This window comes from Meles meles, chromosome 21 (genome assembly GCF_922984935.1).
Source record: "Meles meles chromosome 21, mMelMel3.1 paternal haplotype, whole genome shotgun sequence".
In the NCBI taxonomy this organism is placed as follows: Eukaryota; Metazoa; Chordata; class Mammalia; order Carnivora; family Mustelidae; genus Meles; species Meles meles.
In genome coordinates, this window is record NC_060086.1 from 41,932,421 (window position 1) to 41,998,069 (window position 65,649).

Here is a 65,649-nt window from a genome sequence, read left to right on the forward strand (position 1 = left end):
GAGACCAGCCGACTGGGTGACCCGGCTCCGCCTCCCCAAGCACCAGGTCCTCGCTCGCTCCTGCCACCTTGGCCTCTGAGCTGTTTCCGGAGCCGCTGCCCTCTCCAGTCTCTCTCGGAGGCCTCAGCTCAAGCACGCCCCAGTTCAGTGGGCCCCAGCCAGCGGTCCTCCCCCTGGCCTCCGCCTCCCCTTCCCTAGATGCTCCCGGCTCCCGGCCAGGGTGCCGCTTGGCCACTTGTGCTCACACTCCTTTCCTGTCCACCTGTCCCAGCGCACCCCAGGCTCCGGGGGGGGGGGGGCGCCTGTCTCCCACCTGGCCAGCCCCTGGGGGGCTGCCGAACCAGTGCTGCTCACACCAGGAGGGAGAGGCAGCGGTGGACAGCGGGTCTCACGTGGCTCGCAGGCAGAGGGAAGGCCAGGAGACTGTCTGTGTGTCCCCCCAAGCCCCTCCTGCTCCCTCAGATCCTAACTAGGCCTGGGCACCCCCAGTGACCCCTACGCTCTGCTCCTAGAGCCTCAGGGCCTCACCTGGTTGGGCTCCTACTCCCGGGAAGGCGCCGCCTCCCAGCCCATTCCCATTCCTGAATCCTGGGGAGACAGAGCAAGGGGGAATATGGGGGATCTGGGGCTTGGGAGCACAAAGAGACACTGACGGGGACACAAAGAACAGGCTCACCTGGCTTCTGGGGTTTTCCGGCCCCTCCAAAGCCTGGGGGAGAGACTAGCAGGTGAGGGACCCAGAAACCCAGCCCTGGGTCCCAGCTTCAACCCCATCCCCTTGCTACCCCTGGTCCAAAGCGATTATGAGCTGTGACACCTGCTGGGGGGAGGGGTGACATGGAAAAGTGGGGTGGTGCTGAAACAGGCCCCCCCGGGTTCCCCCGCCCTGCTGCCCAGATCCCTCCCCTCCCCTCCCCTCCCCTCCCCTCACACATCCCTCCGTTCAGCCTGGCTACCAGAGTCAGGGAGGGGGCCATGGAGCCCGTGACAGGAGAGGGGCTGAGAAGGCAGGCTGCAAGGGACCCACCCGTCAGAACTGTCCCCATAGCTGCCCTCTCGCCCACGTTTAAACGCCGCACTTCCTGCCACCATGCTTCCGAGCCCAGCCTCCTCCCGTCCTCACACCCAGCCTTGGAGGCAAGGGTGGTTCTCTCTGGCTTAAAACCCCAGAGTATGGGTCTTTGCAAGGATAAAGCCCCTCAGGACTGGGCACGCTGCCTGGCCCAGGACAGGCACTTGAACGCTGGTGGAACGAAGAAGCCCCTAAGAGACCCTGGACCTAGACCGCTCCAGCCATGTGGCCCCGCCCCAAGCTACCCCAGCCAGGCCAGGCCCCTGGCTATTGCCAGCAGCAGCCTAGAGAGGATGGACTCGGGGAGGAGAGTTAGGGACTAGGGCAACACTCAAAGCCACGGAGCCACATGTGGACATCATCCCATCCTGTTCTCCCCCCAGGAGTCAGTTTTCTGCCTTCCAGTCCCTGACCTCCCTAGCTCCTCACCAGAACCCCAGCTCAGCCCAGGTGCCCTTACCTGGCTGGGCTCCGAGTCCCATCCCATTCCCATTGCCGAGTCCTGGAAGACAGCAAGAGGGAGTAAGGGGAGGCCCAAAGGCCAGGCGGAAGAGGACAGAGACACAGGGACAGCAGGCAGCGCACCTGGCTTTTGAGGTGTCACGCCCCCTCCAACTCCTGAGAAAGGTCAGGGACCAGGTGAGAGAGCCCAGAGCTCCCTTGAAGCTCCACACTCATGCCTCTGCCCCCCCCGGCCCCCACCCCATAGCTGGTGCCTGGCCACCATTCCGAGCCACAGGGCCCGTGGAGAGCGGGAGGGCGGGGCTGGAGCCGGGCCAGTGTGGCTGCTCTGGGGGGCTCCCCTGACCGCCCTTGCCCAGGACCTCTGTGTCCCTCAATTGCTCTTTGCAGGCAGCATGCCCCGAGAAGGGCTTGGAAATCGGGAACGTTCTGAGACCACGCTCAGGCCGTAGAAATGACAGCAGCAGCCCAGTGAGGAGTTCCTTAGGGGGTAACACGTGCCCAAGGGGGGGACATGGAGAGAGGGCTGCTCCCCCCTCACCTGGCCTCTGAGGATCCATCCCCCCTCCCAGGTCTGGGGAGAGACTGAGAGGCTTCCCAGCCTCCCCACGGCCCCACTCCCAACTTTCTCCCCGACTTCGTCCCTGTTCCAACTCTCCACCTCCTCCCGCTTTTCCCTTTCCCTCCCCGGGCTCAGGCTCCAGGTGTCCTCACCTGGCTGGGCTCCCAGCCCTGGGAAGGAACCGGCTCCCAGTCCATTTCCATATACTGGGGAGACAGAGCCAGAGGGAGTAAGCAAGAGGGAGGGGGCTGGGCTTCACAGGGAACCAGACGGGAGGCAAGGTGGGGAGAGGGTGGGCGTGGATGGGGCATCTCACCTGGCTTCTGGGGTCTCACACGCCCTCCAAAACCTGGGGGGAGAGATGTGGTGGATAAGGGAGTCGCAGGGCCCCAGCCCCTTCCTGGGGTTCCAAGGTCATGATGAGAGGCGAGGCACAGGGCTTCTGGGGTCCCAGCTGAGATGGGGGTGAAAGAGGGGTGCCCTTCTTCTACCCTCCCCAACGAGTCAGCAGTTCTGCTCTGGGGGAGTGGGGAAAGGACCCCCGTGCCCGCCCAGCCCTGTCAGCCCTCGGCTCTTCTCCCACCTTACCTGGCTGGGCGACGGCACCTGGGAAGGTCCCCACTGCCAACCCGTTTCCAAACCCTGGGGAATAGGGCAAGGGGGGTCAGGGGGGAAGAAGGGAATAACAGGGTGGGGGGAGGCAAGACAGAGATGGGGAGAAACAGGGCGGGGGCTCACCTGGCTTCTGGGGTTTCACACTCCCTCCAGTGCCTGAGAGGGAGATGGGGCCCAAGTCTCAGATCCCGTTTCTGGAATACCTAGAATCCTGACCACAGCTCCCAGTGCCCCCGGGGCCCACCTCTACCTGCAGCCAGTCAGAGCTGGAGGACCCACAGGGAGACGGAGGGATGAACAAGGGAGGTTGGGAGTCCTCGCTAGGTTGGGGGTACAGGACCCTTGGGCCACACCAGAAACAGCAAACTGGAAGGCTCCCTGTCAGCCTGCCTCAATCAAAAGCCTGACCCTTCCCTGGAAGGCCTGGGAGGGAGGCAGACAGAACCAACAGAACCAACCCCCAGAACCCGCCAAGCTCACCTGCCTGGGCTCCCAGCCCATTCCCGTTCCCAAATCCTGGGGGGACAAATGGAGATACAGGGTGTGAGAGCGAGGTGGGGAAGGTCCTCCTCCCCCTCAGAAGCCAGGGGAGGTCCAGGGACTAGGTGAGGGGCCCAGGACCCTGCCTGCTGCTTCTGAGCATCAGGCCGATGGGAATTCAGCTCCTGTCTGCCCATCCCAGGGAAGGTGAACGGGGAAGGGGGCCTTGGAGCCCACTCTCAGTCGGCCCAGGGGACATGCAGTGAGCTAGACTTGCCCCCACAGCACGGGGCTCAGTGGGGGCAGCACAGACGACAAGCAGGGACAGGAAAGAGTTGGGGGTGTCCGGGGTGGGGCACACGGGTGAGATGACATTGAGCAGTCTTGCCGGATTCCTCCGAGGGAGGGGAGTGTGTACGGGAGGAAAAGGAGCCCAGCCTGAAGGGGTCCCAGTTCACTTCTCTGGGGACAGGGGTCAGGGTGGGATCAGCACTGTCCCCACATATTGTTGACGTGGCTGCTTCTCCCAACCCCCAAATCCCATTTGTCCATTTCTCACCTGCTCCCAGGCCACTGGGGGAGCCGTAGCCTGGTGGGGGCGGGGATGAAGACAGGAAGTTGAGCCAGAAGGGCTGGGAGGGGCTGGAGCCTCACCCTCCTCACCCTCATTCGGAGGACACAGCTGCTCCCACCCTGCTCATCCTCTCAGCCGGCTTTACCTGATCTGTAGCCATTGGGGCTCCCGAAGCCTGCGGGTTGCAGAGAAAGGGGTTAACTTAGGCAAAGGGCTGAACCTGAATGCTACCCCTTCTGCTGTGCAAGCAAGAATGTAACCCCCTCTGGGCCTCAGTTTCCTCTCCCGTCACAGGAGGGGTGAGGACAGCACCAGGTGAGCAGCCTGGAGGCAGGGGCCTGGGGGGAGGTTTTCGGGCTGGACCCCTGGGGGCGGATCCCCTGCTCCTTCTGCAGGGGCACGACCCCTCCCGCCTACCCCCTCCATTCTTACTCTGGAGAGTCTCTGGACCCCTCCCTTCCTGGTGCCCCACCCCCTCATCTTTCTGGTGCATCAGGTCTCAGGACGGAGCCCTTCTCCCACCCTGAGGACCCCACAGATCCCTGGACTGAAGACTTCTGTGACACTCTGCCCCTACCTGCCCAGCCCCTTGGCCACCGGCCTCGTCTTCTCACCTCCGCCCTACCTCCCAGCCTTTGCCGCTTCTCACTGCCAGGACGTCCTGACTCTTCCCTGTCCTAGCATGACCCCCCTGGAGACCCAGTTCCAAGCCCTGCTCTGAGATGTCTCATGCTGTTGGTGTGCCGCCGTCCCTCACCCCGGTTCCAAAGGTGTGGGGTGTCTTTGCTCCCCACACTCGAGCTAACCATGGGCAAGAGTGTCTGCCATGAAGACGGGGAGGGACCCTGTGCTCTCCTGGGCCCCACATCGGGATCCCAGAACGAGGTAGGGAACGTCTGGGGCTCTCTGCCAGAGATCTCCCAGACCCGTAGGGGAGAAACCAGGCCCTCTCCCTTGACCCCGTGCCAACGGGGACCACTTACCTTTCCCTGGGCCCGGAGACAATGGAGGTAGCCCTGGGGAGCAAGGAGGTGCTGACTCAGGTGGGGACCCCAGAGATGGAGAGGGAAAAGGACCCGGGCAGCTATCCCTGAACCCCCCATAATCCTGCCCCCAGACCTCACACACCCGGAGCCTCGGCATTGGCCAGTGCTGTCCCTAGCCCTCCCAGCCCCAACCTCGGCTGCCTGCCTCCCGCCCTCACCGCCTTGTAGGCTTTCTGAAGCCAGGCAGAGCAGGAGAAGGGCTGCGGGGAAGGCCCAGGTACCCATGATGCCGAGTGGAGTGGGAGGGCACACACCCTTTGGGCCTTTAAGCACCTCTCCTGGGTGGGGTCCCTCACCCAGGCCCCCCAGCTGTGAGGGGCAGAGGCTCTGCTGGCAGACCCCAGGGGGCCAGCCCCCCACCTCCCTCCGTGGCAGGACTCCAGAGCCCCGCCTACCCCACCCCTCATCCATCACGAGCGCTGACAGCCGGGACGGGCCCCCACCTGGCCCCGAGGCTCACTCCGCCCCTGTCAGGATTGGGGCCCTGGCGCCAGGCCTCGGGGCTCAGATTCCCTCCCCGCAGCTGGCAAAGGGCAGGCAGGCACCCCAGGCCCAGCCCAAACACAGCTGGAGAGAGGAGGGAAAGCCAGGCCCAGAAATGGGGCGGGGGTTGGCAGCGGAGGCCGAGGGAGTTACTGTGTTGCACGGAGAGTGGGGGGCAGAGGCCACAGTGTCCCAGAGGCACGTGGAGAAGCCGCAGTGCAGGACACTGGGTCTGACAATGAGGCTGTCCAGGAAGAGCCAGTGATTAGCTCATCTAAGCCCGAAGACTCTGGGACCACAGCAGGAGCTGCCCCCCGCCCCCTCCATAAGAGGTGGGGACACAGAGAAAGCCTGTGGAGGGACTGCTGCTGCCGTTGCCTGAGGCTTGCTGGGAGTCCACCCGTCACGGGAGGCCCTCTCGGTGCCACCTGGGTCTCCTGCCCAGCTCTAGCTGCAGTGACTGCAAGGCCGTGGGACTGGCGGGAGGGTCACTGCCTATGGGGCAGTGGAGACAGGAAGCACTCTGTTTCCAGGGTGGAGCAGAGCCTGGAGCCCGGGCCAGGTGGGGGGCTTGGTGGGGAGCCAAGTACGGGAAGACAGAAGAGGCAGGCCTGGAAGGGCCAGGAGTGAACCCCCACCTCTGAGCTGGCTGGGGACAGCAGTGACTCAGCCCCTCTGGGCCCTTGTCCAGAGGGTTCCACACCCTGTCTGTCTGAGGGTCTGGCCCCTGCCCACCAGCCCCTCCTGGCACCTCTGGCTAAGGAGGGCGGCCTATCAGGGGGTCTGCCTGATGGGGTGGGGGCCTAGACGGGGGCTACGGTGGGGAGGCGGCGTGCTGCAGGGCTCCCAAGACCATGGCGCATGCAGCGGCCACCTCTAGCCACATGGGACAGCGGGGCTTTGAGCAGATGCCCCCCAGCACGGAGACGTGCCTGTCCATCCCTCCCACCCACATGCCAGGCTGCACCCCAGGACCACACTCCCATGGCCCCTCTGTTCCCACTAGGTCCCCTCAGCCCGGTGCCCCCGGTGAGGCGCCCCCATGTGCCCACTGCTTCCCCTGCCTGGCATAGAGCTATGAGCCAGGGTCCTGAGGGCCGGACTTTTTACTGGCTGCTGGGAGGGGCCGCAGAGTGGCCCCTGGGCCCAGCCACCCCAGGAGAGCCCAGAACAGCTGGGACGATCTCTGCAGATGCCCCGGGGAGGGCTTCCTGCCAGGCTACCTGCTCCACCCCGTGAAGGCAAGCACTGGCTCCCTGGTCTCCTCGAGGGCCTCGGAGTGGGCTTGTGGTTACCAGGCCAGCCACTGGGTTCAAATTCCGACTGGGTTCAGACACCCGCTCTATCCGGCCGGGATGCAGGACCCCAGCCTCCCTGAGCCGGTTCTCTTTCCTCTACTACGATGGCACCGACATCCAGCGGCAGGGCTACTGGGGGGCTGCTGCTTACTCCCGCCTTACAGACGGGCAACGAGCAGAGAAGGCAGTGGGCTCAGGTCCTACAGCTCCCAAGCAGGGGGCCTGGGATTTGAAGACAGACAGTCTGCAGGCCCGTTAACCCAGACACTGCCTTGCTCTCTGCCTGCCTCATGTCGCTCTGGGCCCAAGATGTGTGCTTCAGACTTGGTATAGCTAACAGCCCCCTCTACAGAACCAGACACAAGGCTTGCCCCACCGGGTGCCAGGGAAGCTTGGCCCACGAGGAGGTGGGATCAGACCAGGAGGGGCCATGCAGGGGGTTCAGGCCGAGTGCCCGAGAGTCTTCTTCCAAAGGGAATGCTGGTGCCCACCGCCACTGCCAGGCTGCCTGGGGGCTGGCATGGGCCGGTGGAAAATGCCAGCCAGCGTGGGGCTTCGGCCAGCTTCATGCTGCTGGGGGCCAAGCCCAGTGGGGCACCCCCGGCCCATGCAACGGCGCCACCGCTACCCCAGCACACCCAGTGCCTTCAGGTCATCCCCAGCCTGGTCCAAGCCAGCCGGGCCCAAGAGCCCCTGGACCACGTGGGGGCCAGGAGAGCCCCTGATGGAGTCCCAGCCTCGGGAACCTTCTCTCCCAGGCGTGAGGGGACATGGTGGCTCAGCTTCCAAGGAGAGGAGTAACTTTGGGGGGATAGAGCTAAGAGCCCAGGGCAAGGCAACAGCTGGGTGTTGGGAATGCAAAGCAGAGGCCCAGGAAGCGTGTCGCCTAAAATGGCAAAGCCTCTCAGCAGACTCCCAGCCAGCTGCTCAGAGCAGCACCTGCCGGGGTGGGAGGGAATTTGGGGAGGACAGCTGGAGGGGCGCCAGGCGCCCCGTGAACCTACGACTCTGCTCAATCCCCCCGGGGTCACCCGCTCGGCCCTCCATCAGGCAGCTCAATCCCCCTGGGTCAGCGCAGACCCCTGCCCTGATGCCTCCGGGACACCGCTGCCACACCTCCAGGCCCTCCCAACGCTGACCTCTGTTAACGTCCTGTCTCCACCCGCCCGGCTTATTAGACCTGTGCTAGTGTGAAATGAGGCACACACCCAGAAGCGTGCGTAAGACAAACGCACACTGTGACACACCTACACAACACCCACCGCACCTGACAGCAAGACCAGCTCCCCCGACGCACCCACCACAATCCCCTCTGCCACACGGTGCCCTGTTTGCACCTGGGCCGCCCTTTCCCCGCTTTTCTTAAGTCACGTTAGTCCAACTTCCCTGGGAGAGTCTGGGTGTGGCCACGTGCTGTTGCGGCGACGGGACACACGGGGGCGCGCGGGGCTGGAGCCGGCTCTCACCTGAGTGCGGGCGGGACCCCTGGAAGCCAGCGCTTGGGCCCAGGGCCGGGGATGGGGGAGGGGGAGCTTCTTCGCGGGCTCAGCCCCCTCCAAGTTCTTTGGTCTCAAAGCCTGTGGACCCTTGCCTCTGCCCCTGTGGTCCCAGGGCGGGTGTGGGGGTCCTGGTTCCTCTCCCCAGGCACTTCCTTTTGGCCCTGGGAGCTGCTTTGAAAACCTGTACAACTCGATGCAAACGACAGAATGTTGCTGTTATTAAACGGTGAGTAAGCTCCTACGGTGCTTGCTTGGCCTTGAGCTAATCCCCTTGCTTTCATTTTCTTATGTAGTGCTCCTACCCTACAAGGACGTGGGAACGCTCGTCTCCATTTTACAAACATGGAAACAGATCCAGAAACAAAGCAACTCGCTCACAGCAGCACAGCCTACCTGTATAGCAAAGCAGGGCCGAGCCCTAATTTTCCTTACTCCACGACCGGTGCTCTCTCCTACTATCTGTACTTAACTTCATATTACAGCCCTTCCACAGAGGGAAATATCCCTTGGAAGTATATCTTTGAATTTTAAAAATATTTACTTTAAATAACTGCAAAGCAGGCTTTCAAGACTGGGCAGCTGGAAGAAGCCCAAGGTCCCGGACTCCTGGGAGATGGGACTGGCAGAGGGGATGGCAGCTGGAGAGAGGCCCACCTGCTTCCCCAGGCCTCCTGGGGACAAGCCTGGGGTCTTTCACAAGGATCCAGCCTGAGTCACAGGGGCTGTGGCTGCCAGAGATGCAAATGCAAAGGAATGGTGTATGCGGGGCGGGGATCCAGCCCCCAGAGGAGCTCCAGGTCTATGGGCCGAACCTGATATGCCAGGCCCTCCCGTGCTGCTCCATGAACTGGAATGTTCCCTGAAGGTGCAGGCACAATGGGCTGGGAACCCTAACCTGTCAGAAACTTGGGGGATGGCTGGTCAACAAATAAACCAGTAAATAGAGGACAGGATTTCAGATAGAGGAAGTGTAAAACGAAAATAAGGTGCGACGAGATGGGGAGTGTTCTAGAGAGGGCGGCCTGGAAGCGCCCCGTTAAACGGATAAAAGGTGCCCTATGTGAAGGAAGGGGCAACCCCCCAGCCGCGCTATTGTTAGGAACCAGCCCTTGCCCTGCCCCGGCTCCCCGCTAAGGACTTTAACGGGATCATCCAATTTGAACCGCTAGCTGCTTGGGGGAGGCGGTGTCAATCAGCCCAGTTTTTGCAGGAGAAGAGACTAATCCGAAGCCCGGAAAGGCCCGGTGCGTTCCCGAGGTCGTTCAGCCCGGGAGGGGCTCAGGCAGGCTAGAGTTGAGCTCGAATCTCAAATCCGGAGAATGGTTGGGGCTGCCCCGGAGGCGGCCGCGGCCAGTCTGCAGGGCTTCCCCGGGGGTGGGGGAATGTCTGGCATCCCGGTGAGGCGCCCGGCAGGCACGAGGGCGCCCCACCCCGCTGGGACCCGGAGGCCGCAGGGACTTCCGTCTGGTCCCGAGGGACCGCCTCCTGGGGCAAACCGCCCCTTTTCCAGTCTCGAAAACCAAGCCAGCGAGGCGAGGGCGGTGGGTGCGGGACTGGGGTCTGGAGGTCTGTCCGCATCCCGGGAACCGAGTGGGAGAGGTCCGCCGGCCAAGTCGGAGCCCGCGCCACCCCTCACCGGGACACCGCGCCGCGTCGCAGCCTCCGCCCCGGCTGGCGCCGAGGAGACGTCGCGCCTGCGCAGTGAGAGGGCACGGCCTCAGGAGCCGGGGGAGCGGGCCCGGTGACGCGCACGCAGAGACGTGGGGGGCGGAGCCCCGGCGCCCTGGGCGCCTCTGATGGGCTGCATCGGGGAGTGGGCGGAGCAGTAGGCGTTCCTGGGCGGGGCCTCGAGGCCGGTTTGGAATTTTTGGCGCGAGCCGGCTCTGCGCGCGTTCACGGGCCGTTCCCCTCCGAGAGTCCTCGGGTAGAGACTGTCGCCCGCAGGCCCCAGCCCGCCTGACCGCCCCGGGGGCTTCCGCAGCCTCCGCCGACCCGGCATCTGGGACCTTGCTGAGCTGCTCCCCGCCCACCCCTCCAGGTGAGCCCAGGCCGGGTCCTGAGGGCGGTGGGCCGGGACTCCCCTCCCGGCAGCCTCCGCCCCGTGACAGCCCCTGCCGGGGTCAGCCTCAACCGCTCCGGGCCCCGCGGGGTCGCGCCCTGCCCGCGGCGGCCCCGCCCCCTGCCCCTGCCGCGGCTCCCGGGGCGGACCCGGCCTCCCGGCCTTCCCCGGCCTCCCTGGCCCCTTTTCTGGGAGCGCCTTTCCGCGAAGACCGGCCCCGCCTCACCGGCCCCTCCCCGGGAGCAGCTCCGCACCCTTGACAGCCTCCCTCGGATGTTCGCCAGGGTTTCCCCGCGCCCACGGAGGTGAACCAGCTGTGGCCCTGCCCGGGAGGAGCTCACAGTCTAGCGCGGTAGACCGTGGTCAGCGATGTGTCCGGCCCAGTGAGAGGGTGAGGAAGCTCCAGAGGTCACGCAGGCCGGCCTGCTCCGGGCCACCCGGGACTCGCGGGGGAGCCCCTGTTCCTTCTCTCTCCCCTGTCCCCTCCCCAAAGCTGTTCGGCCAGGCCGAGTGGTGCTAGAATGCAAGGGATATTGGGGTGGTCTGAGAGCTGGTGTAAGAGGCAGGTGCCTGGTGTCCCCAGCGTGCTGGGACGGGGCCTCTCACCAGCGCGGGAGGGGGTTCTGACACCCTGGTTCTGCGCTCCAGGAAACCTGACATGGGAATCCTGAGGTGAACCCTGCGGAGGGAGGGTCCCCACAGGGTGTAGTGTGTCTTCCCCGCAGGCCCCTGGGAGGGGGGGGGTCCCCTCCCCTGTCCTCTCACTGTCCCAGCCACTGGAGGGCACACTTCAGACGACTGACTGCTCCCTCCTGGTTCTGTTACTGACTCTCTCCCTGCTGGGTATGGTATCTTTTGATACACTGTGGCTTCCTCTCCGAATTGGACTCCTCCTCTTTGGTCTTCTTGCTTTTGTTTCTGTTATAACATTATAGCAACATAAGAGCCCTTTCCCTCCCAACACACACCTTGCAACGGCTGCACTTTGTGTGTTCCTTCGGTTACCGCTCGGAACACTATTATATATTACTTGTTATGTAGCAGCATTTACTGGGGGATCTGTATGCCAGACACTGGGCTGAGCCTTCCCTGAGGTATTGCGGTCCACAGCGCCCTGTGGCCCAGTGTGTTTCTGAATTCAACATGTTTCTTGATTTTAGAAAGCTAATAGGGTACACACATCATTTATATGTAACATCACCTGTACGCCTAGGACATCATCCCGTCATCAAACCCATTAATATTTCTGTCAAGAAATACATGAGTATTCACTGTTAGAGGGAAAAAGAAGTCAAGTCAGAGTTTTCTGCTCGATGATTGTTGCATGTAGAGATCCAGTCGTTCCAGCACTGTTTGTAGAGAAGACTTCTTTCCCACTGAATGGTTTCGGCCCCCTTGTCCAAGTCAATTGACTATGAGTGTCAGGGTTTATTTCTAAACTCTCAGTTGCATTTCCGTGATCTATACATCTGTCCTTCTGTGAATACCTCTGTTCTGATTCCTGTAGCTTTACAATCGGGAAATGCAAGACTTCCTACTTTGTTTCAACTATTCTGGGACCTGTGAAATTCCGTATGAATTTTAGGATCAGCTTCTCAGTTTCTAAAAAGAAGCCAGCTGGGATTCTGATTCTGATTTTACTGAATCTGTAGATCAGTTTGGAAAGTATTGCCATTTTTTATCTATGTTAATTTTTTGGATCTATGAACATATAATGTCTTTCCATTTATTTATGTCGTCTTTACTTTGAGAAGCTGAGGGAAGAATGGAAAGCAGGTCTATACGTATAATGTTTTTTTTTTTAAGATTTTATTTATTTATTTGACAGAGATCACAAGTAGGCAAAGAGTCAGGCGGAGAGAGAGGGGGAAGCAGGCTCCCCGCGGAGCAGAGAGCCTGATGCGGGGCTCAATCCCAGGACCCTGGGATCATGACCTGAGCCGAAGGCAGAGGCTTTAACCCACTGAATTACTTTTCAGTGTACTAGAATTCATTGTTTATGCACCACACCCAGTGCTTCATGCAATCCCTGCCCTCCACAATACCCACCACCAGGCTGGTCCAACGTCCCACCCCCTGCCCCTTCAAAACCACATAATTACTTTTATCCGTGCTTTGTTTCTTCATATAGATTCCAATTACTATTTGGAATCATGTACTTTTAGCATGGAGAACTACCTTTAGTTTTTCTTATAAAGCAGCTCTATTAGCAATGAATTTTTTGTTTTTATCCAGGAATGTCTTTATTTTGGCTTTATTTATTTATTTGTATTTTATTTATTTATTTGACAGAGAGAGAGAGAGAGCACAGCAGGGGAGGTGGCAGGGGGAGAAGCAGGCTCCCCGCCGAACAGGGAGCTGGATGTGGGGCTCCATCCCAAGGCCCTGGGATTATGACCTCAGCTGAAGGCAGACACTTAACCAACTGAGCCACCCAGGCACCCCATTTTGCCTTTATTTTTATTTTTTTTTAAATTTTATTTATTTATTTGACAGACAGAGATCACAGATAGGCAGAGAGGCAGCCAGAGAGAGAGGAAGGGAAGCAGGCTCCCTGCTGAGCAGAGAGCCCGATGCGGGGCTAGATCCCAGGACCCTGAGATCATGACCTGAGCTGAAGGCAGAGGCTTTAACCCACTGAGCCACGCAGGGGCCCCTTGCCTTTATTTTTAAATTAACTCTCCCTCTCTCTCTTTTTTAGATTTATTTACTTATTTGTCAGAGAGAGAGAGAGCACGCACAAGCAGGGGGAGCAGCACGCAGAAGGAGAAACAAGCTCCCCACTGAGCAAGGAGCCTAACATGTGACTTGATCCCAGGGCCCTGGGATCATGACCTCAGCTGAAGGCAGACACTTAACTGACTGAGCCACCCAGGCGCCCCTATTTTGCCTCTTATTTTTGAAAGATAGTTTGTTGGATATAGAATTCTTGGCTGACAAACTCCCCCCCGCCCCGCCCCCGACACTTTGAATATGCCACCCCACCGCCTTCTGGCACTGGCTGTTTCTGGTGAGAAGTCAGCAGTTAATCTCCTGGGGTGGGGGGCTTGTAAGTGATGAGTCCTTTTCCCTCCTGCCACTCTCAAGATCGTGTCCTTGGTTTTGGCTGTCAGCACTTTTTAATAGGACGCTTCTGGATGTGGATCTCTTGGCTTATCCTACCCGAAGTTCATTGAGCTCGTTGGCTAGGTTGATGCGTTTTTCTTGGGGCAGGAGGTTTCTCTGGGAATCACATTTGGGAAGTTTTCCCGTTATTTCTTAGTGTATTTTCCCTGCTGCTTCTCTTCCTTCCTTCCCACGTGCCATTCTGCCGACGCTGGCGTACTTAATGGTGTTTTACTTTTCTCCGAGGCTCTGTTCCCGCTTCTTCCTGATTTGTTCCCTCTGTTCCCCAGCCTGAATCATCTCTCTCCGTCTGTCTTCAGACTAGCTAGCATCCTGCCAGCTCAAATCTGCTGTTGGCCACCTCCCGGGAGGGTTCCCATTTCGGTATTATACCTTTCATTCCCATAATTTCCACTCTGTTCTTTTTATAATTTCTATCTCATTATCAAAATTCTTTACTTGGTGAGGTGTTGCCGTCACAGTTCTCTTTACGCCCAGTTCCCTTTAGTTCTTTGAACACAGTTGGAGTGGCTGCTTCGACATCTTCATCCATGAAATCTGACATCTGGTCCCTCTTACATCTGGTTGTTTCTGTCGTCTGCTTTGTTCCTGTGTGTGGGTCACACTTCCCTATGTCTTTGTGTGTCTTGTAATTTGTTGTTGTTGTGGAAAACTGGATATTTTAGACAGTGCTACAGCGACGGTGGGGGCTGGTTTCTCACTGGTCCTCTGCGGCTTGTGACTTTGTTTGCTTGTTTATTTGCTTCGTGACTGGCTGGGCCCTTGTACTGACGTCTCTCTCACCCCCTCCTTGGAGGGCCCAGCCGGGCACCCCGTGCACCCCTTGGAGCACCAGGGGCTTCCCAGGGGCTCTCTCTGCCCTTCCCCACCCTCAGCTCTTACTCCGCTAGTTGTGGGCTGATGGTCCCACTGTTTCTGACGCTGCCTCGGCCTCCACTGCTCCATAGACTGATCTAATTAACTTGGGGCACCTTTAACAAGGGAGCTTTTGCACTCAGTGTCTGGGGTGTGTTCTGACCCCAGCAGGGCTCTTGCCAGCTGTCTCCTTCCCCAGTTCTCTCTGGGAGGCTGGCTGGCCCATGGGTACTTTGTTGCAGTAGTGGTGGTGCCAGCTTCCTCGCGTTTGCTGACCACCCAAACCTCCTCCTCACGTTTGCTGACCACCAAAACCACCTGCTCGTGTTTGCTGACCACCCAAACCTCCACTGACTTCGAGAGCGCCTTTAAGCTGGAACTTCCCACACATTGTTTCAAAGAAAGTCTCCCCCCCCCCGCCCGCCCCCAGAGAGAGCCTCAGAACTTTCTGTGTCATTGTGTGCTTCTCCACAGGCAGAATCCCTAGGCCGCAGCTCCGGAGCGGAGGACAGGGACGGTGGTGCCTGTCTCCCCGGGTGACACTGCTGCCTTAGGGTGGGGACAGCAGCCTCTGGCCTTCTCTGCTCACCTTTCCCACGGGGGAGCCTCCTTCCTGTGAATGAGCTTGGGCTTCAGCGATCAGGCCTCCGTGTTCCCGGCCCCCTGGCCCTGAGGTCGAGCTTTTGCCTCTTGAGCAGGGGCTGATGGCAGAGGGAGCCCCCGGCCTGTCTGCTGCACTGCGGGAGCGGAGCTCGGCCACCCGCAGTGGGAAGCGGAGCGTCACGAAATGAGTTTCAGCCCCACAGCTGGGAGAAAGAAGTCAGGAAAGAAACTTGGCTTGAGACCTTTGTTTTTACTTTTGAGTTGGAGAGAAGAGATGCTGGGCCTGTGTTAATACTTCCGCCTTACATTTTTGGAAGAAGGTGTATATTTTCAGGCCAAACAGCTGGTTGTGACGGGGCAGGGACACACAGCAGGCGGTCTGGCTCCGGAACCTGCCTCAGCTTAAACTCTGCTGGGCTGTGGGAGTCTCTAGGACACGGCCTTGCTTTTCACTTTATGCTTCCATGACCTCCAAGGTACAGATGACTGTGTGCTGGCGTATACGTATTTGTCCTCTGCCTTCTCCCGCAGGTGCTCGGTGTCCCTGTGGCCTCCATGTTTAAAGCTACACGTGCGTGTGGAGTGGGCGCAGCTTTCTTCCGAAGCCCCTTTGGGGCCACAGGACAGGCACTGTTTGAGTGGACACAGTGCTCTGTACTGTGCGCTTGGGGGCTCCTGCGCTGGCCATGCCCGTGCCCACGGAGGGCTCCCCTCCCCCGCTGAGTGGTACCCCTGTCCCAGTCCCAGCCTACTTCCGCCATGCCGAACCTGGCTTCTCCCTCAAGAGGCCTGGGGGGCTCAGTCGGAGCCTCCCTCCCCGACCCCCTGCCAAGGGCAGCATCCCCGTCAGCCGCCTCTTCCCTCCTCGGACCCCGGGCTGGCACCAGCCGCAGCCCCGGAGGGTGTCATTCCGAGGCAAAGCCTCTGAGACCCTGCAGAGCCCCTCGTATGACCCCAGCCGGCCGGAGTCCTTTTTCCAACAGAGTTTCCAGAGGCTTGGCCGCCTGGGCCACGGCTCTTATGGAGAGGTCTTCAAGGTGAGTGGGGAAAACTACCCTGGGCCTGCTGGGGGACCCCCCCCCCCGCCTCCCTCCCCTGCTTCTCATGACTTGACAGTCTCCATCTTCCGCGCCTGATTTGACTGCTCTCCCCGGCCCCCTGCTCAGGCCCCCCATACCCACACTCCCCTTGCCTGGAGCCTGGCTCACCGCACAGTGGCTCCGGCGCCCTTTCTCCTGCCACGGCGCCAGCCCGCTCTGTGCAGTGGGCCCCCCCCCCCGTCACCTCAAGCACGCAGGCACCCAGGCTACACCCTCCACGCCACTTTTTTTTTTTTCTTAAAATATATTTCCAATCATTTATATTCCCTTTAAAACGGTCATTCTCCGTACACAAGTACTACACGGGAGACAGTTTTGTTGTTAAAAAGTACGAACAGCAACGGCCCCTGGACCAGTTCTTCGCAGAGGCAGCTCCTGTGCTCCTGGGGGTGTCTTTCCTTCCAGACCTTTCTCTGGACATGTCCAGAGTTGATCATTGAGAAACAAACTCACACAGCGCTCACCCTGCCCACGCGGTTCTGCAGCCAGCCCTCAGAACCCTCCGGGGCCACAGAGACCCTCCTGGGTCGAGACTCAGCGCTCCTGGAGTGGGCACCCAGTGTCGCTATTGCACGTGCGCGGGTCTCCCTCAGGTAGCTCTGCTAGACTGTCCACGCCCCTGCGGTCATAACAGAACCTGCCCGGCAGGCCTCTAAGTGCCGGTGCCCCCTCCCATCTCCCCCACGGGCACTACCTCCCTTCCAGGTCCGCTCTAAGGAAGACGGCCGGCTCTATGCAGTAAAGCGCTCCATGTCACCATTCCGGGGCCCCAAGGACCGGGCCCGCAAGCTGGCCGAGGTCGGCGGCCACGAGAAGGTGGGGCAGCACCCGCGCTGTGTGCGGCTGGAGCAAGCCTGGGAGGAGGGCGGCATCCTGTACCTGCAGACGGAGCTGTGCGGGCCCAGCCTGCAGCAGCACTGTGAGGCCTGGGGCACAGGCCTGCCCGAGGCCCAGGTCTGGGGCTACCTGCGGGACACCCTGCTCGCCCTGGCTCACCTCCACGGCCAAGGCCTGGTCCACCTTGACGTCAAGCCTGCCAACATCTTCCTGGGGCCCCGGGGCCGTTGCAAGCTGGGTGACTTTGGGCTGCTGGTTGAGCTGGGCACACGTGGAGCCGGAGAGGCCCAGGAGGGAGACCCCCGGTACATGGCTCCCGAGCTGCTGCAGGGCTCCTACGGGACAGCGGCGGACGTGTTCAGGTGAGGGCTGGGACGCGGGAGGCTCTGCGGGGGGCCGGGCGTGGGTGCAGGTAGCAGAGGGAGGGAAACGCCGCCCTAGTCCGAAGTCAGGGAGACTCGGCCTTGGGCTGGACACCCTGCCCTGAAGGGGTGGGGGCCCCCCTGTAGTCAAGGGGGTTCCGCAGAGTCAGGCTGTCTAAGCAGCGAGCCCTCTGGAGCCACTTCACATGGGTCCGCCCCATCCTCGCCACACAACCCCCCCGGGGGAGACCATGACCCCACTTACAGGTAACAGACACAGTGGGGCTGAGGGACTTGCCCAGAGTCCAGTTAGCATGTTGTGAGGCTGGGACTGGACCAGGCACTGGGTCCCCTTGTCTATGCTAATAATCCTGTTTGGCCTCGAAGAGTCATGTCCAGCTTTATCCACAGAACCATGACGGGAACATTAGTAACCCCGGTGCCCGTGCAGTCAGTGAGGGGTGCCAGGAGGACTCACCAGCTGCCGCAGGCTGTGCTCTGCCCGGGGTCCATGCAGCACGACACGGTCCCATCACTGGCCCTGTTGGTCCTTCTCAGGACCCCCCCAACCATGTCCCTGGCTCATGGCAGAAGACAGCACCCCCCCCTTCTTGGGCGGCCTGGAGCTCTGGGGTCTGTCGTCCCAGCCTCCCCCACCCTCTTCTTGGGCGGCCTGGAGCTCTGGGGTCTGTCGTCCCAGGGCCAACCTTGCCCCTCTCCTGTCACTGCCCCCGTCCTTCCCAGTCTGGGTCTCACCACCCTGGAAGTGGCGTGCAACATGGAGCTGCCCCACGGTGGGGAGGGCTGGCAGCAGCTTCGCCAGGGCTATCTGCCCCCTGAGTTCACGGCTGGTAAGTGGAAGGCAGGGATGGAGAGGACCGTGCTGCCCCAGGGAGGGCCGGCAGTGGGGGACACCGGGCTTAGAGCCCCTCACTCCTGACATGGCCCTGCCCTGTGGGCAGGCCTGTCCTCCGAGCTGCGTTCGGTCCTCACCATGATGCTGGAACCTGACCCCAAGCTGCGGGCCACAGCCTCGGCCCTGCTGGCCCTGCCCATGCTCAGGCGGCCTCGGCCCTGGAGCGTTCTGTGGTACGCAGCCGCCGACGCCCTCCGTCGAGGGTGGGCCCTGTGGCAGGTAAGTCGGGCGATGGGTCAGGGCGCCCCACCCTGCTCCCCGACACCAGGGTCTGATCTGCCTCCCCCGTCCCTGTCCCCACAGGCCCTGCTCTCCCTGCTGTGCTGGCTGTGGCATGGCCTGGCCCACCCCGCCGGCTGGCTGCAGCCCCCGAGCCCCCCAGCCACCCCGCCCGGCTCCCCACCCTGCAGCCTCCTCCTGCACAGCAGCCTCTCCAGCAGCTGGGACGAGGACAGCGTAGGGTGGGTGAGAGCTGAGGGTGCCGGGGGTGGGGGACCGGGGCGGTCATCACGTCCAGGCCCCAGACCCAAGAGGATTAGTGGTGAGCAGGACCCTTCCCATAAATCTAGCCCCCGTCAGGCCCTGGGACGGGACCGGAGGCCGGTGGGGTGCAGCCTGGCCATGAATGCCGCGTCTCTTCCAAGCCCGGTGTAGGGAATGCGTGGAGCAGAGCATACCGGGCAACTCTGGGCTTAGGGCACTGCTGCCCAAGTCCCCCCCAAAAGCAGGGGCTGCCGGTGTCCACAGGTGAGGCACCGAGGAGCTGGTCCTGGGAAACTCCTGGTGGCCAAGGGAGGGGCTGTAATTAAGACACTGCTGCGAAAGAGAACCACATGTTTGGGGCCCGGGCCTCAGGAGGAATCACACCATTAACCCCTTCCTTATGGAAATGTCACCCCCTTGCCACGGGGACACTTCATATCGACAGGAAGTACCTGAAAAGCTTCATCTCCACAAGGTCACTACAAAGCCAGCTGTCCTAACCCCGTGTTCTGAGACAGAACGGAGGTGGCCTTTGAGAGGTCGGGTGGCATTTCAGAGTTGTGAAAGTGCTTCTGTCAAAGGGCACCGCGTTTCCGCTGTTCCCCACGGGGTCCCCATCCCCACCCCGGTCAGGCTGGAGCCCAGCACCTGCATAGGGACAGGGTTGGTCTTGCTGCTCCCACCCAGCTGCGGCCTCCTCCCCGTGCACCCCCCACCCCTCGACACCTTACTTGTCTGGCCCATCCCGTGCAGGCTCTCGCCGTCTCCGGAGGCCATCCTGGCCAGGGCTGTGGGGAACACCTCCACCCCCCGCAACGGCTCCCCCGCCCCCCAGAACAGGTATTCACTGAGGTGAGCAGGCCCAGACTCCAGGGGGCTGGGAGGTAGTGGCTTTCAGACCCTGACTCTAATTTGTCTCTCTTCCCTCCCACCCCAGGGATGCCCTGGACCTAAGTGACATTGACTCTGAGCCCCCTCGGGGTGCCTTCCCCACCTTTGAACCTCGGAACCTCCTCAGCCTATTTGAGGACTCACTGGGCCCAACCTGAGTCTACAGGCCAGCCTCTGTGCTTTTAACCTTTTAGCCTCCCCCCCCATCCTCCTGGAGGCTGGGGTCCCTCTGGGAGCTCCAGGGGTGCCTCCTGCCTACCCACGTCTAATAAAAGGTATTTGAATCTCGGGAGCACCCGCGCTTGTTTGTGTGGTAACACGGTGCTTCCTGCCCCTTTATTGATGTTGCCCAGGGTCTGCGGCCCCAGCGTGGGCCGAGGCTGGGGCCTCATGCAGGGCCCCAGGCCAGCTGGCTGGAGGCAGGAGCCATGCGCTGCATGTAGCCGAGATTTCCTGAGCAGGCACGTCCCCAGTGTATAGGTTGCGCCATCAGAGCATAGCACTCAACGTGGAGAGGGGGCCTCAGCCCAGTGGGGCCTGCGTCCAGTGCCCTCAGCTCTGTGGCTCCGTGCTAGCTGCCCTCCTACCCCTTGGTCCTGGGATAAGAGACTGGTCCTGTTGCCCAAACCCCTCCCTCCACAGTCTCGGGACAGAAGGGAGAAGAGGGAAGGTGAGCCTCAGGCTGCAGGGAGGGCTGGCATGCAGAGCAGAAAGACAAAAGTCAGGAAACGGGCTGAAGGCTGGGCCAGGCACCCATAAGATACCTTACGTGTGGAGGCAGAGTGAGCTCATGGCTCTGGGCTGGTAGGGTTCCAACTGTCAGAGCCGGACATGACCCCGGAGTCCCTCCAGCCACGCTCTCATAGGTCACAAAGGATAAACTGAGGCCTAGGAAGGAAAGGGTTCCTTCTAGCCTACCCAGACGGTACCCTGAAGGAAGGCAGCAGGGAGGGAAAGCCAGAGCTCCGAGGTGAGTCGAAGAGGTTAGTCCACAGGGAAAAACGGACGAACAGAGGAGGGCTCCCAGCTGGGAAGTCCTGTTTGCTGGAAGCATCCAGGCCGTCGGCCCCTCCAAGACAAGGAGCAGGAGTGAAGCACGCTATTGGTTCCAGAGGACTGTCAGGAGCCAGCGTGGCAGGCTGGAGGCGGCTCAGTCTGGGGGACAGGCGTGGTGGGCGGCCCAGAGCAGGTCGGGCACGACGCCGGCGTGCAGCTGGAGGATGGAGCCCACGCTGAGCAGGTGCATGATCTGGTGGGAGTTGCCCCAGTAGTCGAAGCGGCCGGGTCCCCAGCGCTCCGGCAGGCGGGCCACATTCACCAGCCCCCCGAGCAGCGCCAGCGCATCCATGCGCAGGTAGCAGCGCAGGGAGCCTGGAGCCCCGGAGCCCAGCCCCATTCCCCGGGCCCCAAACACCAGGAGGCGGGCCGCAGCCTGCCAGCCGAAGGCGCGGAGCCGGGCACTGGTGGAGGGAGCGGTGAGGGCCCGCCAGCCGGCCACACCCGACAGCACGGTGTAGCCCAGCAGGGCGGCCGGGCGAAGCCAGGGCCGACAGGCCAGGGTGCAGTGGATGATGGGCAGAGCCCCTGAGCAGGAGAGAGAGGCAGGAGAAGGCACATCAGTCTGGGCAACTAACCGCCTGCCCTTTATACCCAGGGCTCACGTGAGTGGCCCCTGCCTTCCCCCCGCCCCCACCGGCTCCCACCCTTCAAGCCGACCCACTCTGTCCTCGGCTCACCGAGGGTGTTGACAAGGCAGACGCCGCACATGTCCAGGGCGAGGAGTCGCGTGTACACGGCGCTGCCCCCCTGGTGGCACATGAAGAGGTGATAGAGCACGGAGCCCGCGGGGGGGGCCAGGCAGGCCACACAGTGCGCGCCCCCCAGCCAGCCGTCCTTGCCCAGCTGGCCCCACGGCATGGTCGTCGGCAGCAGCACCAGGAAGCCTAGCAAGGCCAGCCCTGGGGGAGGGAGACAATGACCCATCACGCGGCTGGAGCACAGAGGACAAGTCGCGTCCTCAGGGAGTCCACAGTCTAGAGATAACACAAGAGGGATGAGGCAAGACCAGTCTTGGCAATGCTCTCAGCACAGAGAAGCCGGGCCTCTGACGGGGCAGCCCCTGTGCCTTCAGCAACTTCCGTGACGGCGGAGCTCGCGATTCTGGAAGTAGAGATGGGATCGACACTTTCAGTTGAAGACGCCGAGCGAGTGCCCGGGTGAGCCCAGCAGGTAGGCCATGGACACAGTCTTAACGCCCACACTGTTCCCGTCCCTCAGCCACATTACCTCCCCAGAAAGCCGGGGGCCCCAGTCCCCCAAACTTGGTGTGTCAGCAGAAGCCAGAAGGAGGCATGACCTCATGCTGAATTCTGAATAGGATATGTGGGCAATGACTCCAGATCCCCTGGTCACTTAGCTTGCTTCTCCCAAAGCCCGTGTGACACAAGGAGGCTTTGGATCTTTTTGTCTTCCAGAAAGGGGCAAAGTCAGGCAAGGGAGAGGGGCTGAAGAAGCTTGTTCCATCTCCTTTAGGGACTTTTCCCCCTCGTGCTCCATTCCTCTTGGCCCCAACCAGGGTGACCCTTCCCCTGGGTACTGGCATTACCCTCACAGGGGTCAAAGGTGGGCACAGCAGACAGGCTGCACACCAGCCAAGGTCTGGCGGGGCCATAGTACCCCAGTGAGGCAGGTACCAAGGTTGGGCCCAGTCTGCTCAGGCCCCTCTCTGGCGCCGGGCAGCCCAAGGACGGGCAGGGCTGTGTCAGCAGAGCAGGGCCGCGGAGGAGGGGCCGGGCGCCTGCCGGGGGTTGGAAGGAGCCGCCACCAGGCGGAGCCTCGCGGCCGGGCTGCTCCGGCCCGGGGGTGGCAGGGCAGCCGCACGGGGAGGGGCTGAGGCCTGGCTTCTTTTCCTGGGCCCCTCGAAGCCGAAGTCAACACCCATCCACGGGACGAGTGTGGGCGGGGGAGGGTGCCCCAGACGCTGGGATTATGAAAGGGGGCGGGCACCAGACTCCTCCCTGGGGCTCAGAGGGATTAAGCGGACTTGGTCCCATACTGCTTCCCTCGCCTGCCCCGGGGCCCCGCCCGGGGAGCGGAAGGACAGTTCCGTCCGGGACAATGGCAGCTTTGTCACCACAGCTCCTGGCCGTGCCAGGGCCCAGGCAGCCCAGGACCTTAGCAGTGGGGCGCTCGCCGGCCTTCCGGCCCCCGGCCAGGCTCGGGCAGGGCTGCCGCGGGGGTGGGATGCGGGGCGCAGCTCACCGTGCGTGTAGATGTTGCCCAGCTCGTTGTGCAGGTAGAAGAGGCTGCGCAGACAGCCCGAGCCGCTGCTGGCCGGCCGGTAGCCCGTCAGCACGAACTTGTTGAACTGCAGGTGCGGTGGCGAGCTGGCCCAGTCCAGCAGGCGCGGCCCGGCCAGGAACGCCATGGCCCGGCCCGGCGCGGGTGGTCCGCGCTCCCCTCGGCCCCCGGCCTCCTCCTCAGTGGTGCCACGGCGCGCGGAGACTCATCCGGATGCCCGCCCGCCGCCCAGGCTCCGTTCGCGCACGCGCCGGCCAGGGGTCCCGGCCCGCGCCCCCTCCCGCGCTGCGCACGCGCGGGCCCGGCGCCCCCACGCCGGGGCCGAGGCCGGGGACGCGCGGGGCGCCGGAGCGCAGTGCGGCGGGCCCTGCCGGGGCAGGCGAGCCGCAGGGACAGCTCGTGGCGGCGGCGGCGGCGGCGGCGGCTGCCGGTCGTCTCTTCGCAGCTGGGAGGACGGGTGCGGCCGGACGCTGGTGGGGACGCCAGACTCCGCCCCAGCTGCTCGCCCCCGCCATCCCGCCAGCGTTTCGCGCGCGGTGCTCGTGACGTAGGCCCCGCGAGGGCCAATGGATGCGGCTGGCTGGGGAGGCCCCGCCCATGCCCGCCCAGACTTTTGTTTAATTAGCATAATATATGCGGTCCCAGATTCATTTGCATGGGGTAGTTGTGGGCGAGGGATCCAGAGTTTTGGGTCCGGGTGGCTCTGCTGGAGAGGCCCCGGCGCCTGAGTCTGCCTTGCGCACCCAGGCTTTCCGCGCGAACCCCCCAGATCGAGGCACCCTTGGGCACTCACCCTCTCACGCACCCTCACCCAGCCCCACCCCTCACCCGGGCTCTGTCCAAGGTGCTGCCGGCCCCGGACCTTCGGACCAGTAAGGTCTAGACCCGGCGCGTCCCCACTCCACGGGCGAGCTCTCCACCCTGCCGACTCAGCCAGAGCGCAGCAAGCCGCGCTGAGATGCCCAGGCCTCTACAGGTGTGTCTGACGCGCCCAGCACCCTCAGGTGATGCCCTACCCTTCTGGCCAGGCTCCCTATAGCCTGGGCTCAGTCAAACTCAATCCCTGTTATTTCCCACTGGGGGCACCTTCAGTTCCACCCAGAAAAGACAGGAAACGGGGGGAAGAGGGAGGGCGGGAGGCCAAAGAAGAAAGGTCGGTCCCTGCCGGGGTTCATCCTAAAGCGGGTCCAGGACCGCGTCCCTTCTCCGGCTTAACCCCGCCCACAACCGGCTTCCTTCTCCTCCCGGTCTCCAGGATCCCGCCCACCCATCCTTACGCCTCCGCTGTTCCTCAGTCTTCAGCATTACAGGCACCTCCAAATCACTCCTTGCTGGGACCCACCTTAGTTTGCATGGACACACCCAACCCTGGCTCCGATACCCTCATTAACATAACCCCTCCCATCAAGCAGGAACTTGCAGAACTCTGTACCAAAATAGGTCCTTTATTCAAAGTCTATAGTTGGTCTTCGACTATTTTTTTTTTTTTTTGACCTTTCACACTTCCCTTAGGGCAGCAGTCCAGGACCACCACCAAGAGGCTCTCAAAGCAACCTGAAATCAGACATCCCCATATCAAGGTTCATGAGGAAAGGAAGCTGGGATTCCTCTTGCCCTTTGGCCTCAACCATCTGGACCCCGAGGGTCAGACCAAGTTCTCAATAGCATCAGATGCTTCCTGTCCAATGTCTGGCCTCCACGGGATGACCAGGGATCGAGCTGCCCTTACAGGGGCAGAGGGTCAACGTAGAGTTGGCATGAAGTCTCAGGTGTCCATCCCTCGGCAGAGGGTCCAGTGGACCCTGGGGTTCCCGAGTCAGAGAGCAGAGATGAGCGAGCGCAGGGAACTCTGGCTGGAGGCGCTCAGGGGCCGGTAACTCGCGGCTAGACCCACAGCCTGAGAGTCGCCGGGAGGGCAGGGCAGGGCCACCCCTCGAGGCCGGCGGTACCACACAGCCCAGCTTCTCCCGGGGCCCCGGGAAGGCCCCAACGCCGGGGGACCTTTTCCCGGAGCCAGCAGACAGCTCCTAGAGAGGGAGCAGACGTCAGCCGAACCCTCAACCAATCTTACCTCCAGCGTCCTGCTTCACCTGCGATCCCACGCGCGACTCCCTGTGTGGACGCAAGGCTTCGGCCCTCAAGAACCCAGGATTTCCTCCCAGCCCTGTTCCCCTTGGAGGCCTCAGCTTCCCAGCAGGGTCCCCCCACCCCCACCTCCCCACCCCCTGCCACCGAGGCGTCCGCCCTCAGGCCCTGCCCCAGGGGGCGCACCGTCGGCGAAGCAGGCGCAGCAACGACAGGAGCAGCAGCAGCAGCACCGAGACGGCCGTCACCGTCGAGAAGACCCGGGCTGCGGGCGCACGGTGCTGTGAGGACGGAGTCTGGAGAGGGCGGCCCCCCAACTCCCTCGCGCCTCGCACGCCCGCCTCACCTCCCATCGCGGCCTCCGGAGCCCCGGGCCGGGGGCTGCAGCTGACGTTGGCCCAGTCGGGGGGCGCCGCTGGGGTCTGCGCCGAGCCCCTGGGCTCCGGGTGGTCCGCGGCGTCCTGCAGCCCTGCGGAGAGAAGTGTGAGGCGGGGCGGCGGCGCGGCGGGCGGGGGCGCGACCCGGCGGGCGCTCACCGCGGTAGGTGAGCGCGAAGCCCTGCGCGTGGCCGCGCGCGTCGCTGCGGAAGGTGAGCAGCAGCGCGGCGGCGCGCAGGCGCAGCGGCCCGGGCGGAGGCGGGCGGGCGCCGTCGAAGGCGCGGAGCAGGCTGCCCGAGGCGGCGTCGCGCAGCTCCAGCCGATCGCGCGGGTCGGCCAGCTCGAAGAGGCGGAAGGTGAGCTCCAGCGCGGCGCCCGGCGGGCTCAGCGCCCAGCTGCAGTTCCGGTCCGGCCCGTACTCGTCCGGGAAGTCCGGGGAGTAGACGACGCCCTGAGGAGCGGTCCAGTTGCCCTGGCAGGAGCCCACGGACACTGTGGGCGGGGCCGGCCGTCAGAATCCCGGGGGCTCCTCCTCCTCCCCCGCGGGGCCTCGACCCCAGATCTGTCCCCCTGCCACCTGAGCCGGGGCCCACTCCTTCCGTGGACCGTGGCTCCCCTCCTCAAGCCCCACCCTCAACCCAGGCCCCGCCTCTGACCCCCAGGTTCGGCCCGGTCCCCACTTCTGCGCGCCTCAGATCCCGCCCCCTAGGAGGGCATCGCGCTCCCCGGTCTCACCCAGACTCCAGCGCTCCCCAGGGCTCTCTTCCCCGCTCACTCCTCACCTTCGTAGATACCCAGACGCCCATCGCCACCGCACAGCTGGCCCGGGTGGCCGAAGCAAATCTGGTCACAGTCGGTAGCTGGGGCCGGGCGTCCCCGGTCCAGGTCGCTTGCAGAGCCACAGAAGCAGGCATAGCCAGCCTCCACGCCCGCCAGCTGGGAGCACAGACTGGGTGACCCCAGAGGCAGTGGTTGGGGCGGGGGTGGGGTAGTGGGAACCTAGGGTCTGGGTCGCGAGTGAGAATTGGACCGGAGGTTCCAAAATCAGTGCCAGGGTTTGACGTCAGGGTTGGGAGTTGATTTGGTGCCGAGGACAAGTTCAGGGTGCCGTTCTGGGCGGGAGGTGGGGGCAGTACCTGGTAGCCCTTCATGCGGCAGAAGCGAAGGCACACCTGCACCGTGAGCTTCGTTGAGGTGCCGCTGGGGCCGCTGAGGGCGGGGGGTGCCCCCGAATCCACGAAGCAACCCAGGTATCCGGGCACTGAGGGGGCAGCGGAGTCGGGCTTTGTCGGGTGCCCCAGAAGAGAACTCTACTGGGGCAGCCCAGCGTTCCCACCCTTGTCCAACCGGGCCCACTCACTGTGGCACGTGGGGATGTCGCAGTAACGCCAGTAGATCCCCTCCTCTGTCTCGGCTACGTAGCACCAGGGCTGCACGTCTCCGTCGGGGTTCCTGCTCGAGGAGGACAAGTGGTCCTGATCCAGCCCCCCCAAAGCCTGCAAGTCCCGGGCCCCACCCCACGGCCTATCCGCAAAATGGCCACTGTGTGTGTTAGAATTTGTGTTCCTCTCCGTCGCACAAATTCTGGTTTGTCCCACGTGCTTTGGGACTTCCAAAGGGGTGGGTGGGAAGTCCTTAAAGAGGGCCTGAGGGCATATTTTGGGCTTCAGCTGTTGCTGGGACGTGACCTTATACATAAGGACTTTGAGGCCACCAGACGTGTTGTCCCCAACTCTGCCGTGGGCCTCAGCCACTTCCCTTGCCTTGGGACCCTGCTTTAGAGCAAAAGTGCTGAACCCTGAGCTTTGTGGTGTCCTCCCGCTCAGGTCCAGACATCAGTTGTGGCTCGCAACCCCCAACCCCTCCGGAACGAGTAGAGCCCCTCAGATCAGTTGTACGGCGAGGACCGGCCCCTCCCACCAGGGCTCGCCTCCCCACCCCCACCCCCACCCCCGACTGGGTCCCGCGGGAGCGGCCTCCTTGAACGCCCAGATCCGACCTGAGACGCCAGAGTTTGGGCACCTAAGGCGGGTCCCATGCGCGACAGTGTTCTGAGCGTCCAGCCCCGCCCCCAGGGTGGCTGGGCCTCGTCCCTCGCAGAGGCTCCGCTCCCAGCCCCTCGGGGTGGACTTCGTATCCGCCGCAGAGCCCTCCAATCCCCCTACAACTCGCCGGGCCAACGCCGTCTCTGCGGCGCGCAGCCCCGCCCCCAGCGCAGGCCCCGCCCTCACCGGCAGAAGTTGTGCGGGCCCAGTCCCCAGCGGCCTTGCGGGTCGCTGGCGCTGCTGTAGCTGTGCTGCTGCGTCTGGTCCCAGAAGAGGCACGGGCGGCCGGCCCCGCGCGGCCCCGTCCGGTTCTGGTGGCCGCGGTAGTCGGCGCCATTCACCTGGAAGCACTCGGACAGGCCTGCACGACGACCGCGGGGACTGGGGGCGTCCGGACCTTCGCCCGCATCTTCACCGCCCCCCCCCCCGGACTCCAACTGCCCCGCCACCCCGCCCCCGGCTGCCCAGACAGCGCTGCTCAGCTGCCCCTGCCACCTGCTCCGCTCCCTCCTCAGCCTCCGGACCTGGGTCCTAGGCGTGAAGGTAGAGGACAGAGTGGTGACCACGGCTCAGAGTTGGGCCAAGACTCACCTGGGCTGTGCAGGCTCCCCGCGGAGGCCCCGCGTGGCGGCAGCAGCGGGAGGAAGAGGAGGAGAAGGAGGAGGCCCCCCGGGGCTCGTGCGTCCATCACCCCCAACCAAAGAGAGGTTGCACTGGCCGGCGCACGGTCCATGCCGCCCCCGGGGTCGCTCCGGGGTCTTCCAAGCGACCTGGGGGGGGCGTTGTCCTCTGACCGTCTGTTCTCGTCCCACTCTGGGAGGCGCTCTCCGTCTAAGGCGGTCACTCCCGCGGGTATTTATCTCCAGGGTTTCCACCCCTGGAGGTGTCTCTTTGCCCCCGTGTCCCCACTGGGGGTATCTCCGGGGTTCTCTGACCAGGAGCCGTCTCCGTCACTGCCCCTCAGTGCTCCGGGTCTTGCCTCGGCTTCCACGCCCGCCCCCTCCCGCTGCGCCTTGCTCTCTGAGCCTCCCTCACTCAGGTCTCTAACGCACTGGCTCCTGCCCCCCTCGCGTCCCTCTGTGGGTCCCTCCCCCTTGAGTCCCTCCCTCCCCACCCCATCCCCCGAGGCCGGGAAGCCCCGCCCGAGACTGGAGCGGAGGCAGCAGGTCCAGACGCCTCCCACGCCAATCCCCCCCCAACCCACTGCCCCGGGACCCTGGGTGTCCCGGCACGCTTCTCCCCACCCTTCCCCCTCTCAAGGTCCGTGCAGGTTCTAGGGGTGTGTGGAGGAGGACAGGTCACGCTGGTGGACAGACAGACCCTAATGGGAGTGATACGCGACCCTCTCCCGAGGCCACACGCCCCTGGGACACCCCAGAGTCTCCTGTTCACAGGCACCCTTGATTCAAGGGTACGCACGCACTCTGTCTGTCACCCATTCATTGTCGGAAGCTCCAACGCACACCCTCTTTCGGATCCTCGCGTCCCTCTTTCCAAGTACCGAAGGTCTCCGGTTTGACGGAGGAAGTGCCACTCCCTGCCCCCGCGCCCGCGAGACAGGCGGGAATGGTGGACTTTCAATCCCGGACAGGCAGGGGCAGCTGGTGTCTGGGGAGGAAGGCAGCTGTGCCCCTGGTCCCAGCCTGTCCCCTCCTGTCTTCCCCCTTCTTTCCGTAGGACCCCCAGCCCAGGCTCGCCTGAGCCCTCGCAGCGCAGTGGAATTCCCCCAGCGGAGCCCCCCCTGCCCCCAACCTGGCGGGGGAGGGGGAGGGGAGCAGGCCCAGGCAGGCGTGGGGGGAAATTCCCCGCCCCCTCCCCCCGGGCCCGACTCCTCCGAATCCTCTGATCTCCCAGCGCCGCCCGCCGGCTGCCCCCAGGGCTTGGGGGGAGGCCAGCGCAGGTGCGTGGGAGGGCGGGGGCGGGCGCCGGGGAGGAGACGGGTGGTAGCTGGGCCCGAGCGGCTCCGCCCCGCCCAGATCCCTCGCCCCTCAGTCCAGCCTCCCCACCGCTCCCCAGGCCCTCACCAAGATGTCCAGCCCCGACGGACCTGTGCCCGCCCATAAGATCGGGGGCGCTCAGGAAGGACTCTGGAAAGGCCAAGATGTGGGTGGTGACGATGGGACGGGAGACCTAGCAGTTAGTGCCCCAGTGATGAGGTTCCTGGATCCTAGGGGCGGGCAGCCCACGGGGTGAACATTCGAAGCGGGGGGGGGGGGGGGGGGGGGGGGGGGGCTTGTTGAAACTCGGATTGGACACCAGGGTCGTCTCCTGGGGAAGCCTTCTCAGCGGCCAGGCTGGCCAGGGCTCGACTCCCAGTGCCCCGGCCCCACTGAGTGCTGGACTGGGAGTCTCAGCTGCTCGTGCTAGCCCAGTACAGACAACCTGTCTAAGCGCCCCCTCCCCAACCAGGGGACAACCTGTGACTACCCTTTGACCTGGGCCCCTTCTCCCAAGGGGGTTACCGAGAGAGGCAGTGGGTGCTGTGGCTTGTAGGTGTCCCCCCAAGTCTCTGGCCCACAGGGAGCCTCAGGGGCCTGCAGGCCTGGGCCATGGCCTCTGTAGTGGAGGGGCATGGGGAGCATTACCTCCACGGTCACGGGCTGCCCAGGAAAGGGCTAGGTGGGGGGACAGGGATAGTGGTCAGTAGGGACAGTAGAGTAGGAACTGGCTCCCGTCCCGGCAGGGACGGACCAAGCCGTCCATGCAGTCTACTTACTGTACTGCGGCTGCCCACTCCCAAGGGCTCCGTCTCCCACAGAGGAGCTCCTGGAGGAGCGGGAGGGGGTGCTCAGATCCAGGACTGGGGCACTGAGAGGAGGGGCAGTGTCTCCTTGCAAGCTCTGGTCCCAGATGACTCACAGAGCCTCAAATTAAAGAAGATCTTGGCCCTCACCTTGTCACTTACAGAGCGTTCAGGAAGGCTAAAGGGCCCCACAGTCTCGATCAGGATGCCCCCTTGATCCCTCCAGAACAACAGTCCTGCTGTGGGGGGAGGACTCTGTCCCTCCTACCTGCTCCGGCCCTCCGCCTGCGTTTCCTGATCCTGGTTCCTCCAGCTCCCACTGTAAACACTGAACTTCGCTTCCCCGCCTCCCTTGCATTTGACTATGGGAATGAGTTCAGGCCAATGGGTGTGGGCAGGAGTGATGCCTCCTGGTACTGAAAGCCAGGGCCCAGACCAGCAGCATCAGCATCCCTGAGGCGCTTGTTAGAAATGCAGATTCTCGGGCTCCAGCCCAGACCTCCTTCGTCAGAACCTGCATGTAACAAGGTCTCCAGGTTTGCAAAGCGCACCTGGAGATCTCCACCGCTCACTCTCCTACCTTCAGCAATTAGATGTGGGAGAGCCCAGGGCCTGGGGAGGGTGGAAGGAGCTGGATTCCTGGTGCCCTGGTGGAAGGTGCCCACCAACCAGAAGTGGGAAGATGCAGGAGAAATAAACATGTGTTGTGCAGCCGCTGAGACTGGAGGCTTGCTTGTTACGCCAACTGGCACAACTTAGCTCCCCCGACCCACCTCCTGCCCCATCTAAGTTACTGTCTCCTCTATTGCTTTCCCAGGGCGCATCCTAGCAGAGTCCCACAGACTGGGGACCAGAGTCCGGAGACTAAGCCATCAGCAGGGAGGGCTCCTTCTGCGAGCTGTGAATGCGGATTTGTTCAATGCCTTTCCACTAGCTTCCGGAGGTTGTTTGGTCGTCACAGGTGTTCCTTGGCTTATAGAAGAATCACCTGGATGTCTGGCTCGGTTTTCACATGGTGCTCTCCCTGTGGGTGTGGCTCTGCATCCAAATTTCCCCTTTTTATAAGGCCACCAGTCATACTGGCTCAGTAGCTCACCCAAGGCCTATGACCTCATTGTAACTAATCACAACGGCAATGACCTACTTCCAGCTAGGACCCCACTCTGATACTGGGGGTTAGGACTTCCGCACATGAACGGGAAGGTGGGAAGCGCACAAGTCAAGTCATGACAGCTCGTCTCTTGTCCCTTTTCCATCTTTACTGCCACTTCCCTAGCTGGGCCACTATTGTCTCTTCCTTGGACAAATCATACTCCAAACTGACGTCCAGCTCCCCACTCTAACCCTCTACAACCCCACTGGCAGCCAGAGTCTCTTGTGGGGCGGGGGGAATTAACTGCAAGAACCTTCTGGCTCTTGGCATCCACTCATTTTTTTTTCCCAGTAGTAAACACCACCTAACATTAACTTTATCATCTTAGCCATTTTGAAGATTTTTTTTTTTATTTGACAGAGAGAGAGATCACAAGTAGGCAGAGAGGCAGGCAGAGAGAGAGGAGGAAGCAGGCTCCCTGCGGAGCAGAGAGCCCAGATGCGGGGCTGGATCCCAGGACCCTGAGATCATGACCCGAGCAGAAGGCAGCGGCTTAATCCACTGAGCCACCCAGGCGCCCCCTTAGCCAATTTGAAAGGAACATTTCAATGACGTTAAGCATATTCGCATCCTTGTGCAATGCTGAAGCTCTCTCTCATCAAACACTAATTCCCCTTCCTTCTCCCAGCCCCCCAGAACCACCTTTCTACTTCCAGTTTCTGTGATTTTTTTTTTTTACTACTTTAGGTATTCCTTAAAAGTGGAATCACAAACATGACAGATTTCCCTCTTTTTTTTTAAGGCTTCGTGATAGCCCATGGTATGGCTAGACCACATTTTCTTTATCCATTTATCTGTCGATGGACATTTGGGTCACCTCCACCAGCCAGAGTCCAACAGATGCGGGACAGGGGCCTGAGCAGGACCCTCACTTGTCCCCACCCCTTCCCACTTTACTCACTCAATCACATCTTCAACAGATATTTTTTGAGCACTTGCTAGGTGCAAGGCAAATACTCCTCCTTTCTCTCAAGCACTGGGGAAACGAGGCCAGAGCCCAAGGCTCAAGCCTGGGCCTTATCTCCAAAGCTGAGGGGCCCTTCTAGTGCCCTCCGAGCCCTTGGGGGGACAGTAGGGTGGGCAGCCACAAGGGTCTGGGCTCTGCAGGGCTGTGGTGAGGATATGGCCCAAGGCCAGAGGCTGCCCTGTCCTTGGCTGGTTGCCAGAGGACGCCCTGCCCCTGCACCTCTGGGTTTTGGTCCTTGAACCAGGTGTCATACTGATGTGGAAACCAGAGAGAACACCCAGGCCAGGTGCCGCGTGATGGGACTGCTCTCTAGAAATGCCCCCGGCTATCTGGATATCATGCGGATGGACTGCAGAAAGGGGACACCAGAGCCTGCTGTGGTCAAGCTGGCAGGTGGCTGGGGCTCGGGATGGGGATGTTTATTAACATAAGGACCAACTGAAGGGTTGTCTTTAAGAGCGCCTTAGCTGGGCTGCGGAGTGACTGTGTCCCTCTGAAATCCGCATGTTGAAACCCTAATAAAATGTGATGATCTTAGAAGGTGGAGCCTTTAGGAGGTCAGAGTGCAGCCTCCCAGTGGATTAGTGCCCTTAGGAGCAGAGGTAGGTAGCTGGTTGGCCCCCGCCTCGTACGAGGACCCTGCTAGAAGGCAGCCGTTGTACCTCAGGAAGGAGGCTCTCTCGGGGCTCGTTGGCACCCGCACTCTGATCTCAGGCTTCCAGCTTCCAGGCCTCTGAGGACTAGGTGGGCCTTGTTTGGGCGCGCCCCACCCCCCAGCTATGGTATTTGTTACGACAGACACCTGTCTGGATTCCCCCAAACTGCCCAGCACCAGAGAAAGGAACCCCACCAGCCTGACCACGGAGGGAAAGACAGGGGGAGAACGAGTGAGACTAACAGGTCTGGGGTTTCTTTTCGGGGTGGTGAATATTCTAGAATTAGATGGCTGGGACGGACGCGCCACTCGTGAATATACTGAGGGCCACGGAGTCGCACACTTGGAATGCATGAACCGGATGGCGTGTGGGTGACATGGTGACAGGCAGTTGGCGCTGGCGGGCACTCACAGCTAACAGGCTCCTGTAGCCGCTGCTCCCCGTTTTTAAAAGCAGAGCTCCTTGGGGCGCCTGGGTGGCTCAGTGGGTTAAGTGACTGCCTTCGGCTCGGGTCATGATGTCAGGGTCCTGGGATCGAGTCCCGCATCAGGCTCCCAGCTCCATGGGGAGTCTGCTTCTCGCTCTGACCTCCCCTCTCATGATCACTCTGTCTCTCTCTCAAATAAATAAATAAGTAAATAAAAGTGGAGCTCCTTGTTGAGACGTCTGTTATCCCTGGCGAACTTTTGTAAACAATTTCATAACGGAAGCCTAATTTCATAATTGTCGCTCACCGTCACAGGAAGGGGCAGAGGCGCACTCACGACCAGCTCCATGCGGTGCAGACATCCTGAGATCCGGTTTATTGGGGGAAACAGCAGCAGAGCAGCAGCAGGGAAGGAGGCGAGCACTGCCTGCCGGTCTGTCTCACCCATGGAGGCGCCAGCTTCCGAGGACCTGCCCCCCCCACCCCAGTGCACTTTGCGCTGTGACAGGACAGGGCAGGGGGCATCTGGGTGGCCCGGCAATGGTGGAGGAAGCGGACGTATGGGAGGAAGCCTCTGGAGCCGGAGCTGTATCCAAGTTCCTGTCCATGTGGGTGTCCTCAGGCAACAGGGACCATCCGTCCTCTGAAGTCAGCGCAGGAGCAGGGAGGGGACAAGCATACAGCCCTTGCCAGCATGGACGTCCAGGGGCGAGGAGAAGCCCGCGTCCCTCTGTGACTCTCCTTGTGCTGCATCCTGGAGCCTGGCCAAGCTGAGGGGCATGGGACGTGGGACGCAGGAAGTCACTGTCTTTGCAGGGAGCCGGCTGGGGAGGCTCCCTCCCCAGGGGGTCACGGCTATCCGGACTCAGTGCTTCTCACGGGAGCACCTCACGGCTGGGTGCGGCACCCCGTCCAGAGGGGCTGAGCCACGGTGGCCACTCCCGTGGGCATGCGTCCTTGTGATACAAAGATGGACCCGGGATTGGGGTGTCCTATCCCACAGGGCTGTGTGTTTGGCCTTGGCCGTGGGCAGTTCACTGTCGCAGGGCAGCGGGTTTCATGGCCAAGAGCACTCCTCAAACCCTAGCCCCTGTGTAGAGTGTCCTCTGCTGAGGGGTCCTCCGGCAGACAGCTCCCGCCTGGGAGGGGGACTGCTGTCCCCAGACCGTCTTCTTGACTGCTGCCAAGGCTGCTGGGCGAGGGCCCCGGGAAGCTGGTAACCGGCTCAGCTGATGGGCCACGACTCGCCTGAGAAGGGAGCCAGGGTCTGAACTGAGGGTCTAATTTGCCCTGCCCTTGGGGGAGCCATTTCCATTTTAAGCTTTCCATGAGAAAGACGGGGCCCAGGGTGAGGGGCAGCCACAGAGAACCAAGGCCTCTCTTTCAGTGACAGGAGGGTCATGGCCAGCAGGGGCTGCAGCGCCCCCGCAGGTGGGGAGCAGACCCCTCACCAACGGCTCCAGAGGACCCCACCTGCTCTTGGCCCAGCCCACATGGGGACCAGGTGAGCTGGCACAGCCTCCTGCGTCGGGGTCTCTTCTGGGGGTGCCCAACCCAAATCACTTCTGACCTCATGGCACTGAGACACGGTGCGCGTGGCTTCGTGGTGGCCACTGTGGACGCACATACCAGTTCTACTCAGTGAGGTATAAAACAGGGTTTATTGGCAGGAAATCTATAAGCAGAGGGATGGGGGGGGGCGTCCCAAGCTGTTGCTGTCCCACAGCCGGACAGCAGGCCCCACGGCCAGCTTGGCAGGAGAGAGGGGGCCTGCGGCTGTGTGCTCCCCCCCGCAATTATGCACGGATTAGAGCATGGACGCAAGGACGCTCACTGTCAAGGCTGTGGCCCAGTTAGCAAGCAGCCGCCTTGGGATCTCCTTCTCCTTGGCCGTCAGGCGGGCCCGCCGTAACGCTACCAGACTGGAGAAGGGGATGGGGCTCCACCGCCATCAGGCCCACCTCTCCTCCTGCATCAGACAGGTGTGGACCACCCAGGCAGCGCTGGACGGGTAGTGTCTGTCCAGGACTGGCTTCCTGGCGATGTCCAGGCTGGCTCCCGCGGCCAGGAACGACACCTACGATGGGGACGGCGACGCTGTATTTAAGTCGGAAGACAGCAAAGGAGAGAAACTCCGACGGAGGCTGTGGCGAGGCCTCTGCTTTGGCCGGCTCTGCTATGGTGAGGGATGGCTGCAGCCCAGCTGGGGGGGCCCAGGAGCACAAAGGGCTGCCCCCCCAGCCCTGCACCTGTCTGGGGAAACCCATGGGGAGGTCGCTCCGGAAGGGCAGCTCAGTGGGAAGCAGCAGCGACTTCAAATGTGGCCCCACCAGACTGGACTGTCCTTAGCAAAGTCAAGTGCCCTGACAACAGACAGGTGTCCACGGCTCGGAGCAGCAGAGCAGTGAAGGCGCGTCTTTGTGGAAAGAAGCTTCTTCGGGTCTTCCGTGGGCCGGGACCTTGCCCCTGGTACACCTGCAAGGGGCAAGCTCCCGGCACTCCCGCCAGCCTGCTCCGGAGACACCATCCACATAGCGCTCCCGAGCCCCCCGCGGTGGGGGCCGCCAGCGCTTAGCAAGAGTGGAAGAGGGTTTTTGCGAAGCAACATCTAACCGGGCGGGAAAGGCCAGGGGCCCGAGTGCACAACGCACCAGGTCTGTCTGCTCGAGTCGCGAGGAGCTGGGCCTCACCGGGGCTTCCTGTCCCGTTTTGTACCTTCCACCTTCCTGATTACAAAGAAACACATATTCAACATAAAAATCCAAACACGGCAGAGGTAGGCAATGTAGAGAGTTTCCGCTTCCCCAGAGATAAGCGTCACTAGGTCGTTTTTGTACACGTTCACGTGCACACAGCTCGCCGTTTCCTTTAAAAGGGGAGGTTGCCCCAAAACACACAGGCTGGCTTTCTACACCAGCCTGTCCTGGGAGGAAACAGACACTCCTGAGAGGTCCTGCCTCCCGCTCCGGAGGCTGCTGGGACCCGCACGTGGCCTTTTCAAGATTCCTTGTCAAGAAGCGATAAGTCTTTTATTACGGTGATGGGTTTGGGAAATGTCCACAGTTCTCTGACGTCCCGCAGGGAATGTGGGATGGGACGGAGGGCAGGAGTCTGATTCCCCTGCACGGGGGCCGCGGGGACAAGCTGGCTTCTAAGGAGCAGAGTGAGGCAGAGCGGACGTGCTTCCTGGTGCTGTCAGCGAGCTGTACCGAGCTGCCGTTCCCACGCCGGCCCGCTGGCCGCGTCAGTGCAGGACCCCGCGGGGTCAGCAGGCCTGCAGCCACGTGCCCCACCCCACAACCACTTCAAGGACCTTCCCAATCTCCCCAGAAGTCCTTTCCGTCCTTGTCCACTTTTGAGGAGAGTCTGCGAAGGGCCGGTGTCAATTCTCGGCTGAGTGTCTGGTACAGGGCACCAGGGGTGCCAGCCAGGCCTGGGGGCCCTTGTTGGTGGGAAGCTTTAACATGACAAGTTCAGGGGCGCCTGGGGGGCCCAGTGGGTTAAGCCGCTGCCTTCGGCTCATGATCGTGATCCCAGGGTCCTGGGATCGAGCCCCGCATCGAACTCTCTGCTCAGCAGGGAGCCTGCTTCCCCCCACCCCCGCCTGCCTCTCTGCCTACTTGTGATCTCTCTCTGTCAAATAAATAAATAACATCTTTAAAACAATAAAATAAAATGACTAATTCATTTTACAGATTTTCAGGTCTACTCAGATTTTCTTAGTTCTTCTGATTCGACCTTGGTAGCCTGTCTTTCTAGGAACGTTTTCACTTCACCTTGTTGACCCTTCCATGCGAGTGGGGTTTTTCTTGTAGGGTAGGCAATAATGCCCCATTTTTAACACTTGATTTTAATAATTTGAGTCTTCCCTATCTTTATTTTAAGATTTTATTTTGGGTCGGGGGGCGGCGCCTGAATGCCTCAGTCAGTTAAGCATCTGCTTCAGCTCAGGTCATGATTCAGGGTCCTAGGATCGAGCCCCGCATCTTTTTGAAAGATTTTCATTTGTTTGACAGAGAGAGAGAGCACAGAGGAAGCAGCAGAGGGAGAGGAGGAAGCAGACTCCCCACTGAGCAGGGAGCCCAATGTGGGGTGATCCCAGGACCCTGGCTCATGACCTGAACTGAAGGCAGAAGCTTAACCAACTGAGCCGCCCAGGCACCCCCTAAATAAATAAATTCTTAAAAAACATAAATAATGATATTATTTTTAAAGTAATCTCTACACCCCATGTGGGGCTTGAACTCACGACCTCGAGCTCAAGAGTCGCACACCCCTCTGAGCCAGCCGGGCACCCCTGAGTTTTCCCTACAACTTTACAAACCAATTTTGAAAAAAAATTAAATTAAATTAAAATAATAAAGAAATAAAAAGCAATTTTGGAGGCAATGTAGTTAAAGGTTTGTCGATTTTGTTGATCCTTTCAAAGAGCCAGCTTCTGGCCTCGCTCATTTTCTCTTCTCTATTTCATTCATTTCTGTTCTTTCTCACGTCCCTCCTTCTGCTTTAGGGTCGCTCCTTTCTTCTTTTCCCAGCGTCGTGGCATGGAAGCGTAAGCTGCCGACCGGAGATCTTTCTTCTTCCTTAAGGAAGTCTTTCCAGCCGCCGGGCTCACTCAAGCGGTGCTCTGCCCGGGCCAGGTGTCTGCAAGGGCTGGGGCTCCATCCTGCTTTCTTCAGACCAGGTCCCCGCTTGTCTCGGGATTTCGTCCAGCCACCGGGTGCGCGGGAGTGGGGTGACATCCGGTATCTGTAAGCTCCCCGTCATTTCTGGCTTCATGCTGCTGCGAAGACATAATGTCCTTTGTGTGATCTCAGTCCTTGTCGCTGGACGAGTCCTGCTGTTTCGGGGCCTGGGTCCCGTCTGGCCCAGCGAGAACCCCCCGTGCGCCTGGGCCCCCGTGTCGCGGGGAGACAGCTGGCGCTCGCAGGAGCGGGCCCCCGGGGAGAGCTGGGGCCCACGGCCGCGTGAGCGAGTGAGTGAGGCCGGGGAAGGGGCCTTCAGGTGACCACAGCCCTGGCCCCCAGCTCTCCTCCAACCTCAGGGGAGACCCTGTGCCAGAACCACGAACCCAACCACGCCGGACATCTGCCCACAGACAAGGGAGAGATGGTAAGTGTCGCCATAAGCCACTACGTGTGGGGGGTGACCTGGGGGGTGCGAGACAACTCACAGTTACCCACGCGTCTGCCGGCTTTCCGGAGAGCCCGGCTGCACGCACGGCGGCGCTTCCGGGGGAAGCTCCATCTTTCCTGAGGAAAGAAAGTGGAAACCACGGGTTAGTAATTCTTCTCGTTTAAGATTTTCTTTTCTTTCTTATTATTTTTCCCAACGTGGGGCTTGAACTCACAACCCTGAGATCAAGAGTCACGTGTTCTACTGACTGAGCTGGCCGGGCGCCCCGTTAACTCTTTTCTTGTTGAAGCTTCTAGAGCCAATGGTATGCACTTTGTAATGATGACTTTATGGGCCTGGGGATAAGGAAAACAGGGTAGAAGGCTTCCCCCGCAATGGGGAAGCCACTGGAAATTCTGGTTTTCTAACGCCCCAAATGACCTGTGCCTGGTGAAAGAAGCCACTGGGGACCCTGAGAGTCAGCATTCGGCCCCGTCGTTCAGGAGAGCAGGACTACATGGGACATCGAACTGAGGTGCCCTCCACTGGGTCACAGGTGTCCCACAACTTTTTTTTAAGATCTTTTATTTATTTGTTTGACAGAGAGAGAGAGATAGCAAGAGAGGGAACACAAGCAGGGCGAGTGGGAGAGGGAGAAGCAGACTTCCCGCTGAGCAGGGAGCCCAGTGTGGGGCTCGAACCAGGAACCTGGGATCATGACCCGAGCTGGAGGTAGACACTTAACAACTGAGCCACCCACGCGTCCCTTTTTTTTTTTTTTTTAAAGATTATTTACTGGGGCATCCAGGGGCTCAGTCAGTTAAGCAGCTCCCTTGGCTCAGGTCTTGATCCTGGAGTTGGGAGATCAAGCCCGGCATCAGGCTCCCTGCTCAGTGGGGAGTCTGCTTCTCCCTCTGCCCCTTCCCCCGGCTCCTTCTCTCTCACTCGCTGTTCCTTTCGCAAATAAATAATCTTTTTAAAAAAGACTTATTTGACAGAGAGAGACCACAAGCAGGAGGAGCAGCAGGCAGAGGGAGAAACAAGCTCTCCGCTAAACAGGGCGCCCGACGCGGGGCTCGATCCCAGGACCCCAGGATCCTGACCTGAGCCGAGGGCAGATGCTTAACGACTGAGCCACCCAGTGCCCCCCACGACTTCTATTTCTTACTGATGCCAAACACTCCTTCCAGAAACCTCCCTTTTTTTGAGCAGAAGCCATATTTCTTTTGGTTATTTTATACAACTTGGATTCATTTTTGTATTTTCTAAGATGTGGCCCTTAATGTTCACGAATTAATAGGAAACACAAAAATGCTTCCTAATGACTGGTTTTCTATCCTGTTTATGTGAAGGGAACCCACTTTCAGTTCAATAAAATTAGTTCTTGGCAAAATCTTATGAGTGTGCGTGTGTACGTGTGTGTTCTCGTGTGTGTGCGTACGTGTGCGTGCGAGTCTGTGTGCGCGCCTGCCCGGCTGCGCACACACAAACACTGGCTCGCTCTTCTGGAGCAGCGTCTGTTGTTTCATCTGATTTCCAAGGGACGGATCTGTAACCAGGGGGGGCCTCAGGGTAAGGGAGGGCAGAAGACATGAATGAGAAGGGGAGTCGTTCTGAGAACGGGATGGATCCAGCGGGCAGGAGACGTAGAAGGCTCTGGAAAGGTAGAAAGGCCAGGGCACAAAGCCCCTCAGACAGTGCCTGTCCCCTGACGTGTCTGCACCGTGGGCTGGGAGGGTGCGAGCCCCACCGCTCTTGTGTCCGGCCCGCTCTGACCCCCGCCCCACCTGCACTTGGGTCCGCCGGCGGGGCCACGCTGGGGAGCCGCTCCCGCTGCCGCAGGGCCTCCAGGCCCGCCAGGTCGGGCGGGTGGCAGTGGCTGCGCATCACGGTCACCAGCTGACCCTGCGTGATGGCCCGGCTGCGGCAGCCCAGCCGGGCCTGGTCCCGGCACATCCAGTAGACCTTCTCCCCCGCCGCCTTCTCCTTCCTGTAGAGGAAGGACTCGTACACCAGGAACCTGCCTCCGAGGGACGTCCTCAGGAACTCCAGAGGCTGGAGGGTTCCTGGAAGGAACGTGGCAACGTGAATGGGGCAGCTCGGAAGCAGGCTGCAAAGCCTGGGCGGCAAGGACAGGAGACGCTTCCTCCGCGCCTGCAGCACCCCCCCCCCCAGACCAGCCCCGCCCTGGGGGCGCCCTGGGGCCCGAGGGCTGCCGCTCCAGCGGCCAGCCCAGGGCCTGCAGCCCTGACACTGTGGAGGACAGACAGGCTGTCTCCTTCTCAGGGCTGTGGGGCTGCCCGGGAGGCTGGCCCTGCGTCCCTGCACGCCCCTCCTGACCGGCCTGGGACACGTGCTGGCAAGCCGCCCGCTCAGAGGTTGGGCTAGAGCATTCAGCGGGGCCCACGGCCGGCTGGGCCCACGCACCAGGAGCCTCCTGGCTCTGTGTCCCCTCTCCCCTCGGCCAGCTGGCAACTGTTCAACTCTCTCGAGGCTTTTAAGACCCTGAATTAAAAGCCCCTGAAATGCTGGGGTCTGGGGGCTCCAGAGAACTGGGCAGAGGGGTGGTGAGGAAAAGAGAGGGACCCGAGAGGGAAGACAGAATGTCCCTGAGGTCCAGGCTCATTGCCCCGTAAGTGGGCGCTGGGCACTTCCTGTCCTGCAGCAGATCACGCCCCCGCCCCCTTCCCTCCAGCTGAGTGGGTCTCTCTCTGCCAGCCAGTCCCACAGCAACACCGGCCTCGAGGACGGAGCCCACACGCAGCCCTGCCTTTAGGGAGCTCCCGCTGTGGGCAGACCGCCGCGTGTGGGTGGCTAGACCCCCAGGCCCAGGGTCAAGGACAGAAGGTCCCAGCAGAGAGACGGGGGCCCGGCACCTGCCGCGCGCTCTGCACCAGCTCATCCGCACCTGAGCCCTCCCTCTGCGCCGGGCTGGGGATCTGCTCCCGCTGCCGCAGGGCCTCCAGGCCCCCCAGGTCGGGCGGGTGGCAGTGTCTGCGCATCACGGTCACCCGCTGGCCCTGCGTGATGGCCCGGCTGCGGCAGCCCATGCGGGCCTGGTCCCGGCACGTCCAGTAGACCTTCTCCCCCGCCGCCTTCTCCCGTCGGTACAGGAAGGACTCGTACACCAGGAAGCTGCCGCCCAGAGGGGTCCTCAGGAACTCAGGGCCTCCTGGGGAGAAGCGGGACAGGTGCGGGGGCAGAGCTGGGAGCCAGGTCTCGGAGTTCAGCAGGGAGGCGATGGGGGCCCGTGTTCTCAAAGCAAGAACGGCATAGCTCTGGACCGAGCAACTCAGGGAGGGCCCTGCCCAGACAGAGCAGGGCTGAGGTGAGGAGGGGAGGGGAGAGCCACCGGAGAGGGCTGTATCCACTTCCAGAGTGTTCCCCTACGGCGGACGGGACGCTGCTTGCTGGAGCACACGGGAGGGCCGAGGGAAAGGTGGCCCTCTGGCTCTCCTGCTTGTCACCAAGGCCCACTGGCCACAACCTGTCTTACCTGGGCTCCCCCGCTGAGCCGCACCGGGGCGTTTCTCCCGCTGCCGCAGGGCCTCCAGGCCCCCCAGGTCGGGCGGGTGGCAGTGGCCACGCATCACGGTCACCCGCTGGCCCTGCGTGATGGCCCGGCTGCGGCAGCCCATGCGGGCCTGGTCCCGGCACGTCCAGTAGACCTTCTGCCCGGCCGCCTTCTCCCGCCGGTACAGGAAGGACTCGTACACCAGGAAGCTGCCGCCCAGAGGGGTCCTCAGGAACTCAGGGCCTCCTGGGGAGAAACAGGACAGGTGCAGTCGTGGGGAGGGAAGTGGCAATTCAGGGTCTTGGGGTCCCTTCCCACCTCCCTGGACCTGAGGAGGCAAGACCTGAGGGGGCTCTGGGCCAGCGGTGTGAGGGGCTCACCTGGGTCCTCGTCCTGGTCCCCGGCAGGGGATCCCTGCGGGTCCTGGGGCTGGGCCGGAAGGACTTTTGTGCGCTTCCTGGGCCGGGCTCTGGCGACAGTCAGGGTCCCAGGCCCCCTGCAGGAGAGCAGGCTGTCCACGCCTCGGAGCAGCTTGTCCGCTTGGCCCCCAGGTCCCCCAGGCCGGGCTCGCAGCGTCTCAATGGCCTTCTCCTGCTGTCGCCGGGCCTCCAGGCCCTCCACGTCGGGCGGGTGGCAGTGGCCCCGCATGACGGTCACCCGCTGGCCCTGCGTGATGGCCCGGCTGCGGCAGCTGTGAAGCACGTGGTCCCGGCACGTCCAGTAGACCTTGTCCCCCACGGCCTTCTCCCGCTTGTAGAGGAAGGACTGGTGCACCAGGAAGCTGCCGCCGTAGCACGTCCTCAGGAACTCCAGGGGCCGGGCTTCTCCTGGGGGAGGAAGCCGCGCGGTCACGGCGGGCGGAGGAGAGGAGTCTGGGGCAGCGTGGGGGGCCAAGCGTTTTCCCCCTGATGTGGACGCCACTGTGGCTTCCCCGAGCTGGGTGTGCACAGGCCCCTGGGGCATCCCCGGACCCCACCCCCCCAGGGAGCCAGGGGGAAGGAGCAGGTCCTCTCCGGGAGGTTAGCGGGGAGGCCCCAGCTCGGGGTGGTTACACATCATATGGTGTAACGCTCCTGTCCATACTCTTTTTAAGGTTTGTTTGAAACTTTTATCTACTTTTTTAAAGATTTTATTTATTTGGGGCGCCTGGGTGGCTCAGTGGGTTAAGCCTCTGCCTTCAGCTCAGGTCATGATCTCAGGGTCCTGGGATCGAGCCCCGCATCGGGCTCTCTGCTCAGCGGGGAGCCTGCTTCCTCCTCTCTCTCTGCCTGCCTCTCTGCCTGCTTGTGATCTCTGTCAAATAACTAAATAAAATCTTTAAAAAAAGACAGACAGTAACAAACACATGTTCCCCACCTCCCCCTACCCCGCCCATTCCCCTGCTCTAGTACCGAGCACAGCAGCAGCCCTAAGTCCTTAAACTCTCACATCTGGGTCAGGAGGGAGCCAACCCTTGGGACAAGTCCACCTCCCCCTTGCTGGTAATAAAAGCCACCAAGACGATCACGGCTGCCGTGCACTAGGCGCTACCACACAGGGGACTGGTGCCGAGCGCTTCCAGCCCGTCAAGCATCTCATCCCCCCCCCACCGGAGCGATCCCCCAACCCGGACAGCCCCCGAGACCCCCGAGCTTCAGCATCTGTGCTGAACCCTGGGGGGTGGGGGCTGTGATCTGAACCTGGTCCAGAGCTCTCCCACAGGCTCCCCTAATGTCTTGGGCCGCCAGGACCACCTTGCTCTGTTCAAACTCACATTTCTGGGCCTCGCACCAGACCCTGCTGCATCAGAAAGTTCCAGAAGGTCTTGGGCCCCCTGGTTCTGGAGCACTAGTTCTGTCCCCCGGGTTTGATGATTTCTGGGACATGTTTCTATCTTTCGGCCATGCTGACTTGGAGTGCGTTACAAACCACGGGGGACCCCACGTTTCCATCTGGGCACAAGTAAGGACCCCCGGGTTCCTGCCTGCCCCAGAGAGGAGGCCGGGCACGGGGCACTCACCGATCCCCAGCGTCGGGCGTTTCTTGGGGGGCAAGCTCAGCAGCGACACGGCTCGCAGCCCCTCTTCTGCAGCCGGCTTGCTCAGCACCAACCCAGGGCTGGGCTCCGGCACCTCAGGGCACAGCCACGGGCCCACCCCTTCCAGCGGCTCCTCTGCTCGGCCCCCAGGGCCATCCGGACCCCCCAGGCCTTCAGGCAGGGCCGGGCTGGGCAGCTTCTGTCTCCGGCGCCGCGCCTCCAGGCCCTCCTCATCGGGCGGGTGGCAATGGCCCCGCATCACGGTGGCCCGTGGGCCTCGGGTGATGGCCCGGCCACGGCATCCCAGCTCCCAGTGCTCACGGCATTTCCAGTACACCTTGTCCCCCACTGCCTTCTCCTGCTTGTACAGGAAGCACTCGAGCACCAGGAGGCGGCCCCCGAAAGGGGTCCTCAGGAACTCCAGGGGCTTGGGGGCTGCGGAGGAAAAGAGAGGGCCGGGTTGGCTGGAACAGGGCAAGTGCTGAGGCCAAGAGCATGGATGGGAGCGCGGGGGGACGTGCTGGGATGATGCCCTGAGATCATCACACCAGCCAGACACAGAGTCCTGGTTAGAGACAAGGATGCTTGGCTCCAAGCAGAGAGGGGACTCCAAGTCCACCCCCTAGGAAGGGGGTCCACAGGGCCTATGTCTGAGCGCGCAGGCCCACAGGCCGCTGGGGCAGGAGCAGCAGGCCTGGAACTCACCTGTGTCTGGCTTGTCGCGTTTCTGCTCAAGGGCCCGGGGGGTTGGCTGGACCGCCCCCACCTGCTCCTCCCCTGGCAGGGTCTGGGGGGTCCTGGCCAGTGCGTCAGGACCGGACATCTCCAGGGACAGGACACAGTGCCCTCCTTCGGGCTGGGAGTCCACCCCATCCACGCTCTCCGTGGAGCCCGTCAGCAGGACCAGTTCGGAGAATTCTTGGGGCTTCGCGGGCGCTACGGGGACAACATCGGTGCCTGGCTCAGGGGACTCCGGGGACGGCTCCTGGCCAGCCTTTATGCTCTCGCCCTCCTGCTCGCTGGGCTCCGGCAGGGGCATTCTGGGATGAGGGCCCGTCCCTGCGGCCACGCTCAGGACCCAGCAGGTGGAGTTCTCTTCCTCCTCCTCCTCCTCCCTGCTCGGGAACCTGGCAGTCCAGGGGCTGCGTCCTAAGGAAGGAGGCAAAATCCATCAGTGGAGGCCCCCTTGGGCCTGGGGCTCAGGAAGACGGACGTGGGCTGGAAGTGGAGCCAGAGCGGGCTGGAAGGCTGGGGAGAGTCCTGCAGGGAGCCGGGGCACCCTGGGAAGGTGCTTAGGCTCCTCTGCGCCCTCTCGGGCAACGGCGGTCTGGTGACGTCCCCTCCCCAAATGCCACATTCCTGTCTGAAAATGCACCACGGGCTGGGCTCTCCAGGGGCTCTTGGGGAGACTGAGGCACGGAGGACCATGAGCTTCTACAAATAGAGGCCCGTAGGTGCTGAGCACGGTGGGACGTGTCCTCACGGGGTCTCCCATTTAATTTGGCCCCATGTTAAAAAGTTGATCATTCTTATTGACCCAGTGTACAGATGAGGACACTGAGGCACGCTAGGACAGTGCAGAGCCGGGAGTCGGGTCGAGAGGGTTCCAGAGCCCGACCCCGCACAGGACCTGGTGTGCCTCATCCAGGATGACTGTAACTGGCCTTCCTGAGCACCAAACCTCAGAGACCAGCACGCGGGTCATGGGCTCAGGCCCCGGACCCTCCCAGGATACCCGGTGTCCCTCCTCCTGACACTGTGTCACAGGAAGACCGAGCCGGGCACCTGCGGGTGCTCTACAGACCACAAAGGGGACGTCTGGCTCCGAGAGGTGGGACTCTTTGGACTCACAACCTGATCTGTCCCCCAGACCGGGCCAAAGGCCCCGGACCACACAGCACTCAGGAGATGCCGGGATGCCCAGAGGGCAGTGACCTTGTGCCTGAGCCGGGGCTGGCGCTGCCTCAGCTGGGAGGGGACGGGGCAGTAGAGATGTGCAGAGAATCCACAGTCACTCCAGGACCCCTGGCTTTGGGCTGGAGAAGCAGAAAGGATGTGTTACGGGGTGGAGCTAGCCTGGAGACGGGGCCCTGGGTACCAGTGTGGGTTGAACTTCCTTGCTTTCGTGAGGGGCTGGTTGGCGGGTGAGTGGCTCGGTCTCCTCGACTCTCCTTAAGAAGAAACGGGACTGCAGCCTCCCTGCACATCTCGGCGCCCATTTGTCAGCTGTCACCCTCGTTTCCAGCGTCGCATTCCTGCTCTGGAGCTCCCCGGTTTGGGGCCCAGATTCAGCTCCCCAAAGCCTGGTCAGCCTAGGGCAGGGTCCAGTGTCCCACTAAGACAGAGCCAAGGCTGAAGGCTCAGAGGGGTGCCTCATCTCCGCCCCATCTCGCCATACACGCCTGCCCATCCCAGGGCAGCAGAGAAGCCCATCACGGGGGTTTGCGGTGGGAGGTGGTGGCGAGACTCAAGGAAATCTTCCAGGTCCCGGGCCACCTGATTGAGAATCCTGGCTGCGCTGCCCTCCCGCGTCATGCCCTGGACTTTCCAAGGATGGCTTTCCGTGCCACCCTTCTTTGCCTTGCCCATCCCGCCTCACACCGCGACGTGGCGGGGCTGGGACGCGTGGACCCCTGGAGACTGGCCCCAGCAGGCCAGCGTTCGCGCAAAGATGCTCTGGACAGAAAAGGGTGACAGCGGGGGAAACCCCGCCCCCGGACAGCCACGCCCCCTCCCGAATTGGCGGGACGCGGGACTGTCAGCCAACAGCCCGCCCAGGCTGGGGCGCTCTGGCTCCCCTCGCGCTGTGGTCCCCGAGCTCCCCGGAGCTCCAGGTCCCACGCCCCAGCCGGCTGGTGCTCATCTGCATCCCAGCGGCCTCCAGCCTGCAGGACCAAGGGTGCAGGGGGCCGGCCCTCCCTTCTGCAGAGGCCTCGGACAACTCCGGCCAGGGGAAGCACTGTGGTCGCCTTCCACACAGCACACACATTCTTACAGGCCCAGCCCTGGGTCCCCGCCACGCGCGGGGCAAGAGGGGATGCTGTGGGGACCCCGACACGCCATTGGCCTCAGACCATCAGATGCGGAAGGCTGGCCTCCTCCAAACCAGAGGGCATTGGCATGACTAAGAGCCCCCACATTCCACGGGAACAGGACCCAGAGTCATGGGTTTCCAGAGTCGGAAGACGGTGAGATCTCCTCAAATACAGGTTCTGCATAAAAGGCTTCTAACACGCACACCCCTCAAAGGATACGGAAGAAATTTCAGCACAACCGAAGGCGAACTCTGGCCACGCCCAACTTGCCCCCACCATACCCCCATCATCTGCTGAGAAGCAGGGGTCTGGCAAGACCTTGAACTTGGATTGGTTTGGTGGTTACCATTCTCACCCACTAAGGGGTCTCGGAATGTAGATCGTCCAATGACCGCAAATCCTCCCATCACGTATGCAGGCCCCCCTTGCAGTGTGGTCTTGAATCTGGACAGGCTCCAGCCCAGACGGGTCCCTCGCTCTGTGACCTGCTGAGTGTGGCGGAAGCAAGCCTGGGGGTTTGGAAGTCCTCACCCTCAGGAGACGCCAGGTTAGAAAGCCGTGTGAGCAGCCATGTGCGGGCAGGAAGCACCGCCGGGCATCGAGGAAAAGCGTCCTGCACTGTGCGGTCCAGCAGACCCCCCGCCTGTGCGATCCTGCATGGCGGCCATGGGAACAGCCCACCCACTTCATGGGATACCCATCAACAGTAAACTTATCTTAAGCCGGTGAGATCGGGGTCATTTGTTACTCAGCAGTAACTGGTACTCTTGGAAGGTGACTGACCCTGGTGGGTTTTGGCTTTTTGGTGGATGGAACAGAAAAGGTTGTGAGATGCACAGTATCAAAGTGCATTTGAATTTCAGGGGCCATGCTACAGAAATGTTGAATCCCTCAACTGATCACGCTTAACGGGCTGGTAATCCACCGAGAAAAACAAAAAAAATTAAGTATGAAGGATGGCAATGAGAATTAATTACTTAAAACGTCCCAGGGCGCCTGGGGGCTCAGTGGGTTAAAGCCTCTGCCTTCGGCTCAGGTCATGATCCCAGGACCTGGGATTGAGCCCTGCATCAGGCTCTCTGCTCCGCAGGGAGCCTGCTTCCTCCTCTCTCTCTGCCTGCTGCTCCCCCTGCTTGTGTTCTTTCTCTCTCGAATACATAAAATCTTAGAAAAAGAAAAGCAAAAAGTCCACAATGTAAAATAAGCCCGTCACAAAAAAACTAATGCACACGATTCCACCTCTGTAAAGCGCCCACACTAGTCAAATTTCCGGCTGCAGAGTCGGGTGGCGGCTGCCGGGGGGAGGGGACGGGAGCTGTGGTTTCAGTTTGGGATGATGGCGACTTCTGGCAGTGGGGGTGGTGATGGTGGCAGCCCAGTGTGAGGGTCAGAATGGTGCAAGCTGTACATTTCTGTGATGTATGTTTTACCACGCGCACACCGATCCGTAGCAAACTACACGTGTGATGTTCCGTTCACCCAACGCCACTGGGGAATGAGGTTGTGCAGAAAAGGCAGGTTTCAAACAAGCTGAAGTTCTCTCTCGAGGACGCGGACTTTAACCATTTTACCTGCTTCACAGTTAACCCTCTGAGGACGGATCTCTCCGGAAGCTCTTACCACTCTCCACTATCTGGATGACAGGGGCAAACATATTTTCTCCTGACCTGGAAATAAACTGTCCCCCCCAGTTCCCTTGGTACAGCTCCCCTCCCTTCTGGGGTCCCTTCTCCACCCTTCATGTCCTGATCTCTCTGGTCACCAACGCTCTCTGTCTCCACGTTCTTTGCACGGGGACCACCAAGGTTCTTCCGTCTCCTGTGTCTGAGAATAAGACCTAACCAAAGCCCCTCCTTCCCTCAACAGTCCGACTTTGGAAGGTCGGCCCACATTCCTTCCTTCTCAGCCCGGCTGTCTGCAGGCTGCCCGTCATCTCTGCGGACACCAACCGCTCTCTCGTTCAGCCCCCCGTGCAGGGTCGGCACCAGCTGGGTCCTTGCGTTCTCCCTCGGAACCACCTGCGCAGGCCTATGTGTGGTCCGTCTATACAACGGAATAATATTCGGCCATAACCAGGAATCAAGTTCTGGCACGTGCCAGATGGACGCCGAGAACATCATGCTGAGTCAAAGAAGCTGGGCACGGGGCACCTGGGGGCTCAGCTGGTAAAGCGTCTGCCTTCAGCTCAGGTCATGAGCTCCAGGTCCCGGGATCGAGTGAGGAGTCTGCTTCTTCCTCTCCCTCTCTGCCTCCCCCCGCCCCCCGCTTGTGCGCTCGCTCTCTCTCTCTCACAAATGAATAAATAAAATCTTAAAAAAAAAAAAAAAGCAGCAGGACAGCCAGACCCAGAAGATGGCATACACGGGACTCCGCTTCTACGACATGTTGAGAGCAGGCAAACCCACCGAGAACGCAGATGAGTGACTGCATAGGCCTGGCGGCGGGGGGAGATTTGGAAGGGACGCTAAGGGGTGTGGGGCTTTCGGGGTAAAGAAAATATGAAACTGATTGTAGTGATGGTGTTGGTCTCCGTGGATGCACGGAATACAGTGAGTTATACACTCCTGACAGGGAGTTGTATGCGTGTGAGTCAGATCTCAGTAAACTGCTTAGAAAATATCCTTATAGGGACTCAGGTCCCCAGGATCACTAAGATGAAAAGCAGTTTTCTTTTTCTTTCCTTTTTTTAAGTTTTTTTTTTAAAGTCATCTCTACACCCAGCGTGGCGCTCAAACTCACAACCCTGAGATCAAGCGTCGCACACCCCACTGACCGAGCCCACCATGCGCCCTGAAAACCCGTCTTCTACACCCTAAGCAGGCCTTTCCCTACTGGGCTTGGCTTCCTCATCAAAGAAGAGGGATTGCATATTAGGAGACTGTGGAAGTTGCGAAGATTACGTCGTAAAAACGATATAAAAATTTGTTTAAACTGTTAAGAAACCAATTCCTGGTCAACGCCCATAATCCTGCCCCTCAGACGCACAACTCTGTCCATTTTGAGGTCAGAGCTCTGGACGGACATTTTGTTTTCCGCCACACACACGTCGCATCAACATGTCCTTTCGCCCCACTCTGCGGTGGGAGGTCCCCACCTGGACCAGATGGAGCCCCAGCCCAGATCCAATCCTTACGCAAGCTCCGGCAGGCCCCGATCCCGCGCCGGCGAGAAGCCCGGCAGCAATGCTCCCGGCGGCCGCAGGGTGGCGGTGCTGCTCCTTAGGGCCGGCGCACTGCGTCCTCGGCGAGGAAGAGCGGCCTCCCGCGACCGCTTCCAAAACAAGAACGTGGGAGTCCTTCCATGAAGCAAAAATAACCGAAGATTGCCCAAGATGTTTGTATTTACAAAACTTCACATTTAGGAGGCAGATGCAGTGAACAAAGTCCGCAAATACCATCTTTTCTAAGCTACGGTTTTCCCAAAAACAAACCCAAGTACAGCTTGGACCCGGCGGGGCCCGTCCCTCCGCCTCTGGAGGCTCTGCTCAGAGTTACAGACCGATTTGATGTATTCACGGCCTCAGAAACAAACAAACAAACAAACAAACAAATGGGGTGGCTCAGGTCATGATCCTGGGGTCCTGGGATCAGAGCCCATGTTGGGCTCCCTGCTCAGCGGGGAGCCTGCTTCTCCCTCTCCTCTCTGCTCTCACTCTCTTCTCCTAAATAAATAATTAAAACAAAACAAAACTTGGGGCGCCTGGGTGGCTCAGTCATTAGGAGGCTGCCTTCGGCTCAGGTCCTGATCCTGGGGTCCTGGGATGGAGGCCCGCACTGGGCTCCCTGCTCAGCGGGAAGCCTGCTTCTCCCTCTCCCCCTCCCCCTGCTTCTGTTTCCTTTCTCGCTGTGTCTCTGTCTGTCAAATAAATAAATAAAATCTTTATTTTTTTTTAAGATTTTATTTATTTATTTGACAGAGATCATAAGCAGGCAGAGAGGCAGGCAGAGAGAGAGGGAAGCAGGCTCCCTGCTGAGCAGAGAGCCCGATGCGGGGCTGGATCTTAGGACCCTGGGACCATGACCCGAGCGGAAGGCAGCGGCTTAACCCACTGAGCCACCCAGGCGCCCCAATAAATAAAATCTTTAAAACAAAAACAAAACCCTGAAGCCTTAAACGCCTGGGAAGAAATATCTCAAAATGTTACTAGTAGGAAGAGCCGTCATTTACTTTCTCCTTCCATTTCTTACTCTTGAAATTGTGGACAAAGTGCATGGACGCGGCACCTGGGGAAACGGGAGAAAAGCTCCACCTCCTCGCTCTGTTATTTGTCCGTTAGCTCCGTCACTCTCCTGTGACAAGTCACATGAGAAATGAAAGGGTAATACAGATGATGGAACAGAGAAATGAGCAACACTCGGGGACATTAAATATCCTTATTGTGGGACCCGCAGAGCCTCAAAGACATTCCCTCCGAGATATTTATTAACTACAAAGGGAAAGACAGTCACTACGGAGGGGAAATCCTGCAAACACCCCTGGTCACCGAGGCCGACTTCGTCGGTCATTAGACACGTCAACACCATGACGTCCTTGATGAGGTGCCCCCAGGACACCCCGCGGTCTCTGGGGTACTCCTGCCCCAAGTGCACACCTCCACTTCAATCAGACAAGGCACATCGAGGGACAGCCCACAAAACAAGTGACCAAAACACTTCAAAACCGCTGAGGTCATCAAGGACAAGGGCAGGGTGAGGACCTGTCACAGACTGGAGAGGGCTGAGGGGACCCAGCACCTAAATGCCATATGGGATGGCAGGACGGAAAAAGGATGTTGGGGACAAGCTGGAGAAATGGGAGTCAGGTGAACAGTGGAGGCAAAGAGAACTGTACCATGTTGAATCCTCGCTTCTCTCCCCAGCAGCATCGGGTAAGAGGCTGACGATTGGGGCGACCGGGTGATGTGCATGTGGGAATTCTTTGTACTACCTTTGCAATGCTTTTAAAGTCTAAAATCAGGGGTGCCTGGGTGGCTCAGTGGGTTAAGTCTCTGCCTTTGGCTCAGGTCATGATCCCAGGGTCCTGGGATCGAGCCCCGCATCGGGCTCTCTGCTCAGCAGGGAGCCTGCTTCCTCCTCTCTCTCTGCCTGCCTCTCTGCCTACTCGTGATCTCTCTCACTCTGTCAAATAAATAAATAAAATCTTTTTTTAAAAAATAAAGTCTAAAATTAACTCAAAAGACTCTTGAAAACCCAAGTGTCAAACTTACAGATGAAGTGGGAGTTGACGGAGAAAGTAAGAGACAGAGACCTCCTGAGTGTAGGGTGAGAGGGAGAGAGAGGGAGACACCCTCTGGTCCAGTGTAGGGTGAGAGGGAGAGAGAGGGAGACACCCTCTGGTCCAGAGCCTCGCCGTCCATCCTGGGACCTGGGACCTGAGCCAGGGACGAAGTTCCTCTGACATCAGCCCATACCTCCAGTCCGGTGACCCGGCAATCTTCTTGCCAAGCGTCGCCACCAGCGCCACTCAACGTCTGGGGCCTTAAGTGAGTGGCCCAGGCGCACATGGCTAGCGAGAGCCGAGACTCCAGCCCAGGCCCGGCTGGTGTGGAGCTAACGCGGTGCCTCCCTGTGCCCCGGGCTACAGCACGACAGAAGAAGCACCTCTTGCCCCCCACCCCCCGCCCCCGGAGGAAGCCGATGCTCAGAGCTACCTTCAGAGTCAGTCATCAGCGGCACCATGGGGCCCTACAGACCAGCTGTTGTATGGTTCATCCAGTGACTTCGGCTGATCTGGCCCGTGGGAGGCGCGGTGGGACACTGGAGGCTGGGGCGAGGCGGGTGTTCCAGAAGCCTCCTGCCTGCCTGCCCTGGAGCTCGGCCTGGCTGTGCTGGCAGCATGGCGCCCCTGCCACGCTCGGGCTCGCTCGCCGTTTCCTGTGTGGCCTCCCAGCCCCTCCGCCACCAGCGACCACAAGGAAATTCCCAGTGGAAATCTGACAGCGCGGGCGCCTGGGTGGCTCAGTGGTTAAGCGCCTGCCTTCAGCTCAGGCAGGTCATGATTCCAGGTCGAGATCAAGCCCCCACTCAGCGGGAAGCCTGCTTCTCCCTCGTCCACTCCCCCTGCTTGCGCTCCCTCTCTCGCTGTCTCTCTCTCTGCCAAATGAATAAATAAAATCCTTAGAGAAAAAGAAAAGAAATCTTACAGTCGTTTCTGTTTTCCCAGCTGGACAGGACAGTGATTTTCCAGACACAAGGACGTGGCCGCCACTAGCCGGCAAGGGCTCTGCACGCACTGCCCCAGTTTCTCTTCCAAACAAGCCCCTCAGCTAGAGTCCGCGGTTCTGTCGTGTCCCAGCGGAGGAGCCAAGGCTGAATCCTCGGTTGCTGTGACCCAGAGCGGGCCCATAAAGACAGTCCTCATTCGAGACGCCTGTGTCCGCCTTCAGGGCCTCAACTCGTAAAATCAGTAAAAATGGTTCTTTTCACACTAAGGATTCTGACCGAGGTCTCAGGGGCAGTGGGTTCAGACTGCTGGTTGTCGGTCAAGGTGATTTGCCTCCCAGGCAACACCCGACAATGTCCAGAGATTTTTGGTTGTCACCACTGGGAGGCAGGGCATGCTACCAATATCTACCGGGCCGGGTCAAGGATGCTGCCCGACGTCCTACAGTGCCCAGGGTGGCTTCTCCAACACCCCCTAAAGAAGCATCTGGTCCAAAATGCCAACAGAGCCAAGGCTGAGAAAGCCGACTTGAGATCAGTGTTTAAAAAATGAAACAGAAGATGGGGCGCCTGGGTGGCTCAGTGGGTTAAGCCGCTGCCTTCGGCTCAGGTCATGATCTCAGGGTCCTGGGATCGAGTCCCACATCAGGCTCTCTGCTCAGCGGCGAGCCTGCTTCCTCCTCTCTCTCTCTGCCTGCCTCTCTGCCTACTTGTGATCTCTCTTTGTGTGTCAAATAAATAAATAAAATCTTTTTTTTTTTTAAGATTTTATTTATTTGACAGAGAGAGATCACAAGTAGACAGAGAGGCAGGCAGAGAGAGAGAGGAGGAAGCAGGCTCCCTGCTGAGCAGAGAGCCCGATGCGGGGCTCGATCCCAGGACCCTGAGATCATGACCTGAGCCGAAGGCAAAAGCTTAACCCACTGAGCCACCCAGGCGCCCCAATCCTGTAACGTTTTAATGTATTTCACATACCTTGAGCTATACGGGGGACCTCAAGAACACAGACAGGAATTTGCTCAAACTCCTAAACAGTATAAGTGAAATGTGGAGGAGAGAGCTTAGCACGGCTTCCGTACCTTGGGAGAGCAAATACCAGACTTCTAAAAATCCCATCTGAGGTTCCTTCCAGCAAAGCAAACTCAAGAGGGTCTTTACAGGGGTGCCTGGGTGGCTCAGTGGGTTAAGCCGCTGCCTTCGGCTCAGGTCATGATATCAGGGTCCTGGGATCGAGCCCCGCATCGGGCTCTCTGCTCAGCAGGGAGTCTGCTTCCTCCTCTCTCTCTGCCTGCTTCTCTGCCTACTTGTGATCTCTGTCAAATAAATAAATAAAACCTTTAAAAATAAAAAAAAAGAGGGTCTTTACAGTGAATTAACATGCTCATACCCATGCGAGTAATCAGGCCAAATCTACTGAGACCAGCCTCATTCCCTGACCAGAAGTATCTTTCACTGAGGTTATGAGACCGTAAAGGATCGTTGCACCTCAGCGGAAACTGGGCACTGTCTAGAATACATCCTTCCAGGTTACAGGCTTCCAGCCTGAGCTATTGGGACAGCTCTGCACAGCATAGATAACCAAGACCGATGCCAAACTATTCTAGTCTGTGGGCAATAAACTCTCTCTCCATGCAAATAAGTACACGTAAATAATTCTTCCGCCTGAAGAAAAAGCCAGTTTCGCTGCCAGCTGCACATTTCAGTATCTGTCACCTTCTAGAATCCTCTCTGGATTCTCTTGCAAACTGGTTATTAGATCTTTCTGGTTCCTTGGTTAATGAGTTAAGTAAAAGCTTCCACACATGTTCGTTCCACATCTGTCTGAAATAGCTTTATTTCTTTTGTTTTGGTCTAAGGTTCTGCTTTTCTAATTGCCTGGGTCATTGGCCCTGTCATCCCTGGTTCAAGTCCGCAACCTTTAAAATTCTGCCCATCTGCACTGCATGCAATACAAGTGGGTAAGAGTGTACAAAACTTTCCCCTGCCAGGCCTACGTCTATTTATTGTGGGCGGACTTCAAATGCATTTTTTTACTCTGGATGATCATTGCGTTGAGGTCAATACTTGGGTCCTCGTGTTTGTTTGTTTGGTTTTTTTTCTCGTGTTTGTTTTGTAGTATTTAATTTTTACTCACTCAAAACTTATTGAGTGACGAGTATTTTTTTTAAAGATTTTATTTATTTATTTGACAGAGATCACAAGCCGGCAGAGAGGCAGGCAGAGAGAGGAAGGGAAGCAGGCTCCCTGCTGAGCAGAGAGCCCGATGCGGGGCTCAATCCCAGGACCCTGAGATCATGACCTGAGCCGAAGGCAGAGGCTTTGACCCACTGAGCCACCCAGGAGCCCTGAGTGATGAGTATTTTAAATTGGGCAGATGTACACGGAAGGTTCGAGAGCCTTGTGGTTTGCTTCATCACCCCCTTCTCTTCTCCCCTCCCCCAGGACTGAGACACAGAGCAATACTGAGCCAACACTCAAGTGCCCACTGATACCGCTTTCCTGCGTGCGGTCCCTAATGCTTAGGGTCAACCTGACACACCTGAGAGACCCCCGGGACTCCAGACTGCCGGAGCCTCTCAGGCAAGAGCTCATCGCTAAGGTCCTGAACGTCCGAGCCTCACTCGGCAGCTGACAGTTGATCAACAGAATTACCTTCAGGCACAGAGAGCGAGAGCCGCAGTCCCCATCCGCCAGTACTCTGGTCCTTCCGGCTGACTGATCCGTGCGACCCCTGGGGCAAATTCCATCAATCCTCTGGGCTGATTTTACCTGTGAAACAGGAAAAGTGGCGAATGAGATGCTGTATGCGAAATGTTTCCATAAACTGTAAATCATCACGCAAGGAGTTCTTTGTTGGGCCCAAGGGTCTTGATGTTTGAAAAAGCTCCTGGGGGACTCGAGCTGCTCTCCCCCTCCCACAGGCGCTATGGAGCTGTGAGGGGCAGAGGTGTGCGCTCACTGACTGGTGACCTTCCTATGAAATACGCGTGCTCTCTGTGTGCGCGTACATACGGGCATCGCTCCTGGGAGGTGTTGAACGGGGCAGCGACCGCCCCTCCCCACAGGGGTTCGGAATCACAGCTCTAAAGCAGGGCTTCTCAGCCTCAGCACCACTGGCATTGGGGGGAGGGGGCTGTCCTGTGCAATGAGGGATGTTCAGCAGCATTTCTGGCCTCTGCCTGCTGGATACAGCACACCCAGCCCCATGATCCATTGCCGTATGTCCCCTGGGAGCCCCGCTCCTGAGTACCTGAGAGATCCACAGGGCACAGAAAGGAAGATTCTGGCTCCAGGTCCTTCCAGACCCGAGTCCTTCAGTCACCAGATCAGAATCTTCGCTTTTTTTCTTTTTTCTTTTTTTTTTTTAAACTAATCTCTATGCCTAATGTGGGGCTCGAACTCACAACCTGGAGATCAAGAGTCCCCTGCCTTACCCACCAAACCAGCCAGCACCCCAGAATCTTAGCTATTTTTTTACTCCTTCCTCACCAGGCCTCATGTGTCCTCAAATCTCATTCTCTGTACCTGGTCACACCACCTTCTGGTGGCCTTTCCACCGAATATCACTCCAGGGCTTTGGTCCTCACACACTCCTCCGGGGCCTTCCTATCCAGCATCCAGCCCGGCTAATTCTCCCTACGCAGTGCCAACCGGTTAATCTTCCTAAAGCTGAACTTCAACTATTTCTCTCTCCAGTGAAAATCGTCTCCTTCTCCCTTATAAACACCCCACGCTCCGGCCCCAAGCTCACACACTCTTCTCCGAGTCCGACTAGGAGCCTTTGGAAGAGGAACAAGATAAACCTGACGGCATCAAACCAGAAAAGTCAAATCCAGTCCTCGAAGTGATTTTGGCCCTGAGAAGCAGGAATGCCAAAGTATTAAAAATATACCTTTGGGGGGGCGGGATTTGAAGGTTATCATGATTATCTGATTATTGGAACTCAGCATCCCCCAGAGGCAAGAAGCAGAGGCTGAGAAAGACGGAGGTTTGTTAAAACAAGGGTTTCAAACCGCGGCCAGAACCCCCAAGTCCCGAAATCAGTTCCTCGGTCCGCGATAGTCGCTGGGAACGGGAAGAACAGAACAGGACAGGATCAAGTCCGAACGAAGGAGAGGCGACGCGGCTAGCCCGAGAGCACACCCGAGCTTCCCTCCTGGCAATCTGCGGCCGCAGGCACGAGATGTGCACGGAGAGCGTATTTCTCAAGTGCGAAAAGTTTGAAAGTCACGAGAGGCAATCTGCGCCATCAGAAGTGGAAGGAGGGGTGTAACAGCCGCAAAAAGTGCAAGGTCACCGGGACCTGCAGAACCGCGCAGGCGGGACGCGGCTGGGGCGGGGGCCTGCGCGGGTCAGCAGCGGCGCGGAGGCCACCGCAGAGCGGGGCTGCGGAGGGGGCGAACGGGGGGCTCCCTTCCTGGGGGTGTCGGGGCACAGTCCGGGGTCTGCTGGGTTGGGGCGAAGGAGGGGCCAGGAGAAGGGAGACGAGTCTCCGGTGAAGGACAAGGAGGCGGCCTGAGCGCCGGGACCGTAGCCGGGTGACCACCCCCCTTCCAGCCTCAGCAGCCCTGGGGACCCCCGGGGAGGCCTGGCCGGGGGCGCGGCCACGCCGTGGGACCCGGGACCCTCCCCGGCCCGCTGGGGCCCGAGCTCACCGGGCACCGGCCAGGCGGCGGCGGCAGCGGAGCCCTCCCTCTCCGGAGACCGAGCCGCGGCGGGTCCTTTGGCCTCGCCCGCCGCAGCCGCAGGCGTCGACCTCGCGGCCCAGGCGCCTCAGGCCACCACAACCCTAGCGCCCGCTCCCCGCCCCCACCTGCCCTGTCGGGAGCGAGCCCCGTGCCCGCGCGCCGCCGCGCTGACCGGGAGCGCGCGCCACCCGGCGGGGGAGCCGACCCCTTGGAACGCCCAAGCAGCCTCCCAGCGAGCATGCGCAGCAGGGCCGCGGGGCCCCATTCCTCGGGCAAACTCCGCTTCTCCGGCTCTTCAGTGAGCGGCGCCGAGCTGGCGGCCTGACCAATCGGCGCGGGGATATAGGGCCGGGGTTTGCGAAAAGGGCGGGGCAAGCCCAGGACTGGGCGCTGGCGCCCGGGGGCGGAGCGTCGGCCGCACAGGCGGCTGGCACTGGGGATTCTGGGCGGGGCTCTGAGACAGGTGAGTTGGGGGGCTTCGTTGAGACCACCGCCAGGCCTCCACGAGGATTTGATGCCCTGCTCACCAAGCGGGAGCATTCGGTTAAATATCGTATTAGACCTGTCACTTTCCTTCGCCAGCAGAAGGAAATCTCTTATACACCTTGTTAAAACCTTCAAATGACCCCACCGCAAAGCTGGACAATTTGAGATGCAAAACACAGTGAATTTTGGTAATAACGGATTATAAGTTTGAATAAAATAAGAACCTACGAGTTGATACTGATATAAATAAGTAGGGGCACCTAGGTGGACCAGTTGGCTAAGCATCTGACTCTGGGTTTTGGTTGGGGTTGTGATCTCAGGGTCGTGAGATGGAGCCCCTCATCAGGCTCTCTTCTGGGTGTGGAGTCTGCTGGAGATTGTCCCTCTCCCTCTGCCCTTCCCCCGACCCCACCCCTCACCCCCAACCCTGCCTGCAGCGCTCTTTTTCTAAAAAGAAAAAAAAAAGTAAATGGGGAGAAGGGAAGGCTCGCTCTTACTGTAGGAGCCCAGCTAAGAAATGCAGAAGAGATGATGTGGGAAATCATCATTTGTCAACCATCCTAATTAATGGCTGATTTCGGCAAAAATTACTAATGGCCTCTAAAGTTGGAGGGTGAGAGCTTAACAAGGAAATGGTATTTACATAATCCCAAAGATACTTATTAATTAGAAAGGGGGAAATATGAATTTTACAGTAGAGGAATGGTTCTCAGAGTGTAGTCTGGGGGTTCTTAGAGGTCCCTGTGGAATACTGCAAAGGCGACATGGCATGGATTACATGGATATTACATGGATTACATGGATGTTGTAAAAGGCTGACTGCCAAAGCTCAAATGAGAACCTCTAGTATTTCATGGGACGCCTGGGTGGCTCAGTTGGTTAAGCGGCTGCCTTTGGCTCAGGTCATGATCCTAGTGTCCTGGGATCGAGTCCCATATCGGGCTCAGCAGGGAGCCTGCTTCTCCCTCTGCCTCTGCCTACTTGTGATCTTTCTCTCTCTGACAAATAAATAAATAAAATCTTTAAAAAAAAAAAGAGAACCTCTAGTATTTCTTTAGGCCTCCATTAAGGAGATTTGCAAAAATAAATAAATAAATAAAAATGTACAATTCAGTTTTTTTTAGCATATTCATAAAGTTGTGCAAACATCAGCACAATCACTTTTAGAATATTTTTACTCCAGAAAGAAACCTGTAGCCATAGTTGAAACATTCCTCACCCCCGAGCCCCAGGCTACTATTCAGCGGTCTGACCCTATAGATGTGCCTATTTTGGATTCATATAAATGGAATCATACAATGTGTGGTGTTTTATGTCTGACTTATTTCACTTGGCCTGGTTTCTTTTTTATTTCTTTTTTTTTTAAGATTTTATACATTTACTTGAGAGAAGACCGAGAGAGATCACAGAGGAAGAGGGGGAAGTAGACTTGCCGCTGAGCAGAGAGCTCAATCCCAGGACCCCAAGATCATGAGACCCCAGCCCAAGGCATATGCTTAACGGACTGTGACACCCTGGTGTCCAGCTTTCCCATATTTATTGTTTTTTTTTTAATTTTTTTTTATTTGACAGAGATCACAAGTAGGCAGAAGGGCAGGCAGAGAGAGAGAGAGAGAGAGAGTGGAGGAAGCAGACTCCCCACTGAGCAGAGAGCCCGATGTGGAGCTCAATCCTAGGACCCTGGGATCATGACCTGAGCCAAAGGCAGAGGCTTTAACCCACTGAGCCATCCAGGTGCCCCTCCCATATTTATTGTTAATCGCTTGTTTTACACTTTGCTTTTCTTACTGAAGTCTGGCTGACAATGTTATATCAATGTCAGGTGTACAACACAGTGACTGGACAATTCGATACACTAGGCAACAGCTCATCACGATGAGCGTAATCAGACCTGTCACCACGCAAGGTTATTACACTATCACTGTACTCCCTAGACTGCACTTTTCACCCGTGATTTAGCCAACACATTCTGAAAGCATGACATTTTTACTCCCCCAGCACCCAAAGTCAACAGCAAAAACAATGGAACTTCATTTTTTGTTGTTGTGGCTTGTGTTTTTGGTATCATATCTAAGAAATCACTGTCTAGGGTTGCCTGGGTGGCTCAGTTGGTTAAGCATCTGCCCTTGACTCAGGTCCGGCCCCAGGGTCCTGGGATTGAGCCCAGTATGGGGCTCCCTGCTCCATGGGGAGTCTGCTTCTCCCTCTGCCCCTCCCCCTTGCTCATGCTCTCTCTTTCTCTCAAGTGAATACAATTTTAAAAAGAAATCACTGCCCTGGGCGCCTGGGTGGCTCAGCGGGTTAAAACCTCTGCCTTCAGCTCAGGTCATGATCCCAGGGTTCTGGGATGGAGCCCTGCATCAGGCTCTCTGCTTAGCAGGGAGACTGCTTGCCTTCCTCTCCCTCTGCCTGTCTCTCTTCCTACTTGTGATCTCTGTCTTTCAAATAAATAAATAATATCTTTTTTTTTAAATGGCACAAATTTATTTAAAAAAAAAGAAAGAAAGAAATCACTGCCTAATCCCCATTCACAAAGATTTACTCCATATGCATTTTAGGAGTTTCAGATTTTATCTCAACCTTTGAGTCTTAGACCCATTTTCAGTTATATTTTGCATATGGCGTGAGGTAGGGCTCCAACTTCATTCTTATGCACGTGGATATCCTAGTGGTCCCGCTACCATTTGTTGAGAATGACACTGTTGTTCCCCCCATTTAGTAGTTTTGGTGACCTCAATGAAACGCAGTTGGCCATAAATCAGAGGGTTTATTTCTGGATTCTCCCCTTTATTTCATTGATTTATGGCCCTTTTTACACCAGTACCACACTGATTACTGCTCCTTTGTAGTGAGTTTTGAAGTCAGAGAGTGTGAGTTCGCCAACTTTGTCCTTTTTTTAAAAAAAAAATATTTCACAGAGAGAGAGATCACAAGTAGGCAGAGAGGCAGGAAGAGAAAGAGGGGGAAGCAGGTTCCCCACTGAGCAGAGAGCCCAATGCGGGCTCGATCCCAGGACCCTGAAATCATGACCTGAGCTGAAGGCAGAGGCTTAATCCATCAAGCCACTCAGGGACCCCTAGTTCTTTTCTTGGTGGACGTTGCAGTTCTAAATCCCGGTATTATAAATACTGCCGCGTGGCTGGCTTTCTTACTAACATTTGGGAAATCTGGATGAAGAGCAGATAGGAATGTTTTTACACGTTTTGCAACTTTCCTATAGCTTTGAAATTATGGAAACAAAACGGCAGACAGGGGCGCCTGGGTAACACAATCGGTTAGGGGCTGACTCTGGATTTCGGCTCAGGCGGTAGATCTCAGGAACCGCAAGACCCAGCCCCTCCTCCCTGGCCCACCCGTCCCTCCCTCGCCCACAGGTCCAGCCCCACCCACAGCCCACCGGCGCCCGACGCTTGTCCTTCTCCCACCACCTAGTGCGGTGGGGACCCAGGCTACAGCGCGGAGCTGCTTTCCTGGACTCTTGGCGGGAGGCGGCCTGGGCGGCCTCAGCATCAGCTCAACTGCCGCCAGGTGGCCCCTCACCGGCCCCAGGTGCGGGGACGCCCCCGCCTCCACTCCGCAAGGCGCCCAGGGCCCTCTGCTCACCGCGACCCTTCCCAGCCCCCCGGGGACCCCTCGATCCCGCCCGCTCCCCTTCACCCGGCCGGAGCCCGCCGTCTTCCGGCTGCGCGACCTCAGCCTCTGCGGAGCGAAGACCATGCCCCTCTCCAGAACCCCCCGCTGCCCTGACACCCCCGCCCCTGCGCCTCCCTGCTGTTGCCCTACAGCTGCTGCTGGAAGGACCCCAGCCCCCGGCTCCCGGCAGGTGCAGGTGCGGGTCCCGTGGGGCCGGCGGGTCCTCCGACTCCCGGCCCCTCTGTTCTCCACCAGCCCCAGATCCACAGGGACGTCTCAGGGACCCAAATTCACAGAGCCCCCTGCTCGGGTGCGCTAGAGCTTGTGTCGGGGGCAGCGGGCGAGCAGCAGTGGGAACAGTGAGGGCAGGGCTGTTGCGTGGGCTGTCCCAGGTGGTGCGTGCGACGGGGAGATGCGACCCGGGGGAGGGGGCGCTGCAGGTGGTTACGCAGGAACCCTCGGGGCTCGAGCGCCTACGCCCAGCGCTGCGGAAGGCAGATGGGAGCCGGGGCGCCCTCGTTCCGCTGGGGAGGCTCCGGGACTGCGGCCTGCGGGTCGCGCGCGCCCCCTGCCGACCCCCGGCCGCCTCGGCCCCGGTGCGGGCGGTGCGAACCCCTGGAGCCAGCGCGCCGAGGCCGTGCTCACCCGAGACGCGGAGCGCGCTGCCGCTGTCGTAGTTATGGTCACCATCTTCTCGGTGACAGCGCCGGTGCCGGGGGCAAGGACGCTGGGGCGGGCCCTTCCGGCCGCGGGGAGCACGGGAGCTGCTGATCCTCCCCGTGAGCCGCGGTCTCCCTTCTAGAGCTTCGTCCCGGGAAAATCCAGGGCCTCTTACGGGACTGCTGACCAGCTGGAGAGGACCCGGTGCAGCCGGCGGCAGGTGTGCGGGGTGCATGGGCTCCCGTCCCCGTAGCGGCGTGCTGCAGTCCGTAAAACCGGGTTGGAAACACGTTCGTAATGGATTAAGAGAAAATGACCTGGATCATCCCAGTTTTCTGAATATGAAAAATATCATAGGGGCGCCTGGGTGGCTCAGTGGGTTGAGCCTCTGCCTTCGGCTCAGGTCATGATCTCAGGGTCCTGGGATGGAGCCCCACATGGGTTCTCTGCTCAGGAGGGAGCCTGCTTCCTCACCCTGCCCCGCCTGCTTGTGACTTCTCTGTGTCAAAGAAATAAATAAAATCTTTAAAAAAAAGAAAAATAGGGGCGCCTGGGTGGCTCAGTGGATTGAGTCGCTGCCTTAGGCTCAGGTCATGATCTCAGAGTCCTGGGATCAAGCCCCGTGTCGGGCTCTCTGCTCCGCGGGGAGCCTGCTTCCTCCTCTCTCTCTGCCTGACTCTCTGCCTACTTGTGATCTCTCTCTCTGTCAAATAAAAGAAAAGAAAAGAAAAATATTACAGACTTATATCTAGACGAGTTACTGGGGATATCTGTAACATATATTTCATAATCAGTATGTATTTATTTCAATGAACATGAATCCCCCCCCCTTTTTTTTTTTTCAGCTTGAAGACCAATAAATTATGTTTGGGAGGAAGTGTATAGTCATCCTATTCACCTTTTTTTTTTTTTTTTAAAGGGAAGGGGAGGAGAAGGGGGGGTAGAGGGAAAGAATCTTAAGCACACTCCACACCCAGTGGGGCTCCGTCTCACCGCCCTGAGATCATGACCTGAGCGGAACAGACGGAGCCTCACAGGCGCACCGACTCTTGACTGAGAGCCGCCTTCATTCTATAATGAAGACCCCCCCCACAGTGCAAAGACCCGCGCTTACGCCACTCTGTGACCTCTGAGGATCTTCTGCTCTAACATCTGAGGGAACCACTCTTCACAGGAACACATCAACTCTCCTCCTGATTGCTGACACTGTTCCTCCCAGATGCGACAACCGGTCACTGACCCAGTGTCAGGTCTTGCCAGCACCACGACCTCCCCTATCTCCTCTCCCTTAAGGCTGTGGTGGCCTCCTTGCCAGCCTTTCAGAGCCCATGTTGGACGTTTCCAGTCGATTCCCTTCACGGTGCTTTGTAAAATGAGACTAACCCTGTCCTTCATCTGTGTAAATCCTTCCCCAGCCTCCCACTCCCCATCATGAGCCTGGAATCCTCCCTATGGGCTCCAAGCCCCCAGACCCAGAGCCACTGCCCACCAGGTCCTGCCAGGGGCCAGGACAGTAGGGACAGCAGGCCCAGCCGCACCAAGTTGTCCCTGGCCAGCCCCGTCCCCCCACCAACGCCTTCTTCATTCTGCCTCCAGGGGGCGCCCCACCACCAACTCCTCCGTTGTTCTGGCCAACTGACCACCAGCCCACCAAGGGGATGACCCAGAGCCCCAGGAAAGGAGAAATGTGGTGAGGAGCGGGAATCTATTTAAATATCAAATGAAGACAAAGGAACGTTTCAAACACTGGTTACATAATATAAATGTAACAACCACGCTGGAGGGACAGAGGGATAACAAAGCCAGGAGCTGGGCCAGGAGGGGGCTGAGGAACTCCCTTTGCCTAAGAGGGGTCCATCCATACAGGCTAAATTCGGGAAAATGATGTTCAAAAACGTAAGGCCTCTGGTCTCAACTTTTTAGAAGTAATCTGTCTTTTCCTTTGCCTGATGGCAGTTTTCACAAAACGAAGACCACACGAGGTGAAGGAGGCTGAACAAAGCCTTTCCTGTTGGGGGGCCTCCAGGGGTGACTCCCAAGGTGAATGGAGGGGAGGGGCTCAGGTGCCCAGGAATCTCAGCCCCCAAAACACCCAGAAGGAACATGGTAGGGGGATCATACACTTCTGTCGGGATCTGCCTGCCATACTGCAGGCCCACACCCTCCCCAGGAGAAGCCCGGGCAGCCATAAAACACAGGCCCCCATGAGGGGTGGGGGAAGCTGTCAGGTGGGCTTCCTGGAGGAGGTGAGCCTCCTGATGATCCGGCACCAGCAGGCTGAAGCCTCCTGGAAACAGGCCTGGGAGGGATGATCAGGGAGAGGCCAGATAGCCTGCCCAGGGGCTCAGGCCTGGGGGTCCCACTGTCCCCCTTTCAGGCCAGGAGCAGCAGGAAGGAGAAAACTCAGAGACCCGACGTAGTCTCTGGGCCAGCGATGGCTCTCCAGAGGGAGGGGCTGGGGTCCTGGGAAAGGGCCCTGGGAGGGCTGCTGGGGTTGCAAGTGGGGTCTCAAAGGACCACAGAAGGTTTAAAACCTGTCCGTAATGGGACCTCGCATATAGCTTCTTTGATCCTTTTTGAGGTTTTGTTTGTTTGTTTGTTTTTCTGTTTATAAAAGTAATTTATGCTTGATTTGGAAAATATTACACAATGTCTGAGAGTGAAAATCCGTTGCAACCGGGTCCCCAGCGGAAGTCACAGCCAAGTTCACTGACCCAGTAAGGGCAGACCTGAGTTTGTCAGAGTCACAGGAGCGTGCTGGGCATGACGGCGTCTGCGGTGGGCTCCTCCCCCACCACCTCGGTCCTGGGGGCGGACTGCCCTGCCAACCTTCCATCTTCTTTTCCGTCTGGAAGAGAAGGGAGTGGGTCAGGCTGGTGTCCAAGAAAAAGGGCAGCGGGGTGGGCGGGGGCAACCCAGGGCCTGAAGCTCTCAGCCCAGCCGGGGGACGTTGTGGGATGCTACGGGCTGACTTTCAGAGACCTGCTCCCCATGGCCACCAGGCCAGGGACAAAGAGGCTGTTAAAGTCATTTCCAGGGAACTTTGGGCCAGATCCGGGCTGAGAACAAGAAAGCTACCACCTGGCCTGGAATGGTGTGAGAGGTGGGAAGGTCTGGGGACCAGGCCTGGAGGGAGACGCAGGGCGACAGGCTGACGGGGCTGTTCACTGCCCAAGAGCACCTGTCTAGGGGAGTCTGTGGGGCTGAAACGGAGTCCTTGCTCTGCCCTCCAGCCCTCTGGCTGAGGACGGGTGGCTTCCTTTT

The 65,649-nt window shown here is 59.7% G+C and overlaps 6 protein-coding genes across 17 annotated transcripts in view; 1 reads left to right on the forward strand and 5 right to left on the reverse strand.

Moving 5' to 3' along the window:
• Nucleotides 1-5,036, reverse strand: part of GREP1 (glycine rich extracellular protein 1) — an 11,457-nt gene extending 6,421 nt beyond the window's left edge. Inside the window, exons 1-11 of the mRNA XM_045992966.1 lie at nt 4,970-5,036; nt 3,911-3,940; nt 3,751-3,780; nt 3,192-3,227; nt 2,835-2,867; nt 2,685-2,738; nt 2,413-2,445; nt 2,249-2,302; nt 1,533-1,574; nt 677-709; nt 529-588 (exon numbers count right to left, since the gene is read on the reverse strand). Coding sequence (XP_045848922.1) covers nt 529-588; nt 677-709; nt 1,533-1,574; nt 2,249-2,302; nt 2,413-2,445; nt 2,685-2,738; nt 2,835-2,867; nt 3,192-3,227; nt 3,751-3,780; nt 3,911-3,940; nt 4,970-5,036 — 472 coding nt within the window. The remainder of the gene's footprint in view (nt 1-528; nt 589-676; nt 710-1,532; nt 1,575-2,248; nt 2,303-2,412; nt 2,446-2,684; nt 2,739-2,834; nt 2,868-3,191; nt 3,228-3,750; nt 3,781-3,910; nt 3,941-4,969) is intronic.
• A 3,006-nt stretch (nt 5,037-8,042) lies between these two features.
• On the forward strand, nt 8,043-20,073 carry PKMYT1 (protein kinase, membrane associated tyrosine/threonine 1). Of its 4 annotated transcripts, none has more exons than XM_045993323.1 (10): nt 8,043-8,317; nt 10,036-10,129; nt 10,435-10,541; nt 15,266-15,771; nt 16,540-17,033; nt 17,778-17,884; nt 17,996-18,168; nt 18,253-18,410; nt 19,186-19,284; nt 19,370-20,073. In XM_045993323.1, exons 4-10 carry the CDS (start codon nt 15,421-15,423, stop codon nt 19,479-19,481), a joined length of 1,494 nt encoding a protein of 497 aa, XP_045849279.1. In that variant the 5' UTR covers nt 8,043-8,317; nt 10,036-10,129; nt 10,435-10,541; nt 15,266-15,420; the 3' UTR covers nt 19,482-20,073. The 4 variants fall into 4 exon arrangements, with proteins under 4 accessions (XP_045849279.1, XP_045849280.1, XP_045849281.1 ...); XM_045993324.1 differs by having other exon boundaries at nt 10,073-10,129; XM_045993327.1 differs by lacking the exon at nt 8,043-8,317 and having other exon boundaries at nt 9,807-10,129; nt 19,186-19,272.
• Nucleotides 20,058-22,939, reverse strand: PAQR4 (progestin and adipoQ receptor family member 4). 2 transcript variants are annotated; one of them, XM_045993328.1, is made up of 3 exons: nt 22,585-22,939; nt 21,060-21,281; nt 20,058-20,907 (listed from the first exon to the last, which is right to left on the reverse strand). In XM_045993328.1, exons 1-3 carry the CDS (start codon nt 22,748-22,750, stop codon nt 20,474-20,476), a joined length of 822 nt encoding a protein of 273 aa, XP_045849284.1. In that variant the 5' UTR covers nt 22,751-22,939; the 3' UTR covers nt 20,058-20,473. The 2 variants fall into 2 exon arrangements, with proteins under 2 accessions (XP_045849284.1, XP_045849285.1); XM_045993329.1 differs by having other exon boundaries at nt 21,060-21,483; nt 22,585-22,714.
• Nucleotides 22,940-24,123: 1,184 nt separating this feature from the next.
• KREMEN2 (kringle containing transmembrane protein 2) lies at nt 24,124-28,058 on the reverse strand. Of its 2 annotated transcripts, none has more exons than XM_045993879.1 (9): nt 27,722-28,058; nt 27,317-27,491; nt 26,446-26,537; nt 26,222-26,346; nt 25,868-25,904; nt 25,245-25,577; nt 25,055-25,177; nt 24,895-24,973; nt 24,124-24,650 (listed from the first exon to the last, which is right to left on the reverse strand). In XM_045993879.1, the coding sequence occupies exons 1-9, from the start codon at nt 27,861-27,863 to the stop codon at nt 24,440-24,442; spliced, it is 1,317 nt and encodes a 438-aa protein (XP_045849835.1). In that variant the 5' UTR covers nt 27,864-28,058; the 3' UTR covers nt 24,124-24,439. The 2 variants fall into 2 exon arrangements, with proteins under 2 accessions (XP_045849835.1, XP_045849834.1); XM_045993878.1 differs by having other exon boundaries at nt 25,868-26,021.
• A 9,155-nt stretch (nt 28,059-37,213) lies between these two features.
• FLYWCH1 (FLYWCH-type zinc finger 1) lies at nt 37,214-57,837 on the reverse strand. 6 transcript variants are annotated; one of them, XM_045994038.1, is made up of 11 exons: nt 57,574-57,837; nt 56,811-56,891; nt 55,571-55,687; nt 44,428-44,871; nt 43,705-44,157; nt 42,086-42,532; nt 41,688-41,951; nt 41,100-41,363; nt 39,979-40,257; nt 38,260-38,328; nt 37,866-38,164 (listed from the first exon to the last, which is right to left on the reverse strand). In XM_045994038.1, the coding sequence occupies exons 4-11, from the start codon at nt 44,759-44,761 to the stop codon at nt 37,890-37,892; spliced, it is 2,385 nt and encodes a 794-aa protein (XP_045849994.1). In that variant the 5' UTR covers nt 44,762-44,871; nt 55,571-55,687; nt 56,811-56,891; nt 57,574-57,837; the 3' UTR covers nt 37,866-37,889. The 6 variants fall into 6 exon arrangements, with proteins under 6 accessions (XP_045849998.1, XP_045849997.1, XP_045849996.1 ...); XM_045994042.1 differs by lacking the exons at nt 37,866-38,164; nt 56,811-56,891 and adding an exon at nt 37,214-37,856 and having other exon boundaries at nt 57,574-57,836; XM_045994041.1 differs by lacking the exons at nt 37,866-38,164; nt 56,811-56,891 and adding an exon at nt 37,214-37,859 and having other exon boundaries at nt 57,574-57,836.
• A 6,239-nt stretch (nt 57,838-64,076) lies between these two features.
• FLYWCH2 (FLYWCH family member 2) overlaps nt 64,077-65,649 on the reverse strand; it is a 9,279-nt gene continuing 7,706 nt past the window's right edge. For both annotated transcript variants that reach the window (XM_045993661.1, XM_045993662.1), the window contains exon 3: nt 64,077-65,233. In XM_045993661.1, the coding sequence (XP_045849617.1) occupies nt 65,130-65,233 (104 nt within the window). In that variant the 3' untranslated portion in view covers nt 64,077-65,129. The remainder of the gene's footprint in view (nt 65,234-65,649) is intronic.

Excerpts from the sequence above, each read along its gene's own strand:
- PKMYT1 (XM_045993323.1), top strand. The coding sequence starts at position 15,421 with ATGCCCGTGCCCACGGAGGGCTCCCCTCCCCCGCTGAGTGGTACCCCT. Across the intron at positions 15,772-16,539 it reads CTTATGGAGAGGTCTTCAAG|GTCCGCTCTAAGGAAGACGG; the intron begins GTGAGTGGGGAA and ends CCTCCCTTCCAG. Across the intron at positions 19,285-19,369 it reads CAGAACAGGTATTCACTGAG|GGATGCCCTGGACCTAAGTG; the intron begins GTGAGCAGGCCC and ends CTCCCACCCCAG.
- PAQR4 (XM_045993328.1), bottom strand. The coding sequence starts at position 22,750 with ATGGCGTTCCTGGCCGGGCCGCGCCTGCTGGACTGGGCCAGCTCGCCA. Across the intron at positions 21,282-22,584 it reads GGGCAACATCTACACGCACG|GGCTGGCCTTGCTAGGCTTC; the intron begins GTGAGCTGCGCC and ends TCCCTCCCCCAG. Across the intron at positions 20,908-21,059 it reads CTGCCTTGTCAACACCCTCG|GGGCTCTGCCCATCATCCAC; the intron begins GTGAGCCGAGGA and ends TCTCCTGCTCAG.
- KREMEN2 (XM_045993878.1), bottom strand. The coding sequence starts at position 27,863 with ATGGACCGTGCGCCGGCCAGTGCAACCTCTCTTTGGTTGGGGGTGATG. Across the intron at positions 26,022-26,221 it reads GCCGCATGAAGGGCTACCAG|CTGGCGGGCGTGGAGGCTGG; the intron begins GTACTGCCCCCA and ends CTGTGCTCCCAG. Across the intron at positions 24,974-25,054 it reads TCCGGAGGCCGCGATGGGAG|CCCGGGTCTTCTCGACGGTG; the intron begins GTGAGGCGGGCG and ends GTGCGCCCGCAG.
- FLYWCH1 (XM_045994037.1), bottom strand. The coding sequence starts at position 44,761 with ATGCCCCTGCCGGAGCCCAGCGAGCAGGAGGGCGAGAGCATAAAGGCT. Across the intron at positions 44,158-44,427 it reads ACGCGACAAGCCAGACACAG|CCCCCAAGCCCCTGGAGTTC; the intron begins GTGAGTTCCAGG and ends TTTCCTCCGCAG. Across the intron at positions 38,165-38,259 it reads TCCGGAAAGCCGGCAGACGC|ATGTCCGGCGTGGTTGGGTT; the intron begins GTGGGTAACTGT and ends GTCTGTGGGCAG.